Source organism: Carcharodon carcharias, chromosome 23, assembly GCF_017639515.1.
Source record: "Carcharodon carcharias isolate sCarCar2 chromosome 23, sCarCar2.pri, whole genome shotgun sequence".
NCBI lineage: Eukaryota > Metazoa > Chordata > Chondrichthyes > Lamniformes > Lamnidae > Carcharodon > Carcharodon carcharias.
Window position 1 is genome coordinate 38,316,830 of NC_054489.1, and position 72,089 is coordinate 38,388,918.

A 72,089-nucleotide genomic window follows, 5' to 3' on the forward strand; every position below is an offset into this window, starting at 1 on the left:
AGGGCAGTGATGGTTTGGAATGCGCTGCCTGGGAGGGTGGTGGAGGCGGGGTTGCCTCACATTCTTTAAAAAGTACCTGGATGAGCACTTGGCACATCATAACATTCAAGGCTATGGGCTAAGTGCTAGTAAATGGGATTAGGTAGGTAGGTCAGGTGTTTCTCACATGTCAGTGCAAACTCAATGGGCCGAAGGGTCTCTTCTGCACTGTGATTCTGTGAGCTTATGTGGAACAGTGGAAGGGGCTGAGGACAAGGAGGGAAGGGGAAGGGAATTAAAATGACAGGCAACTGGAACCTTGGGGTCACGCTTGGAGACTGAACTGGGATGTTCCGCAAAGTGATCATTCAGCCTGTATTTGGTCTCCCCGGTGTGAAAGAGTCTGCCTTGTGAGCAGTGAATACAATGTAGTAACTTGAAGGAAGTACAAGCAAATCACATTTACGTGGAAGGTGTATTTGGTCCTTTTGATGGTTGGAGGGAGGAGTTAAAAGGGCAAGTGTTGCATCTCCTGTGCTTGCCTGGGAATGTGCCATGCAAAGGGAAGCATGTGTTGAGGGTGATTGAGGAAAGGATCCAGAAGTGATAGAGAAAATGGACCCTATGGATTGCTGAAAGGGAAGGAGAGGGGATCTGTTTGGTACTGGCAACATGCTGGAGGCAGTGGAAATGGTGGAGGATGGCCTATTGAATGGGGCTGGAGTGGTGCTGGTGGGGTGGAGGAAGAGGACAACAGAACCCTATCGTGGTTCTGAGAGGGAGAGAAAGGGGTGAAGCAGAAGTGTGGGGAAGAGGACTGACAGAGTGGAAGGTCCTGATAATCAGAGTTGGGGAGGGGTTGAAAACTGGGGAATGAAAATTGGGGTTTCTGAAATTGAGAGGAGGTGTTATAATTGTTACATATTCATAATTATTGAGAAAATACATCCAGAGCACCACTGTTCTAAGGGTTGTTAGTAGGTCTCGTAAAGAGACTTAGAGGCTTGTAAGGTTGAACGGACATTTTTATCAATAACACACAATGATACACATATGTACAAAGCATAGCCCAAACTAGGAGCTAACTTCATGCTGACTTCTACTAGGTTCTCTCCATAGTCCACTATAATGCAATTCTCTACATCACAATCTGTGGGGAACTGTTTCCCCAGTCCCGCATTAACCCTTGCTATGCCAAGCACCCTTAAACTACACCTCCCCCAAGTCTTTACCCAACATATTTACAATACAATCTTTCTTCATGTGCTATCCTTCTCCCTCTGGCCCCTACCAAACCTCTGACTTTATAAATTCAGACAGTCATGTTTGGACGAGTGGTAGGCTCAGTTGCTTTGGGCAGATATTGTTGGTTTGGAGTTGAATTTGCAGTATTTGGTGTTTCAGGTACTAGGTTGTCTCCACCTGATTCACTTAAATGTATAGTAGGAGCTTTGCCTTGAGGGATGAGCAGAAGACTCCTCCCTGTTCAGTTTGATCGTACCTTCTGGGTATGTGACAGGTAAGATCGAGGTTGATCTTTATTCCTTCAGACAATAATGCCTGCTCTGTCAAGGTATCTGTTGCAAACCTTGTCACCTTTGTTTATCCTGGGCTGGTAGCCTGACCACAGATTATAGCCCTGAATTACCAATGGACATACTGAACTTTTAAGTAAGATGTGTTTTTTTTAAAAAAGGACATATAAGCAAAAGCTAGCTGAGACTGTAAAGTAACCGCTTGCTGGAAAATTCTTATGTAGATTACACTTGACCAACTAGTCCAGAGAGAACGAAATGCTAGACCTAAAAGGTGTCAAGGCCTACTTCAGTCAGAGATACTTCAAATGAAGAAAAACTGAACTGTAATATCCAGCGTTGCAAAGATAATGGAGGCTGATTACCATCTCCAGTTGAGTTATATCCCAGACTGTTGACACGAACTGAGTTGAAAGAAAGCAGTTTCTGGGTGAAAGACCCATTTGTTTTCCATTCCAGCAATACATAGGAAAAGGGATTAAAATCCAACTGCAACCCTGGTCTCTGTGTGCTGTGTCAGTGTGTGCTGTGAAGATCACAGCTGAAGAACATCAACTAGATATCCTTGCACTTGCAAGTAAAAAAAGTCTCTCTCTCTGATTGCTGGAAGCAAGTCACAAGTCAGCAAAGCCACAGTCGAAAAGGAAACAGGACAACTCCTTTCAGCTAACCTCCAGAACCAAGAACATCCAAAGCAACTGCTTGTTATGGCATAGGTGATGATAAATGCTGAGTTGTTCAAATTCCCAAGGGGAAACTTGAAACAACTGCCACAACTTGTATAAATTTTGAGATGCGTGCCTTGAATTTAGTTGTAATAAGACCTCCAAGGCTTATAGGTTTTTACAAAATTAGATTAAACATTTATTAATAAGAGAAATGATTTTAAACACATACATAGATCTACAAATTACTACCATGATAACTTCTAAATCCCCTACTTAATCTGACTCCCAGTTAAACTTTCGTTAACATAACAGCAAGACACATAGGCCAGGATTTTGCCCTTGTCAGGCGGGCTTGATGGGACCGGCTGTGAAAACGACCGCTGCCTGTTTTCAGGCCCTGACCGCGCTTTCACGTTGGTGGGCCAATTAAGGCCCGCCCAGCGTGAACCACGTGATGCAACGTTCAGCGCTGCCTGGGTCAGGGCAGGAGGAGGGCGAGCGCGCAAGTTCACACATGCACATGAGCGCATGCAATGAAAGCTCCCCGAGGCAGAGAGCTGCCTACGAGCTGAAGATTTAAAAAAAATGATAGATAAAGAATTTTAATATGTTAAAAAGATGTCTCCTTATGTGACTGTCACTTGAGCAGGGACATGTTCTGAAGGAAATGTTAACATTTTTATTTAATTGTTAATTGCAGTTGGAAACCTTATCCCGCCTGTGGATGAGGTTTCTGGAAAAACCCAAAGGATGCTTGGCCTTTCCAGCTGCCTGCCAACTGTAAGATTGGACAGGCAGCGAGAAACCTAATTCAACTGGTGCTTTAAGGGCCTGCTAATTGTCGGCGGGCGTGCTGCCGACTCCTGTGCGCGCCCACTGACCCAAATATCGCACGAAGGGCGAGTGTCCCGACATCATCACACAAACGCCCTCACACGTCATTTTACACTCATTTGGGTTGGGCGCACGCCTGCCTGACAACTGGAAAATTCTGCCCACAGATTTTAAAAAACTTAGGCAAAGAACGTGATACCCTGAACCAGTCGAATTCAAAGTGAGTTTTCTTAACTTCAATTCTTTGAAGACAGCAGCTTGATGCATAGATGCTGAAGGCTTTTCACACTTGTAAGATCTTAACATGCCTACTCTTATGCACAGCCTTTGCTCCTTTATAAATATTTTCCCCTTTGAATGCAAATTCCCATTGTTTGACTATGTCTTTGGACTTTATCTTTCTGATAATAAAAATCTCTCATAGCACTAAGTTTTACCTGCAATCTTTGGGAAAAATAAACACTCTGTTTCTAAATTTCACCTGGTTAGGTGACACATTTCACCACTTCCTTTGAAAACAATCAAAGTCTGGTTTATTTAAAAATGCAAATATCCTTTTACACCTTATATTCTAAGCATCCCCCATGTTTACATCAAAGCTTTCAGACAGCTGCCTTTAATTCAATTAAGACACACACACACACACACACACACACACACCACACACCCTATTTTACAATAAATTCCAATAATATTATTATATCTTCCTAACAGGATGATCGGAAGATTATTGTAATCCCAATTTGGTATCTAGATGACCATCCCTATCAGAAGTAGAGGTAAAAGAAGATACATTTTCCTTTTCAAATGTAATGGGTTGCCAGTCACAGCAGATGACATTGATAGAACAACCCACAGGGACCCTGTATTGGCAAGGTCATCAACTATATCGCAAATAGGTGGCCAACACAGATACTGGATTTAGAAATTGGGCCCTTTTTAAGCATAGAATGAGTTGTTAATTGATAAAGATTGTGTTAAGTGGGGAGCCAGGGTTGTAATTCCTGTAAGGTACAAATTGCAGTTGCTATGTGACCTTCATGATCAACACTGAGGGATGAGCTTGACAAAGAGTCCGGCCAGAAGCTATTTTTGAAGGCCAGGGTTAAATAAAACATAGAAGACACAGTGAAACAGTGTAGAGTATGTCAAGCAGTAGAAGAAGCCATCATTGGTACCTCTGCAACCATGAAAATGGCCAGCTAGAGTGTGACAGAGGCTGCACATAGATTTTACAGAATTTGAAGAGCAGCAGCTATTCATTGTGATAGATAAATATTCAATGTGGGTTGAGAGGTTTCCAATGAATTGAATAACAACTAGCAAAACTCTACATACTTTGCATAGATTCTTTATTGCCTATGGAATCCCAAAGGAAATTGTGTCCGACGATGGACCTCAATTTTTTTCAGAAGAGTTTGCAAAACTCATGATAATGAATGGAGTAAAACACATTAGAGTTTCACCGTATCATCCTACTTCAAATGGAGCAGCAGAGCATACAGCACAAATCGTTAAATGTGCTCTTGTTAAGAAATGCTAGATACAAATTGGAAAAAAATGTTGGATGTCATTGAATCACAAACTGGCAACATTTTTGTTTATTTATCATAACATATCTCACGCTACGATTGGCAGACTGGCAGCTGACTTGTCTCTTAAAAGACAGCCTAGAACAAGGTTTTCATTTCTGAAGCCACATTTAGCACAGTCAGTAGAAGAGAAACAACTTAGGCAGAAAGAGAGTCACAATAGGGGTAGAGTCAGAGAAAGAAGTCTGAAGTTGAACCAGAAGAAAGGTCATCATCACAAGTGGTTGAAGTAGCCACCAGGAAGAGTCATGAAAATATGTGGTTCTTGCACATATTTAGCCAAGATGTTTGGAAGTGGAAAGGTTAGGTTTATACATACAACTCATGTTTTACCTTCAGAGGTTCATGAAGGAAAAGGGAGTTGGGAAGAATCAAATGCATCTGGTGAATTGGATAGTTGGGATACGAGTAGGATACCAATAGTTATTCCAACACAGTTTGTGCCTGAAACCAGTTCAGACCTGAGTCAGAGCCAGTCAGACATGTCTGATAAAGTGGAAGTTTCCATTGAAGGTCAGGAGCAAAATCAGTCCTCCTTAGATAAACCCTCCCCTCAGACTCAGGCCCAGAAGGGTCAAGGTCCTTTCTCAAATTTTGAAAGGTTGGGTCAAGAAAGGTGGTATCCTCTTAGGAATAGGAAACCTGTGGTAAAACCAGTGATTTGTAATTTGTAATTGAAAAACAATAAATCTGTACAAATTGCATGGATTTTGAACATTGTTTAACTTTTTCATTAAGGAGGGAGGAATGTAAGAGCACCTTCATGTGGCCATCTGTGTATATATATATATATATAAATAAATCAAACTTGAACAAACCAGTTCAGTTGGGTACTTGAACTCCATGTGCATGCACCAGTCGCTCTTTGTCCTGGAACAATATCACAGGAGGAAGTAAGACAACATTGTCATGATACACAGTCCTCACGATAATGTTTACCAGCCCCCACCTGGGGGTTGAGGAAAGGGGGTGAACACTTTTTGAGGGTGAGAGAGGGGGGTGATTACTATCTGGGGGTGAGAGTGGGGGTGAACACTGTTGGGGGTGAGAGTGGGTGTAGACATTGTTGGGGCAGTGAGAGAGGCTGGTGAACACTGTTGAGGAGGGTGACACTTTTGGGGGGGTGAGAGTAGGGGGTGATTACTATCCAGGGGTGAGAGTGGAGGGTGAGAGAGGGGAGTGAACACTGTTGTAGGAGGGTTGAGAGATGACGGTGAACACTGCTGGGGGTGAGAGAAGGGGGTGAAAGCTGTTGGGGGTGAGAGAGGGGGGTGATTATCTGTGGGTGAGAGTGGGGAGTGAAGACTGCTGGGGGGGTGAGAGAGGGGATGGACACTGATGGGGGTGAGAGAGGGGGTGAGCACTGTTGGGGATAAGAGAGGGGAGATTAGTATCCGGGGGTGACTGAACACTGTTGGGGGTAAGAGAGGAAGGGGGTGAACATTGCTGGGGGTGAGATTGGTGGATGAACACCATATGGGGGTGAGAGTGGGAGGTGGACACTGTTGGCAGTAAGAGTGGGGTGATTACTATCCGGGCTGAATGTGGGGGGCTGAACACTATCTGGAGGTGAGGGTAGGAGAGTGAACACTGTCAGGGGAGAGAGATATAGTATGGTCAGTGGGTTGAAGCTAAGCAGTTTCGGAGATTGACATCTGCATTTGAAACGATGTAAGTCAATGAACTGAAGGCAGGTCTTAAGGGGCATGTCTTCAGTTCATGATGAGTAAAGGGGGAGTGGCTGCTCTGGGATTACGCTCGAAAACTTGCCTCCTACCTCTGTTCATCCCTGCGCCCCTGCTGGAGCTGGCATTGGAAAGTGCAAAGACTCCATCGTAAAATGTTAAATGGGCCGTTTAAATAGCAGTCTGCGTCGGACACATCCCCTCTTAAGCTGACTGAAAGGTCTGGACCATTAGTGACATCAAACACAACTCATACAACGTCAGGAGCAACACATGCAACATTACCACTCCAAAGTGCCTGCTCACCACTGAGATGAATGATTGCCAAATCTACTGGAGAGATAACATCCCACCATTGAAGCAATACTGTGAATAATGTTTTGAGAGAAGAAAACAAGATATAACAGGTGAAGGTGTTCAGTTTAATTATAAAATTTGCTTCTTTAGTTAAATATAATATACATGTATATAGAGCTAATGATTGGAACTGCTACACTGATATTGAGGCATTTTTTAAATGAAAGAAGGTTGTTATATTGTTATGTTAGAGTTAGGAACCAACTGTTATGAGAATGTACATCCAGAGTGCCTTTGCAGTCGGGTGCAGAGCAGCAATGTATTTATCCACCAGTCACATGGGAAGCAGCAAGAAATACATTCGATGAATCTCCAGCACTTTGGGTCTAAAAGTGTGATTATTTTGAACTCTGGGAGCAATATGACATAACAGGAAGGGTTGGAGAGGCAGAGGTTGGGGGTAGGTTTGGAAATGGGGCAAAGGGGCAGGGTTGCCAACTCTGGCTGGAAATATTCCTAGATGTGTCATCACATGACCTCCTGCTGCCAACTGACCCGTCGTGCCACATTCCTGCCCCTGGTCCATCCTTGCTATGCCTACCTTCCCACAGCCAACCAGAAAGCCAATCATTGCTCAATTTATTACCTAGTTAGAGAGGGTGACCAGATGTCCGGTTTTGCCAGCACAATCCTGGTCTTTCATTAAATGTCCATCTCATTGCATTGCATGTAGCGGTCCTGTGTCTCTCCCCACTGGCTGGACCTATTCCAGGAGATGTCATCACCTGACCCCCCCTACCTTCAACTGCAGAAAAGACCATGAGTATGGTTCCAGAGACGAGGAATGAGGGGGTGCAGGTTTAAAGTAATTAGTAAAAGAAACAATGGTGGTGTGGGATGGGTGGGGACTTTTTCAGGCAGTGAGCGGCTGGGGTATGAAACGCTCTACCTGAGAGTGTGGTGGAGACAGGTTTAATTGAGGCATTCAAAAGGGAATTAGACTTGTTTGAAAAAGATGGATGTGCAGAGTTATGGGGAGGAGGCAGGAGAATGGAACTAAATGAGTTGTTCATTCAGAGAGCTAGTGCAGGCACGATGGGCCTAAAGTCCTTCTTCTGCTATAATAATCCTGTGAACTGCCCTTCTCCAGACTCCTGTCATTGGTCAACCAACATGTCAATCATCATGGACTCCCACCTTCCCATGGCTTTTCAATGTGTCCCAGTTCAGACTTTTGAAACAAAAACAAAAATACCTGGAAAAACTCAGCAGGTCTAGCAGCATCGTTACAGTTAACGTTTCGAGTCCGTATGACTCTTCAACAGAACTAATTAAAAATAGAAAAAAGGTGAAATATAAGCTGGTTTAAGGGTGGTGGGACAGGTAGAGCTGGATAGAGGGCCAGTGATAGGTGGCGATAGCCAAAATATGTCATAGACAAAAGGACAAAGAGGTGTTGAAGGTGGTGATATTATCTAAGGAATGTGCTAATTAAGGGTAGAAAGCAGGACAAGCAAGGTACAGATAGCCCTGGTGGGGGTGGGGGGAAGGAATTGAAAAAGGCTAAAAGGTAGGTGGAAATACATTTAAAAATCATGGAAATAGGTGGGAAAAGAAAAAATCTATATAAATTATTGGGGAGAAAAGAGGTGGGGACATCCTTTGGCTATCTCCACCTATCACTGGCCCTCTATCCAGCTCTACCGGTCCCTCCCCCCCCACCCACCCCTTAAACCAGCTTATATTTCGCCTCTTTTCTATTTTTCCTTAGTTCTGTTGAAGAGTCATTCGGACTCGAAACGTTAACTGTGTTCCTCTCCGCAGATGCTGCCAGACCTGCTGAGTTTTTCCAGGTATTGTTATTTTTATTTTGGATTTCCAGCATCCGCGGTTTTTTTGCTTTTATCTCAGACTTTTGAAAATTTGGTCACCCTATGATTGGATGACACTGGAGTGACGGCGAAACAACCTCTTTTCCCCATCTTCGATTTTTTTTTTCTTTAAGGCTGTCAAACAAAAGCGTTCAACGAATTTTTGTCAAATGCTCCTATGATTTTTTCTCCTTGAGGGTCCGTCTTTACTTCTTGTAGGAACTCCAGTCCAATCCTGGAGGATTGGTAACCGTGAAGCGGGAGGGGAGGACGGGGCACATCGGGCCATGTTACATTGACAGCAGTCTGTCACCAGGTGGAGCCCGCTCCCCGGGACAGCATCTGAATGGAGAGCGGTTTCCGCGATGCGCGCTGGGATACTGGCGGACTCCCTGGGAAGAGGGTGAGGGAGAGGGGCGGGTGTTTCCGCGGTGAGTGCTGGGATACTGGCGGACTCCCTGGGAAGAGGGTGAGGGAGGGAAAGACGGAGAGAGAGGGGGCGGGCGTTGTTTCCGCGGTGAACGCTGGGATACTGGTGGTGTCGCTTGGAGGAGATTGTAGATGTGGTTCGATTGTCGGTTCGGGGAAGGCCGCTGAGAGCCGAGCCCCAGCCCCGGGGAGATGCTGTGAGGGTCTGAAAACTGGTGCCTGTGAAGGTCGGTGAGGGTAAGAGGCAACCGGCCGAGGGAAAGGGGGTGGGGGAGCAGCAGGGCTACTCAGCCGAGTTAAGCGGAGGAAGAAGCGGCCAGTGGGGCAGGGGCAGAGGCTGAGGGAGGAGGGGGCTGGGACAGGTGAGTTAGGGAATCCATCCCCTCCCCTCCCCACCTCCCTACCCCTGGGCTGGGAGAAACTTGAGATCATAAACTTGGACATTTCACGGCCACCCTTGTGTTCGCCTTCTGAGATCGAGCTGCCCTTGGAAGAAATGTAACAGGAATTGGGGCGAGATGGCGGTTTGTCAATGAAACCTTGTTCTGGAGGCTCTGTTTGAAATTTTCTGTTACACTCACTAATCTGCCGCTCTTGGACAAGTTTCTCAACCGAAGCTTATTGTTTAGTCAAAAAAACGGGTTTGGGGATTTTTTAAAAAGTTTTTTTTATCTTTTGGTTTACAGTGTTATCAGCCTGACAATGAATGGTCCCGTCCCCCCCCCCCCCCCCCATAAGCTTTTCAACACTTAATTTGCTTTTATGACATTTTGCTGTAATCACTCGTTTCATTGTGGAGCGTTGACAGCGTCAGTTACAATTCTGTTCGCTGAGCTCTTGATAACTCAAGTTTCCATTTTTTTTTTGTTCAACTTCATTAAAACTCTGAAAAGTTGGGAGGAAAGAATCGTCTGTGATTGTTTTGTTAAGTATTCCCTATTTTTTTTACCATCACAAATGATGAGGAATCAGGTAGGGGTAATTGTCATAATTGGCCTTAATGTCCCTATGTTAGGGCAAAGAAGCTTGGATGTGGTTCTCATCACTGATCTATCCAACAACCTTGTTGGAAATACACTTGTGTAGATGTCAGGGCAAGTATGACTACCTACAGTCAAATAGTTCACAGGTGGTTGTTAGGGGGCTAACTTTTGTAAGACTGCCTAAAGGATCTGTACCTCAGCAAGTTGGAAACACTTCAGCAGAGCAGGAGGCTAACTGGTCAAAATTAGAAAGAAGGAAAAGCAAATGTTTTAAAATAGAACTGTTTAGTCAGTCCTTTGAGGAGTTGACTGTTTTATTTTTGTTGAGTTATGATCATTTGACAACTTGAGACTTAGGCTCAATGTCAGTTACAATTCTGTTTGCCAAACTCTTGATAACTCAAGTTTCCTTTTTTTGGTTTAACTTCATTAAAACCCTGAAAAGAATCATGCGATGAATGCTGTTTTATTAAGCTTTTCCTATTTCTTACCATCACCACTGATGAGGAATCTTCCAGATTCAATCACTTTTACTGGAAACACGCATTGCCGAGTTAGCTGATTTCAGGTAGGAGTAATCGGCTGATGTTTCACGAACAGTGGACAAAAACATCATGTTAAACATTGCCTGCTCTTTTCGTTCAGAAAATTTTAAAAATCGAGTTACATAGTGTCCTTTTAACTATTAGCTTGCCAATTGATCGGTGCAATTTCTGACTCCTTGGGCTAACTCTTGTGTTTTCAGCTCTTGTGATGCAACACTAAGGGAAAAAAATAATATTCAAACCATAGGAAGGGTTTGGCTCATGTGATGTTAACCACAAAGTACTGAAAAAACAACATAGTGCAAGTTCAGATTTTTTTTTAAAACTTGGGCTATTTTTTCCTCTATGCTTTCTTCCTAAATAGTGTTTTTAATTTTAAATTCTATATTTTTTAACTAACACAATTTATTCCACCTGCTAAGTATAATTTTGTTTTTATTTGTCCTTTTCCCTTCTGCAGCCCTGCTCATAAGATCATAAGAAATTGAAGTAGTCATAGGCCAGTCAGCCCACCCAGCCTGCTACACCATTCAGTAAAATCATGGCTGAGATGATTGTAGTCTAAACTCCACTTTCTTGCCTGTCCCCTATAACCCTTGATTCCCTTGACAATTGAAAATCTTGTTAATTCAGCCTTGAATATATTCAATGACCCAGCCTCCATTGCTCGTTGGGGAAGAGAACTCCAAAGACTTAACGACTCTCTTAAAGAAGGAATTCCTCCCCATCTCCAACTTAAATGGGAGACTCCTTATTTTTAAACTATGCCCCCTAGTTCTAGATTCCCCTATGAGAGGAAACATCCTCTCAGCATCCACCATGTTAAGTCCCCTCAGAATCTTATGTTTCCAAAAGATCATCCCCTTGCTCTTCTAAACTCCACTTGAGTATAATCCCAACCTGCTCAACCTTTCTTCATAAGACAAAGCCTTCATCCCAGGAATCGGCCTACTGAACCTTCTCTGCACTATTTCCAATGCAAGTATATCCACCATACTCCAGGTGCAGTCTCACCAATGTCCTGTACAATTGCAGCAAGACTTCCTTATTTTTATACTCTATCCTCCATGTCAGTTACCTGCATGTTGACCTTCTTTTATAACTCAAGTACACCCAGATCCCTCTGTATTTCTTTCTCCATTTAAATAACATTCTGTTTTTCTATTTCTGCCAAAGTGGGTAACTCCAAATTTTCCCACATTATACTCCATCTGTCAATTTTTTGCCCACTCACTTAACCTATCTATATCTCTTTGCACTATTTGTATCCTCCTCACAACATACTTTCCTACAACTTTGTATCATCATCATCAAATTTGGCTACAATGTAGTCGGTCCCTTCATTCAAGACGTTAATATAGACCGTAATTAGTTGAGGCCCCAGCATTGATTCCTCTAGCACTCCACTAGTTACAGTTTGCTAACCTAAAAATGACTCATTTTTCCCAATTCTCTGTTTCCTGTTAGTTAGCCAATCCGCTATCCGTGTTAATATATCGCCCTCAACACCTTATCTTGTGCAGTAAACCTTTATGTGGCACCTTATTGAATGCCTTTGGAAATCCACTGCAAGGCTTCCACTACCTGTTCTGATCATGGTGCAATTCTTGCTGAGAAATTCCCAATCAAGCTAAAATCGGTGTCACCAAAGCTGAGTTTACAGCTAATTAACTGGGTAAGATTGAAAGGTCTTGATCTGGTCAATTCTTGCATGTTTTGTTTACAGAAACAGGAAGGACAACAACTGTCAAGGATATCCAGATGAGTAAGCACTTGCGAGATGCTCAAATTAATTGTGCAGGAAGTGAACTTTTGCAATTTAGTCGTGGCGAGAAACAAGAACCCACTTTTATATTTCCTATAAGGGTCTAGGAAGGGTTGGCATAGAGTCTTTCCCTTTGTTCTCAGGGTGTCACAATAGGAAATGACTCTCATCAAAGTCACAAATTACATAGAATGTGATGGTGATAAATTATCCTTCTTTGTCTTTCTCGAACTGTCTGAAGCCTTTGACATGGTTGACCACGCCATCCTCCTCCAACACCACTCTACTGTTGTGATACCTAGCTCTACCTCACCAACACCTCTCTCAACCCCTCCACTGCCTCTTAATTGGCAGACTCCCTAAACAGCGTCCATACTAGATGAGCAGAAGTTCCCACGAATGAGAAATGGGAAGACCAAAGGCATTGTCCTTGGTTCCAGCTACAAACACTGTTTCCTAGCTGCCGACTCCATCTGCCTCTCTGGGACTGTCTGATTCCAAACCAGGCTGGTCATAACCTATACAGTGTTTCACCAAGATAAGCTTCCAACTACATATTTTCACCATCACAAAGACCACTTGTTTCTACCTCTAACATGGCCTGACTCTCTCTGCACCCATGCCCCTCACCTGTCTCAGTTCATCTGCTGCAGAAACCCTCATTCATGCCTTTTGATTCTTCTAAGCTTGACCATTCCTGGGCCACCCACTTATCTTTCACAGTCCGTAAACTTGAAGTCATCTAAAACTCAACCTTTCGTTCATCACTCCTGTGCTTGCTGATCTACTTTATCTCTGGGCTACTCAGCTATTGGATTGTAAAGTTCCCATCCTTATCTAAAGTTTACCAGTAGACTGGAAATTTCTGGCATTACATTCCGTTTGAGGAGTATGTATTGGGCTCCATTTTGTGTAGAATTCCACAGATGCCAAACAGATGGTATTCATGTTACTAAGACAAACTCATTCATGCCTATAGAATCAGAGACCTACATTTTGCTGGAATCATGATGCCATTGCTACTCAAAGTTGGGTTTGTTTATGCTGTTGGGTGCAGCCAACTGAAGGAGTTTCGTGTGTCAGCTTATCAGCTGCGCTGCTATGCTATGCTATGAAAGTGCCTGAGTGCACAGAACGGCATTCCTACTGCACTGATGTGGAAAGGCAGGATATTGCAGTTACTACACAGCAGTGATAGGCATTTTTACATTTTCCACTTATGTTCCCTGTGTTAAAATGTTGAAATTCAGCCCCCTTATCCTGACAGCAAAATCAAATTTCAAACAAAAATCCAGAATATGAAGCTACAGAAGTGCTAAATATAAAAGCATCTGAATTGCCGCTCAGTTGTTTGTTTTACAAACTAGTTCAGAACTTCTTAGCTATTTTGACAAGAGCTTTCTCAAGAACAGCTAGCATCGATTTTATTTCAATTGCCTTAGGCAAGTAATGGTCTTAGTAAAGTGTCATTAATTAATGAGTGACTATATCTGCTTTTATATATTATGTGAAAATTTCTTTTAGTGGCACTGGCTCCTGACATACAGATCTTGCAGAACAAGTTACATCCCAAAAGTAAACTTGCCAGATCCTCTAAGTTGTTAGTACGAAAAATTAGCCTGGGTGGAGCCCTGTGCATTGGAAGCTGGTGCCACTTGCTGCTTGATGTGTGAGGTTCATGTGTTGGAATGAAATGACACAAGCATCTCTCTCTCAGTATTAAAAACAGTTTAATGCCCTGGAGAACAGAGCAGTATTGGAGTTTCAAACACTCTGAAGCTTATTTGTTGCCTGTTTGCTTGAATTTTGTACCAACCAAAGATATTTAACTGAACCAGAACCCCCTAAAATCTCTTGACTTTATTGAGGAAATGTTCTCTGCTTTTTATGTGGACAGATATGCTGTTGTTGATGAAGGAACACTCGCCAATGTATGATCGACCATAGACAGCATTTCCATGTATCCGGGTTTTGTGCTTTGTGCATGCAAGCAGATCGGATAGTCTGGCCTTCCTTTGTGCCTGACAAGTCTGAGTAGAAGCATTTCTCTATTGCTGCCAACTGAATCAAGCAATAGTAAATAACAGCACGGGATCATGACTCATACTGGAGAATATTACAGGAGTTCTTTTGTGCTAGTACATAAGAATCATTTTTATAATTTAAGGAGACAAATGTGAGCTGTGGTTCAGAAGTTAGTCTTGCAATAAGCAAATGTATTTTTCAGCTAGCATTTTTTCACTCTATAACCAGTTAGTATTAGTGAAAACATCATTAATAGCTGCATTGGACGGTGGGTGTAAGCGTTGAAGGTAAAAAAAAAAATGCCATTATGGCCATTAAAGTTCACCTACCAACTGCCCTAACTTTTAAGCACATTGCTACAATTTGAACATTCCTCATGTTTTTATCTGTTCTGGCCAATGGTGTCTTAATTCTAGACTGAGTCAGTGAGGCAGCAGTAGAGTAAAGGGTGTCTTTACCTGAACATTTAAACATATTTGTTCCCAATCTGAAACATTCGCTAAGCGAGTGAGCTTTGAACACACCGATAATTTTTAGAAAAACAACAAATTGACCTTTTTTTGTTTCTAAGGACCTTTTCGTTAGTGCTATCGTTTTGCTTTAATTTGTTTAATTGTTTTCATTGTTTAATCTCTTTGTAATCCAACTCGTTGATGGTCCTGGTTTTAATAAAACACAATGGGTTACTGAAAAAGCTGCTTTTTCAAAGAACAATGACCACACATCACTTATATGGTTCTTTTTGAGTAAACGTACATTACCTGCACAACTTGTATAAATGTTATTGAGTCTTAATTTGCTGCCAAAATAATGGCACTTGCAATTATTTATGTGTAAATGGTATATCAACTTCAGGCGAGGCGCAGGTCAGCATTTAAACAAAAAAAAATCCAAACGTTGTGCCATTTCACCATTAACTTTGTAAAACGCATTCCACTGTTTGGCTCACCAGTGGTGTGCATCGAATGTCATGAAATTACTGTATTTGTACAGTAGGATACGAGCTAATCCTACCTCAAATATTTGAGGTTAGTAATTCCTAGCATAAATGCCCTTTTATCGATATAATAATTGTTAGTTATTGCCAGTCAGCCTCCCTGGTACTGAAAATTAACTTTTACATTTATTTATTTTGAATTTTGGGAGGAGATCTTAAAAATGTCATTTTAAATCAAGCTCTTTCTCATGTGCCTTTTTTCTCTTGATCCAATGTTATCCCCCTTCTCAACCTTTCCGGTGTTTATTCCCCAATCCTACGGAGAAACCCAACTGGTTGTGCTGTTCAATCAAGTCCAGATGCCCTGCTTTCCTCGCTGTGTCATTATCAGCTCGCACTTGTGCAACCTCTTGGGCAAAATGTTTTTGACCTGAAAGATGCAGGGTTAAGTTTAACTAATGGTATGTGCCATTAGATACCCTGTTACAGGACAATCTGCCCCATTGTTTTTGGCTTAGTGTTTCTCCAGTCATAGAAGTGGTTGATTTTGTGAAATTGCTTGTGGCTGGGTTATCCAGTCATTGAAGCAGATGGCTTGCCACAGTCAGTGCAGGTATTTGTTTCAGTCATTCACTTGTTCCTCTTGAGGCTGTCTCTGCAGCAGTGACCGCTTCCTTGCCACTTGATTCAGTGCTGCAATCTAAGTTGTTCACTCTGTATCAAAATGTTGAAAAACATCCTGATCAGTCAGTTTCTCAATGCTGCATTTTGCATCAGTATATTCTTCAAAAACACCCCCATAACAACTCATGGGTCTTTGTGTTTGCTATATGGAGCACAGCTGTCATCATAAATCTGAACAGCATGTTTTTTAAAAAAAGGAACTTGCATTTATATAGCACCTTTCACCAATCAGGGCAGCCCAAGGTGAATAACAGCTGACTAAGTTTTTTAAAGCATTGTCCCTGTTGCATTGTAGAAAACATGGGAGGCAATTTGCACACAACATGCTCCCACAAACATCAATGTGATAATGCCCAGATAATCTGTTTGGTTGTTTGAGAGCTAAATATTGGCTAAGATACCAGGGATAACTCCCCTGCTTTTTGAAAAGTCTTTTAAGCCTACCCCAGAAGGCAGTTTAGCATCTTACCTGAAAGATGACACTTCTGTCCAACATTCTCTCGGCACTGGGCTGTAGTGTCAGCCTAGATTTTGTGCTCAAATTTCTGGAGTGGGACTGTGACCCCAACATCTGATTCTGTGCTGAGTGCACTACATCTTTAAGCTATGGCTGTGTTCCATCCTGTGGAGCTAAGCTTCAGATAACAATGTCTCCACATCATTTGACTTTCCACATTTTGGTTATGGATTTTAGGGGCCAGTTATCTCAATTGGATAGATGGCTAGAGTCTGGTGCAGAATAATGCCAACAGTGTGGGTTCAATCTCTTAAGGGCTGAAGTATTTTTTAGGGCCTGCCTCCTTGCTTTGCTCCTTAGCGATATCATGGCATAAGCCTTGATAGCAACCTTGAATTTATGATGAACCTACAAGGAGAGAGGGAGAGATTTGATAGGTACCTTGGGCCTGAGGCAGCGCAAGTGAAATATATGGATTTCTTTGACAGCTTGGCTATTGCTACAGTGTGGGAGAATGCAAGCTTCTTGATAGATTCAATAACATGCTATTCTTCATTCACTCTTTCAAACTGCCAAAGGGTTAACTGGTCGCTTTGATGTGAGCATACACCTGTCGATCAATAAGGGCAAAGTTCAACTACTTATTTTGGCTGGCCAAGTCACGACAGCATTCAATTCAGATTCGTCCATTGGGCCTCTTTTCTTTAGATTGATAAGCATGTAATTTTGGCAAATTTACTCTATGGACTCACTGGGTAAAACCTGCAGCTTGGTGCTGTAAAAAGTTCTGTCAAAATGCTGTCAGTGCCACTGCATACCGTGGGATTGGTTGTCTCTCATCACCACCAAGAGCCTCTTCCCTCTCAGTTAGAAGTACAAAACTTTATGGAAATGGGTAGGAAACTCAAATTTATGTAACATATGTTTTGCTAACTTCATTCTGGCCAAGCTGTTTAGACCATATGACATTTTCTGTGCACTAATGACAACAATGTCGACTACTTTGCCTATCCCTAAACCTGGTAGGTATCATACCTCAATGTTTCAAAGTGCTTCAAGCATGAATTACTTTTTGTGATGCAATGACAGTTGTTAGTAGGCAATTATCACTGCCATTCTGTACCAGCAATGTCACCTAGTAGCGAGATGAATGACTGGTTTTGATTTGGTGGTGGTTAATTTAGAGTAACTTTGCTCTATTTTGCATGGTGCCATTTGATTAGGAAGGCGAGACTTTGGTTCAGTTTCTCAAGCACAGGATGTTATCCTTAATGTTTGCGACAGCCTTAGTACAGCATCTGAGCATCAGCTTGAATTATAAGTGTACTGTTCAAGTCCAGAGGTGAAAGTGCAATCAGCTGAGCCAAGCTTAACTCAGCAGGTCTGGTAGCATCTGTGGCGAGATAAGCAGTTAACATTTCAGGCTGATAAACTTTCATCAGTTCTGGATTGTGATACATGAAGAGAGATCTTCCTATCCTGCCATGCAACTGAATAGGAAGTATTTTTGCATCTTTGCTCACTGGTGCCATTTTGGCTTGTGAAGTCCTGAACTGTTCACAGAGAGAGAGAGGGGCACGCATGCACACACACAAACGTGCACACAAGACCTGGATTGTTGGTTTTTCTAGTATATCTCGACATCAAATCTTTGGCACATAAACTGAACCTTGCACTTTTTTTTTTATGCCGTTATCATCCCCCCCACACACACACACACACACGCACACACACACACACGCCATAGCTGTGTTGTTGGCTGCCTGAGTCAAGAATAACAGGCCAACCTCCAAGGGAAATTGGTGGGTTGAAGTGAAATTCAAAGTGAAAGCTTAATTTACATTGTGCTTGTCACTGTCAAGGTTAGCTTAGTTGTTATTTTAATTTTGTATTCATTCTGTGCTCCTAAGCATTTCTTCGTTTCTCTATCTAAGGGTGTTCTGTGAGTGAATCTGTGCACAATGATTTCTGTGCACACGTCCGAAAACTCAGTTGCACCCAGAGAAGTTAAACAGGTAAGGGGAAGTAAAATATTAATACAGCTGACAACTGTATAAAATAGATGTTGTACTTCTGCTTTTGCCTTGTCAATGGTGAAGCTCAGGTTTATGAAGTAAAAAATAAGTCTAATTCGGCAAATAATCGCAAAGTTATGATTTGTAGAATATTTGAGGCAGAAACTGACCTGAATGAGACAGGTAAGATCTGCTTTTTGCACAGTTGAAATATAACATATTTTGAAGTGATGTATTCAAATGACATTTGGTGGTTATATTTGCATATTTTGGAGTTAAGGACTGCATAGATGGATCACTGATTTCAGAGAGATCAATATCAAATTGCACTTATTGAGCGCATTTAAGACAGAAATATGCCATTGGGTTGTTTACAAAGATGTAATCAGACAAAAGCATCATTGAGCCAAACAAGGAACTATTAGGCGTGTCCATTAGTACGGTTAATGAAGTGGGTTTTACAAAGGGTTTAGAGGTGGAGAGACGGAAAAAAATTAGAGAGAGAGAGTTTCAGAATGTGGGGCCAAGACAACTGAAGGCATGGCAACCAATGATTGGGGACAGGGAGATTGGCCAGAGTCCTAGAAACTGAGTTTGGGATAGATTGTAAAGCAAGCTGAGTTTTGAAAGAGGGGTGCCATGAAGAAATTTAAACATGAGGATAAGTTTTAAATTGGCCCCTCTCCCAGTGCCTTCAGTGTAGGTCAGCAAGGCTAGTAGTGATAGGCAAATGTGACCTCATGTGCTCTTGAATATAGGCAGAAGAGTTTTGGATGAGCTAAGATTTAGAGAGAGTAGAAAGTGAGAGACCACCCAGACAAGTGTTGGCATATTCAAGTCTGGAGTCAGCCAAGGAGTTCAGCAGCTGATGGTGGAGGTGGGTGATGTTACAGAAGTGAAAGTTGATGCTCTTTCTGATGGAAAGTTTTTTATAGGATTAGAAGCTCAGCTCAAGGTTGAGTGGGATTCCAAAATTACAAACATTCTGGTTCAGCCTGTGACAATGGTTGAGGCGGATGGAATAAGGATTTTTCTGGGTACAAGGTCATTATAGATTGATGTGAGGGGTAATTAGCAGATTGATGGCTGCAGAAATATTGTGGAGAATGGGGGTTCGAAGGATAAGAAAATTCCCATGAATATGCAAGTTTTCCATGTCTGAATTCTACTTTAGTACGTAGGCTTCTCGTTTTAGGTGTAGGTTTGATTTTGTGGAAGTCATTGCTGTTGCACAGTGCCATTTCAGGCCACATTTTTAGTACCAGTTAAGTTGATGAACTTCCTGGATCAATACAGTAATGTCAATTCCTGAACTCAAAGAGAGAAGGCCATGAATCCTGTGATTTTGTGAAATCAGCATTTAATTAATTAAAAACGAAACATACTTATCTGCTTTTGTTCTCAGCGGATAAAGAGGAAACTGGCAAATTCCCTGAAATGCTTACAAAAGCGTTACGTAAACTCAGACAATGTGGTAACCAGTGATGACAGTGATGCCAATGTGCTGTGCTGTGTATTGGAGTCGGTATTTGTGCACGGCTTGAAATCAAAGCATGTCAAAACCGATGGAGGAAAACGGGGACGAAATAGAGCACCTCTCCCACAGCCTGTCTTTTGGACCCTGCTCAAAACTGTCACTCACCGGTAAGATTATGCAATCTTGTAGAACTGATTCATTTTCTAATGTATTATCATGTTCTCCAAACTTGAAAGTTAATTTCAAGTGGTGAAATTTCGCATTTCTAGGCTTTTTCAATCTGTTCATTCTGTCGGATCACAAACTAAATAATGTTATTTCATTTATGATTAGCTTTGCTATATATACTTGTGTAAAAGTCGATTCCCTGGCCCAGATCTTCTGTGGAGCAACAATCATATGACCATATGAACATATGACTTAGGAGTAGGCCATTCGGCCCCTTGAGCCTGCTCTCCCATTCAATATGATCATGACTGATCTGACTTATGGCATCAACACCACATTCTGCCTACCTTCAATAATCTTTTGACTCCCTTGTTTGCCAAGAATCTATCTACCTCTGCTTCCATCGCTGGGGAACAGTCTTCCAAAGATTCTCAACCAGCTGAGGAAAAAAAAAATTCTTCTCATCTCCATGTTAAATGAGAGACCCCTTTATTTTTAAACAGTGTCTCCTAGTTCTAGTCTCTCCCACAAGGGGAAACATCGTTTCTGCATCCACCTTGTCAAGTCTCTTCTGGATCTTATGTTTCATCAAGATCACCCCTCAATTTTCTAAACTCCAACCCATCCAATCTTTCCTCGTAAGGTAACGGTGCCCCTACCCCAGGCATCAGTTGAGTGAACCTTGTCTGAACTGCTTCTGATGCATTTATACCCTTTCTTAAATAAGGAGACCAAAACTGTACACACTACTTCAGATGTGGTCTCACCATTGCCCTGTACAACTGTAGAAAAGCTTTTATATTCTGCTCCCCTTGCAATAAATGACATTCCTCTTGTATTTCTAGTCAGTTGCTGTATCTGTATGTGAACTCTTCCTGAGTCGTATACCAGGACACCCAGATCCCTCTGTACCTCAAGAATTCTGCAGTGTGTCTCCATTTAAATAATATGCTGCCTTTCTACACTTCCTATCAAAGTGGACTGGTTCACATTTTCCCACATTATACTCCATCTACCCGGCACTGATCCCTGTGGCACTCCACTGGTCACATCTTGCCAATTTGAAAAATACACATTTATCCCTACTCTCTGCTTCCTGATAGCTAACCAATCCTCTGTCCATGCTAATATGTTATCTCCTTCACCATGAGCTCTTATTTTGTGTAGTCACCTTTGATGTGGCACCTTGTCAAATGTTTTCTGAAAATTTAAGTACAGCACATCCATAGGTTCCCCTTTTTCCACATTGCTTGTTACTTCCTGCAAGAACTTCAATAAATTAGCCAAACAATCATCAGATTAGATTGCCCCTCTACTCGAACATTCCCCCGACTCGATGCTGCTCCGCATTTCTTCCGGAACCTTCCAAGTCTGGCTTTCCCAGAAATGCGGAGCGCGGCATCCCTCAGCAAGCTCTGTTGCAGCGGAGTGGAACCAGGAGGAAGGCAGGACATACCTCCTTTTTATGGCACTAGCTCCTGCCCTGGTAAGTTTTTAAATGTCCAGTTTGAATGTTATTAAATGGTTGAATGGATGGGTGAGTGGATAAATGAGTGAATGGCTAGGTGGTTAGGTTCACAGGTGGGCGTGATAAATGGGTAGGGTATGTGAGGTAAGTTGGTAGGTGGGTGGAGGGGACGAGGTGGGTGAGGTGGTGGTTGGGTTGGGGGGGATGGTTGCGCGGTCAAGGGGGTGGTTGGTCAGGGAGTGGGGCGGGTGTGGGGCAGGCAGTGATAAGTGATTTAGGGGTCAGTTCTGTAGTTAACCGGGGTTAGATTAGGTTTTAATCTGCCTAATATTTCCTGGGTAACTATCCAAGTCAGTGCATAGGAACTGTTTGAAGTTTCTGACTTTAACTCAGAATCGGAGACATTCACAGATGGCCCGGGGAGCAGAAGTTGAAACTTCACAGGCAGTTTCCATCTTGGTCAGCGTATCAGGGCTTCCACAACGTCCCACGTGCATCTTAGTCGTGATCCGGATGCTAGGAGATTTAGGCCCATGATTTTTGGCCTATAAACCCCTAGTTTTTCAAACACCCGTGTAAAAGGCCACCCTAGTTTTTCAGGAATTAAAACACAAACTTTTCAGAACCAAAGTATCATCACTCCAATCACTTCAAAATCTTCAATTTATTCTTCAATAAAGAAGTTACTCTTACTGTTCTGGTTCCTTCTCGTCAATTAAGACAGGAAGAATGTAGATCGATTTTGATTTTTGGGAGGGAGAAATTGGCATCAGAGAAGAGAAATAAGCAGCGCTCCTGAAAACAAAACGCAGGAACCAACTACCAGAGAGAACATTAAATGAATGCCCGGGTCTTGTGTTCTCAGTCATCGCCCTCGGTTTACATGGGAGGGGGTGATGAGGCTCAGGCCTTGCCAAACAGACCCTTTCAAGTGCTCAGTGCGATACATGTGCACCAAGGCCTAGGTGGATGTGACATTTTATAATGGTGCAACCTTTTCCTTGCCTTTCTCAACCCCCAGCCAGCATTGAAACCACAGGCCCAGCTGTGCCACCGCTTCTTGTCCTAGGGTGTGGTGGGGTGATGAAAGGCAGGTTTATTAATAAAAATGAGAGAGATAGAGAGATCAGCTGATATTAATTGATTCTGGCTAATCTGGATTAGTAGTTGCTTGGCTGAGGTGGCTTGACCTAAATAGCCAAGTGGTTATGGTACTGGGCTTGTAACCCCAAGATCGAGAGTTCAAATCTCACAATGGCAAACTATGAAACAATGTAACTTCATGTGAATAGGAACAGATGGAAACATGTTTGTACTCGAAAGAGTTACAAGGAGGTTGGCATCAGTGGAACCAGATTGCAGCATGCAGGAGTGCACATTTATTGATCTGGGAATCATCAGCAATGTATGACATTAATGTTGGAATGCAATTCAGTTTACTTTTATTTTACTAAAAATTTGATGAATAAATATCTTTAGTGTGCTGATTTCATTTTTTTAAAAAAATCTTGCAGAAATGTTGTAACCGAGCTGGAGCATTTGAACTTTATTAACACTGATGTTGGACGGTGTCGTGCATGGGTCAGGCTTGCACTGAATGATGGCCTGATGGAGTGTTATCTAGTATCTTTGTTCCGTGAAAAGGACAACCTGTGTGACTTCTATCACCCTGTGGCCTTACTGCTCGATTCAGAGGACAGTGGAGTTTTACTGAGCTATCTGCAAGGTCTAGCATCTCTTTCATTTGCACTCTCTTATAAATCAGCTGTACTAAATGAATGGACCACGACTCCCCTGGCCTTGGCAGGCTTATGTCCAACATCAGAGCTGCCAGAACATTCATTGTCTCATTTTTCTGAAGGCAGAAGGAAAGGATCCTGGGACTCAGCCTCTCAGTCCTCTGGGTCTGATATCATTGAAGTAATTCACTCCAGTTCCACGACTGCACAGAGCAGTCAGCCCTCAGGAAAATTAAAACTTACATCCTCTACTCTAAGTTTGGAAACCACTGGATCATCCCAACTCTCATCCAGTTTGAGCTCTGACAGTCTACTTCAGTTAAGTGGGATGAAAAGCCCTGATCAAGCTACTGAAGAGTTGTGGTCATGTGATACAGACAAGGGTATTGCAAGTACGGAGAGTTCCAGCAAATCTCTACAAGAGTAAGTGTTATTTATTTCCTTCACCTGTACCTCTGCTGCAATATGCACCAATTTATTTTCATTTATAAAGCCAATTACATTGACATATTTGTCTTTAGGAACTCCTTGCCATTTTAAGGAACGGTTTTTGACTGCGGTCTGTAGTCTTCACATTTTGTTTTGATAGGTACTCCCACAATCTTTCAAATAATACAACTGGCAATCCATCTTTAGGAAATTAGGTTTATTTTGCCCCGCATGGATTTCTGTTTAGGAATTTTGACTCAGATTCAGTTGATCCTATTGGTGGCAGTATCATTGTTTGGCAATACAGAAGGCATCAGATTTCTAGCTTTGGTGCTTAAAATATATCAAGTCATTGCATCAGTATGTTTTTATAACTATCTCCTGTCTTATTGCTGTCAACGTGAGCACTGTGGCTTTTTAAGATTTAAAAAAAAAAGTTCTGTATACCTTCACAAAGTAATGGGTGGCATAAACATTAGCACTGATTGGCTTTTCCCCTGTGAGATATCTGAGATTCTGAATGAGTATAAACACCTTTACTTGACTGAAGTCCTTCAGTTTAGGAGTCCAGTATACTTCAGTTAAACTTTGAGAGATCGACATCCAAACTTTCCATTGCACAAGTTTGTAGCTAGTTATTTTTATTTGAAAATCCCTCCATTTTGGTTTGATCATTGCTGTGCTCTTGTGATTGATCTTTTGGCCAAAGTGGTTTAAGAAATTTTGGGTTAGATAGCTGATTCCCCTGTTCTGTGTTGCTGTAAGCACCTGGAAAGTTGGTGAGAGCTATATCCATTCAAAGCTTAACTTTACAATGCAGACTTTGCAATAAGCAATGAGGTCCTATTTGGAAACAGTTTCTACATTCCACTAAAATAACTCCGACTATTGTATCTTAATTCCATGTAAATAAAACCGACTCTGTGGATCTGTAGCAGTGACTCCTCAATACAGTGAGTTATTTTTCTAAGCTGTGCTGTTGAGAGCTGAGGATTGAGCTATGAGGAGGGATTGATTACAGTGGGCCAATATTCCCTCTAGTTTGGAAGAATGAGAGGTGATCTCATTGAAACATATAAAATTCTTAGAGGGCTGACAGATACTGAGGTTGTTTCCCCTGGCTGGCAAGTGGGTCATAACTTCAGGACAATGGGGAAATTAGACTCGGAGGAATGTGAATCTTTGGGATTCTTTTCTGTCAAGGGCTGTGGAAGTTCAGTCACGGGTATAATCAAGACCGAGATTGATAGATTTTTGAACACCTCCATAGAGCCAGGTCTAATGTCCTTGTGGTTGTAGGGGAGGGGGAGGTTGCTAGTATTATTAGAAGGGTTTAAACGAAGTTGGTGGGAGCCAGGACATAACATTAGAGAAAAAACAAGGTACACAAAGAATTGGGAGAGACAGGTAGCACAAGACTAAGAAAGAATAAAGTACTAGGTGGGGTCAGGGTAAGAGCGAATGCATTAAGATCTAGATTTGATTTGCAGTGCGTGTATGCAAATGCACGGTGTGGTCAACAAGGTTGGTAAGCTGCAGGCGCAGATAACAAAATAGGACAATCTTATTGTCATGATAAGAAATCGCGATCAAAAAGAGACAGGACCAGGTACTAAATAAGCCTGGGTACAAGGTATACAGGAAAGATAGGGAAGGAAAAGAGAGGATATGGGGTGGCAGTATTGATTAAGGAGAATATTACAGTGCTGGAGAAAGATTCTTCCCTTGATCCCTCCAAGACATTCTATTTGGTTAGAGCCCAGAAACAATAGAGATACGATTACACTACTAGGTGTATACTTATAGGCCAACAACTAGTGGGAAAGATATAGAGAAACACATTTACAAGTAAATTACAGAGGGGTGCAAAAATTATAGAATCGTTATAATGGAAGATTTGAATTACACTATTACTATTCCAATCTATATTAGGATAAAGGACAAAGACAAGGAAGACTTTCTGAAGTGTGTTCAGGAGAATTTTTGAGAACAATGTTTCCATCCCAACAAGGAAGGAGCCATTGTGGGTTCTAGGGAATGAGGTGTGTCAAATGGTTCAAAAATCTAGGGCTTGTTTCAGTGGGGTGTGAATGGATCTAGTCCAGCTAAATTGGAATCAAGGCTGTAATGAAACAATGGGCTATCTTTAAAGAGGAGGTACAATCGAAGTACCTTCTCATAACGGGGTAAAGTAGGCAAACAAAGTCAGAGCTCCCTGGATGACAAAAGAGAGAAAGTAAGATGAAGCAGATAAAGTGTGTATATGACAGATGTCAGGTTGATAATATAAGTGAGAACTTAGCTGAATATAGAAAGTTTGAAAAGGAAGTGAGAAATGAGAAGCAAAGAGAAAGCTGCCAGTATCTTCTCATGCTAACATAAAGAGGAATCCAAAAGCCTTATATAGGTATATAAATAGGGGGAGGATAGTAAAAGGAGGAGTGAAGCTGGTTATGGACCAAAAAAGGGGTTTTATGCGTGGAGGCAGAGGACGTGGTTGAGGTACTAAATGAGCACTTTGGCAGGTGCAAAGTCATAGTGAAGGAGGAGGTACTTTTTTTTATTCATTCGTGGGATGTGGGCTTTGCTGGCTGGGCCAGCATTTATTGTCCATCCCTAGTTGCCCTTGAGAAGGTGGTGGTGAGCTGCCTTCTTGAACTGCTGCAGTCCATGTGGTGTAAGTACCCCAACAGTGCTGTTAGAAAGGGAGGTCCAGGATTTTGACCCAACGACAGTGAAGGAACGACAATATATTTCCAAGTCAGGATGGTGAGTGACTTGGAGGGGAACTTCCAGGTGGTGGTGTTCCCATCTACCTGCTACCCTTGTCCTTCTAGGTGGTAGTGGTCGTGAGTTTGGAAGATGCTAAGGAGCTTTGGTGAATTCCTGCAGTGCATCTTATAGATTATACACATTGCTACTGTGTGTTGGTGGTGGAGGGAGTGAATGTTTGTGGATGTGGTGCCAGTCAAGTGGGCTGCTTTGTCCTGGATGGTGCCTGATATCGTCAGTGTTTTAGGAGCTGCACTCATCCAGGCAAGTGGGGAGTATTCCATCACGTTCCTGACTTGTGCCTAGTAGATGGTGGACAGGTTTTGGCAAGTCAGGAGGCGAGTTACTCGTCACAGGATTCCTAGCCTCTGACCTGCTCTTGTAGCCACAGTATTTATGTGGCTAGTCCAGTTCAGTTTCTGGTCAATGGTAACCCCCAGGATGTTGCTAGTGGGGGATTCAGTGATGGATATGCCATTGACCATCAAGGGGCGATGGTTGGATTCTCTCTTGTGGAGATGGTCATTGCCTGACACTTGTGTGGCATGAATGTTACTTGCCATTTGTCAGCTTAAGCCTGGATAATGTCCAGGTCTTGCTGCATTTGGACATGGACTGCTTCAGTATCTGCGGAGTCACGAATGGTGCTGAACATTGTGCAATCATCAGCGAACACCCCCCCACTTCTGACCTTTATAATGGAAGGAAGGTCATTGATGAAACATCTGAAGATGGTTGGGCCTAGGACACTACCCTGAGGGATTCCTGCAGTGATGTCCTGGAGCTGAGATAACTGACCTCCAACAACCACAACCATCTTCCTTTGTGCTAGGTATGACTCCAACCAGTGGAGAATTTTCCCCTGATTCCCATTTAATCCAGTTTTGCTAGGGCTCCTTGATGCCACACTCTGTCAAATGCAGGCTTGATATCAAGGGCAGTCAATCTTACCTCGCCTCAGGAGTTCAGCTCTTTTGTCCATGTTTGAACCAAGGCTGTAACGAGGTCAGGAGCTGAGTGGCCTCCGCGGAACCCAAACTGGGCATCAGTGAGCAGGTTATTGCTAAGCAATTGCCGCTTGATAGCACTTTTGATAACCCCTTCTATTACTTTACTGATTAAGCGTAGACTGATGGGGCCGTAATTGGCCAGATTGGATTTGTCCTGCTTTTTGTGTACAGGACATACCTGGGCAATTTTCCACATAGCCGGGTAGATGCCAGTGATGTAGCTGTACTGGAACAGCATGGCTCAGGGCACGGCAAGTTCTGGAGCACAAGTCTTCAGTACTATTGCCAGAATGTTGTCAGGGCCCGTATCCAATGTCTTCAACCATTTCTTGATATCATGTAGAGTGAACCGAATTGGCTGAAGACTAGCATCTGTGATGCTGGGGACCTCAGGAGGAGGCCGAGATGGATCGTCCACTCGGCACTTCTGGCTGAAGATTGTTGCAACTGCTTCAGCCTTATCTTTTGTACTGCTGTGCTGGGCTCCTCCATCATTGAGGATGGGGATATTTGTGGATCCACCTCCTCCAGTGAGTTGTTTAGTTGTCCTCCACCATTCACAACTTGATGTGGCAGGACTGCAGAGCATAGCTTCACCAGGCTGACATCTCATTTTTAGGTATGCCTGGCATTACTCCTCTTCATTGAACCAAGTTTGATCCCCTGGCTTGATGGTAATGGTAGAGTGGGGGATGAGGTTACAGATGTTGTTTGAGTACAATTCTGTTGCTGCTATTGGCCCACAGCGCCTCATGGATGCCCAGTCTTGAGTTGCCAGATCTGTTTGAAATCTATCCCATTTAGCACGGTGGTAGTGCCACACAACATGATGGAGGTTATCCTCAAAGTGAAGGCGACACTTCGTCTCCACAATGACTGTGTGGTGGTCACTCCTACTGATACTATCATGGACAGATGCATCCACAGCAGGTTGGGAGGATGAGGCCAAGTATGTTTTTCCATCTTGTTGGTTCCCTCACCACCTACCGCAGACCCAATCTAGCAGCTATGTCGTTTAGGACTCAGCCAGCTCGATCAGTAGCGGTGCTACTAAGCTATTCTTGGTGATGGACATTGATGTCCCCCACCCAGAGTACATTCTGTGCCCTTGCTGTGATGTTCAACATGGAGAGCACTGATTCGTCAGCTGAGGGAGGGTGGTACGTGGTAATCAGCAGGAGGTTTTCTTTTCCATGTTTGAACTGATGTCTTGAGGCTTCATGGGGTCCAGAGTAGATGTTGAGGACACCCAGGGCAATCCTCTCCTGACTATACCACTGTGCCGCCACCTCTGCTGGGTCTGTCCTGCTGGTGGAGCAGGACGTACTCGGGGATGGTGGTGATGGCGTCTGGGACATCATCTGTAAGGTACAATTCCATGAGGATGACTGTCAGGCCATTGCTTGACTAGTCTGTGAGACAGCTCTCCCAATTTGGGCACTAGCCCCCAGATGTTAGTAAGGAGGACTTGGCAGGGTCGACGGGAATGCGATTGCTGTTGTCGTTTCTGGTGCCTAGGTCGATGCTGGGTGATCCAACCGGTTTCATTCCTTTTTTTGTTTTTCTAGCAGTTTGTTACAACTGAGTAGCTTGCTTGGCCATTTCAGAGGGCATTTAAGAACCAACCACATTGCTGTGGATCTGGAGTCACATATAGGCCAGATAAGGACAACAGATTTCCTTCCCTAAAGGACATTAGTGAACCAGATGGGTTTTTACAACAGTCGACATGGTCGATTTCATGGTCATCGTTGGACTTTTAATTCCAAATTTTTATTGAATTCAAATTCCACCATCTGTCGTGGTGGGTTTCGAACCTGGAACCCCAGAGCATTACCCTTGGTCTCTGGAGACAATACCATGGATTACTAGTCCAGCGACAATACCACTATGCCATCGCCTCCCCCATAAAGACACTGAGACACTGGATGAGCTGAAATTGATAGAGGAGATATCAGCAAGGCTGCCTGAACTTATAATTGATAAGTCACCAGGACCAGATTTGATGCTTCAGAGAATACGGAGAGAAGTAAGAGTAGAAATTACAGAGGCACTAACTATAACCTTCCAATCCGGTTTAGATACAGGAGTGATGCCTGATGACTGGCAAATTGCAAGTTGAGAGGAGGTTTAACAGAGGTGTTCAAAATCATGATATGCCTGTACAGAATAGATGGGGAGAAACTGTTTCCATTTATAGAAGGGCCAAGAACCAGAGGACACCAATTTAAGGTGAATGGCAAAAGAACCAAAGGCAATATGAGGAACAGCTTTTTTTAATGGAGTGAGTGGCTAGGAGCTGGAATACACTAACAGAGTGTGGTGGAGGCAAGTTGAAACATAGCTTTCAAGAGAATTGGATAATTATCTGAATAGAAAAAGCTGAGAGTTATGGGGGAAAGGCAGGAGAATGGGTCTAGCTGATTTGCTCTTGCAGAATGCAGTGGATTCCTTATGTGCTGTAACCATTCTATAATTATATGGGAATTACTGGGTATGAGATAATGTGGGAAAAGTGGAGTAGATGTAGAGGATCAGCCGTGACCTAATCGAATGACAGAGCAGGCCCGAGGAGTTACATGCTTCTATTTCTTATGTTGCCATGTTTATCGTTCCAAAAGGACTCTGTTTACATCCTGAAATCTTCCTCCTCCTTGCAGGCTATGACTAACTTGAACGTCATAATCAAAATTGGTTTCCAAGTTAACCTGTTTTGCCATCTGTGCCTCTTCTGTCTCTTTTGTAGGCTTTATTTTTGTCAATTTGAACTCAACTTATTTACATATCAGAAAATGTGTTCTTGTCCTAAGCATTTTTTTTCTGTAGGCCTCCTTCCTGCTTCTGCTTTTTCTGAAGCCAGATTCTGAATCTTATCGCTTAACCCAGTTTTTCTTTAACCTCAGTAGCATGTGAATAGGTCACTATCAGATCATTTTATAGCCTTTCACTCCAAATATTAACACTTAAAATGACACATTATTTCACGTGAATTCCAGCAACCTTTGCATAATCATCCAATTTCAGTAATTTTGACGGATAATAGTTATTACACAACATTATCACACCAGTGAAGTAAAAATTCCTGAGCTGGTATGTGTGGCAATATTGCAAATTTGTTTGTAAAGCTATCTCTGAAGAACCTATAGCTCTTATGTGCAGCAAGCAATTCAGAAGACCAAAGGTATATTGCATGGGGGTTGGAATATAAGAGTAAGGAAGTCTATGCTACAATTACATAGGGCTTTAGTGAGACCACATCTGGAGTGCTCTGTACAGTTTTGGCCATGCATCAAGATTCACTAAATGAATTCCTGGGGAGAAGGTTGTCCTGTCAGAAGAAATTGAATAGAAGAGGACTATGTTGTCTGGAATTTAGAAGAACAAGTGATGATTTAATTGAAATGTATGAAATTCTTAGTCTTGACAGGTTAGACACAGAGGTTGTTTCCCCTGGTTAGAGAGACTAGAAGTAGAGATTGTAAATACAGCATAAAGGGTCGGTCATTTAGGACTGAATATTTTGACACAGCCGATGGTTAATGCTGAGCTGTTCAAATCCCAGAGGGAAACTTGAAACAACTGTCATAATCAATTTTGCAAATTGTATGTTTCGAGATGCAGGCTTTAAACTCGGTAGTAATAAGACTACCGAGTCTTGAGGTTTTTATAAAACTAAATTAAACATTTATTGATACAAGAAAGATTGTAAGCACATACATATGTCTACAAAATTGCTACTATAATAACTTCAAAAATCCCCTAATTCATCTGACTCCGAGTTACACCACCTTTAAGACAACAGTAAAACACAGATTTAAACAGAACCCTGGCAAAGTACACCCTGGACAGCCACATTCAAAATGAGTTTCTTTTAGCTCTGGGTTCTTGTGGACAGCGGCTTAAGGTTTACAGGCTGGAGGCTTTGGATCTTAAAATCCCTCTCCTTTTTATCAGCAGCCTTCTCTTCCTTTACACACATTTTCCTCTTTGCAAATTTTTATTGTATCATTATGTCTTTTGAACTTTACCGCTTCTAATAATAAGACCCTTTTATAATCCCCATTTATTAGTAATCCTTGGGAAAAATAAACACAAACGCTGTTTGAGTTTTACCTGGTTAGGTGTAATACTTCACTCCCTCTCTTTGAATCCAAGCTACACTAGTTTGTTTAAAGAAAAATGCAAATTTCCCCCATGTTTACCTAATTAATATTTCTGGACCAGCTGGCTTTAATCCAATTAAGACACACATTCACACACAGACACCACCAAACTCTACTTTGAAATAACTTCCAATAATATTATAGGCATTATTATATCTTCTTGACATTGAGGTAAAAAGAGATTTCTTTCCTCAGGGTTATGAATCTTTGGAAATCTCTATTTCAGAGGGTTGAGTGGATGCTCAGTCATTTTGCTTTATTCTTTCATGGGATGTGGGCATCACTGGCAAGGCCAGTATTTGTTGCCCTTCCCTAATTGCTCTTGAACTGAGTGGCTTGTGAGGCTATTTCAAGAGGGCATTTAAAAGTCAAACACATTTCTGTGGATCTGGAGTCACATGTAGACCAGACCAGGTAAGGGGTGGCAGCTTTTCTTCCCTTCTGCTTTTAGATCATAAGACATAGGAGCAGAAATTAGGCCATTCGGCCTATCGAGTCTGTACCGCCATTCAAACATGACTGATAAGTTTGTCAACCCCATTCTCTCACCTTCTCCCCGTAACCTTTGATCCTCTTACCAATCAAGAACCTATCTATCTTGGTCTTAAATACACACAATGATCTGTCCTCCACAGCCTTCTGTAGCAATGAATTCCATAGATTTGCCATTCTCTGGCTAAAGAACTTTAGCCAGAGGATGATTTTCCAGTTCTCTGGGGCCTTCCCTAACTCCAGTGATTCCTGAAAGTTCACCACTAACGCCTCCACTATCTCTTCAGCTATCTCCTTCAGAACTCTGCGGTGTAATCCATCTGGTCCAGGTGATTTATCCACCTTCAGACCTTTCAGTTTTCCTAGCACCTTCTCCTTGGTAATGGCCACCATACTCACCTCTGCCCCCCACCCAACTCTCTTGAACTTTTGGGGATGTTACTCTTGTCTTCCACAGTGAAGACTGACGCAAAGTACCTATTCAGTTCCTCTGCTATTTCTTTGTTCCCCACTACTACTTTTCCTGCGTCATTTTCCAGCGGCCCAGTGTCCACTTTTGCCTCTCTTACCCTTTATATATCTAAAAAAAACTCTTACAATCTTCTTCCTCATCTCTGTTCTAAAAAGTCTAAGTCTTCCCTTTACTCTGAGGCTGTGCCCTTGGGTCCTAGTCTCTCTCACTAATGGAAACATCTTCCCCACGTCCACTCTATCCAGGCCTTTCAGTATTCTGTAAGTTTCAATCAGATCTCCCCCTCATTCTTCTAAACGCCATCGAGTATAGACCCAGAGTCCTCAAACGTTCCTCATATGTTAAGCCTTTCATTCCTGGGATCGTTCTCGTGAACCTCCTCTGGACCCTCTCCAGGGCCAGAACATCCTTCCTGAGATACGGGGCCCAAAATTGCTCACAATATTCTAAATGTGGTCTGACCAGAGCCTTATAAAGCCTCAGCAGCACATTCCTGCTTTTATATTCTAGCCCTCTCAAAATAAATACCAACATTGCATTTGCCTTCCTAACTACCGACTCAACCTGCAAGTTAACCTTGAGAATCCTGGACTAGGACTCCCAAGTTCCTTTGCATTCCAGATTTCTGAATTCTCTCCCCATTTAGAAAATAGTCTATGCCTCTGTTCTTCCTACCAGAGTGCATGACCTCACACTTCCCCAAGTTGTATTCCATCTGCCACTTCTTTGCCCATTCTCCTAACCTGTCCAAATCCTTCTGCATGCTCCCCGCCTCCTCAATACTACCTGTCCCTCCACCTATCTTTGTATCATCTGCAAACTTAGCCAGGATGCCCTCAGTTCCTTCATCTCGATCATTAATGTATAAAGTGAAAAGTTGTGGTCCCAACACTGACCCCTGTGGAACTCCACTAGTCACCGGCCGCCATCCAGAGAAGGACCCCCTTATCCCCACTCTCTGTCTCCTGCCAAACAGCCAATCTTCTATCCATGCTTATACCTTGCCTCTAACACCATGGGCTCTTATCTTACTGAGCAGCCTCCTGTGTGGCACCTTGTCAGAGGCCTTCTGGAAGTCCAAGTAGATAACATCCATTGGCTCTCCTTTGTCTAACCTACTCGTTACCTCCTCAAAGAATTCTAACAGATTTGTCAGGCATGATTTCCCCTTGATGAAACCATGCTGACTTTGCCCTATTTTACCATGCACTTCCAAGTATTCTGAAATCTCACCTTTAATAATGGACTCTCAAATCTTACCAATGACCAAGGTCAGGCTAATCGGCCTGTAATTTCCCGTCTTTTGCCTCACTCCCTTCTTAAACAGGGGGGTTACATTAGCGATTTTCCAGTCCTCTGAGGCCCTCCCTGACTCCAGTGATTCCTGAAAGATTGCCACTAATGCCTCCACTATCTCTTCAGCTATCTCCTTCAGAACTCTGGGGTGTAATCCATCTGGTCCAGGTGATTTATCCACCTTCAGGCCTTTCAGTTTTCCTAGCATCTTCTCCTTGGTAATGGCCACCATTCTCACCTCTGGCCCCCACCAACTCTCTTGAACTTTGGGGATGTTACTCGTGTCTTACACCATGAAGACTGACGCAAAGTACCTATTCAGTTCCTTTTCTTTGTTCCCCACTACTACTTCTCTTGCGTCATTTTCCAGCAGCCCAGTGTCCACTTTTGCCTCTCTCTTACCCTTTATATATCTTATAAAAGAAGATGTGTAAGAGTTTTTTTTATTACTGACTAGTTTACCCTCACATTTTCTATTTTTCCTGCCATTTTCCCACATTATACTTCAGCTGCTAAATTTTTGCCCACTCACTCAACCTGTCTATGCCTTTGCAGACTCTTCCAATCCTATCGCAACTTGCTTTCCTAGCTATCTTTGTATCTATCATCAGCAAATTTGGTTGCAATACAGCAGGTCCCTTCATCCAAGTCATTAATATAGATTGTAAATAGTTGAGGCCCCAGCATTGATCCATGTGGCACTCCTCCAGTTATAGTTTGTCATCCTGAAAATGACTAATTTTTCCAGACTCCCTTTCCTATTAGTTAGCCAATCCTCTATCCATGCTAATATATAACCACCAACACCATTAACGCTTGTCTTGTGCCATCACATCAAATGCTTTTGGAAATCCAAATACAGTACAACTCCTGGTTCCACCTACTTGCTAGATCCTCCAAGAATTCTAATAGGTTTGTCAAACACAATTTCCCCTTCAGAAAACAGTGTTGACTCTGCCAGATAGTATCATGACTTTCCAAATGTCCTCCTACTACCTCTTTAATAATGAATTCTAGTATTTTCCCAATGACAGACTTAGGCTATAACTGGCTTATAGCTTTCTTCTTTCTGCCTCCCTCCTTTCTCTACAGGCACTTCTTTTAAGACCCTAGGATGCAGGCCATCAGGTCCAGGAGACTTAAATTACATTAGTTTTCCTATAATTTTTCTTTATTGATAGTGATTGTTTTATGTTCCTCCCTCCCTTTTGACTCTTGATTTCTCCAATTCTTGGGATGCTTTTTGTATCTTCTACAGTGAAGACATACTTGTTCAAAGTCTCTGCCATTTCTTTGTTTCCCATTCTTAATTCCTCAGTCTTGCCCTCTAAGGGGCCAGTTTAGCTACTCTTTTCTTTTTTATATACTTGGAGTTTTTATTGTCTTTTATATTTCTTGCTAGTTTTCTCTAGTACCTCCTTTATTATTCTTTTTCGTCACATTTACTGGCTTCTAAAACATTTCCACTCATCACAAAATTGTATATCTTTTCAGTTTGATACCAACCTTAATCTCCTTCATTAGCCACTAAATGTGCATCCTTCTGATAGCGTTTTTCTTCCTCAATGGAATATATCTTTCTTGAGAGTTATGAAATATCTCCTTAAATGTCAGTCACTGCTTCTCTACCGTCTTATCTTTTAACCTATTTACCCAGTCCATTTTAGCCAACTCTGTTTTCATACCCTTGTAATTGTCTTTATGTAAATTTAAGACATTAGTTACAGACCCACATTTGTCATAACTTAAACTTTGAATTGACACTTTTTAGAGGAGGTAACCTGTCATCTTTGGCATGATCTGGTTAATATGTGACTCCAGTTCTGCACCAGTGTGGTTGATTTTTTTTAACTGCCCCTGAAGTAGCTGAGCAAAACCCTGTTTCAAACTGTTACAAGGATTAGGTACAGTTTTATTTGAAATTTATTCATGGGATGTGAGTGTTATCAATTCCTAATTGCCTTCAAGAATGTGGTGGTGAGCTGCCACCTTGAACTACTGCCCTCCATATGGTGTAGGTACTCCACTCTGTCCAGATTGTGGACAGTGCTCTTTGGTCAGGAGTTACAGGTTTTTGATCCAGCGACGTTAAAGAACTGGCAACCTATTTTCAAGTGCGGGTGGTATGTGACTTGCAGGGGAAGTTTTAGGTGGTAGGGTCCCCATATGCCTATTGCCTTCATCCTTTTCAGTGATATAAAATGCAGATTTGGAAATTTTATCAAAAAAAATGTCTCAGCAAGTTGCTGCGGTGTAGCTTGTACAACCTAAATATTTAACATGGTGTGGGGGATGGTGTGCCAGTAAAAGGCCAGCTTTCTCCTGGAGGGTGTTGAGTACCTTAAGTGTTGTTGGAGCTGCATTCATACAGGGAATCACACTCCTAACTTGTGGATTGGCTTTAAGGGGTCAGGAGGTGAGTAACATGTGGCAGAATTCCGAGTCCCTGACTTGTTCTTGTAGCTACATTTATTTATGTGGCTGGTCCAGTGGCGATTCCAACAAAACTTATGTTTATATAGCACCTTTAGCTGCAGGAGTTCATCAGGGTAGTGTGCTGTGGACCTTCAGTGGCTTCATCAATGAGCTTCCTTCCATCATAAGGTCAGAATGGGAATTTTGCTGATGACTGCACAGTTGGCAATTCTATTTACAACTGCTCAGATGCTGGAGTAGTCCTGGTTTATATGTAGCAATATCTGGACAACTTTGGGGCTTGGACTGAAAATGGCAAGTAACATTCACACCACAAGTGCCAGACATTGACCATCTGCAACAAGAGGGAATCTAATCACCACTTTCTAACATTCAGCTTATCAAATTAATAGAAGACATCCTACAAAAAACTTGCATTCTTATAGTGCTTTTCACCATCACAGGATGCACCAGAGGGATTTGCATTGGTGAAGTATTTTGAAGTGTCGTCACTGTTGTAATATAGTAAACGTGACAGCCTATTTTCACACAGCAAGCTCCAAACAGCAGTGTGATGGTGACCAGGTAATCTATTTTTGTGGTATTGATTTGAGGGGTGAGTATCCGCAAGGACACAGAGGATAACTCCTCTACTGTTCTTCAAAATAGTGCCATGGCATTATTTATGCCCACCTGAAAGGGCATACAGGTCTCAGTTTAATGTCTCATTCGAAAGAAGGCACCTTTGTACTGCACTTGTGTTGCTTTCATTTCTGTCCTCGAGTCAGAGTGGGACTTGAATCCATAACCTTCTGCCTCAGATCGGAGAGTGCTGCTACTGAGCCATATTGGACACTTAGACTTTTTTTTTAAAAAACTTAAAGCTCCTGTTTCTTGATGGTTTTGGTTGACAAACATTGACCAGGACACTGATGAAGTTCCCTGCTATAATTCAGATACTGCTATGGCATCTTTGGCACGTATCTGAACTGCTGGAACAGGAAGGAGTGAACTTAATTTCTCAACCAAAGACCAGTATCTTCAGCAGTGCCTCACTTGATCAATGCTGTACTAGGATTTCAGGCTAAATTAGGAGCTTGAACTGTGATATGGGGCTCAAAACCCATCGCCTTCCAATGCAGAGGCAATTCTGCTATAAATTCACCACTGGCCAAGGTGCCAAAAGGCTATTGAAATCCGTGGAACTACCCCAGCCAGAGTTGGTACAATTGGGGTAGAAAATTAGAAAGTTATTTAACGAAATGCCACATTTTAAATGGAGAATTGGATTTCTTTATGACACCTGGTTGATATTAATTGTAAGAATTTTTTAACTGCAGTTTGCAGAAAAGAGCATCAAAAATGATTGTGGCGGATGAGCTGTGGGCAAAGATTATAAAAATTCTGTCTCTACTGCTGAGAGATGCTAGCGAGGGTCCATGTTGAACATTACAAAAGTGCCAGGCAGGAAAAGAGCAGCCAGCCAGCTGCACAATCCTGGGAGAGGCCAAAAAAAAAACCCTAGGCCAATTTAGGGTTGACTGGGGGAACAAAATTTGGGAAATTCCTCTTTGAATCCTGAAGGCAATTAAACAAATTCTTGGTGACCACATTACCAGGAAACACATTATATATCACTCCACCAATGTTTTGCTGTAATGTCAGACACAGAAATCTGTTTAGTTCTCTTTTGGAAGTATGTAGCAGCTCAGCACTTACTATTTCCACTCACAGCTTGTTCTAAAGATCAGTGACCCTCTGAAAAGAAACTTACTCTCTCTTTCCACCACCCCCCCACCCCCCCCCCAAACATCAAACTTCATTTCATGCTGATGTAATGTCCATAAAAGTTTCCTAGTCTCTTGATTTATCTAACTCAAAGAGCCTATACACATGGACTAATTTTAATCATTTCAGTACTTCAAAGATCTTTGTCAAATCTACAATTTTCTAGTGTCTAAAATACCCAATTGTTAAGCCATTGAGGTGACTAGGACCTTTAAATTAGGTATCAATCTAGCGGCTCCTCTCTGCACCTTTTCTAGAACCTAGGTCACTCACAGTAGGGGCTCATCAGTGGACACAGATGAGCCTTGTATTTCAAAGCCTTGTATAAGGACAATATAGTGGTTTTTGTTTTGTATTTGACCACCCTTTGTATATTGTACATCCTTCTCCTGCATGTCCTCTTGCTATAGCCTTGCAACTCATGTACTGTTATACTTATCTCTGTCCTACTCAACAACCTTAAGTTCAGAACCCTGCATGGTGTGTGCCTACATAGCCTTTCATCTGTACCTCTTTCATCATGCCTCCTATCTGTAAACTTATGGACCGTTCTTTGAACACCTTCTTTGAAATCACTGATAAAGATCGTGCAAAAAAACAGTTCTAATACTGGTATAAAAACAAAATACTGCAGTTGTGCAAATTTGAAATAAAAATAGAAAATGCTGAAAGTACTCAGCAGGTCTGGCAGCATCTATGGTGAAAGAAGCAGAGTTAGTATTTTGTGGCTTAACACTAGCCCTTATTGCACTCCAGTAGTAACCAGATGGAACCACTGCAATTAATTACAAAACTCTGCCTATGCAATTGCAATCAATCCATATTCAACTCCAGATCTGTTTGCCAATCCACCAAGTAGTTAAGTAGTCCAGTGCATGACACCTTGTCTAAAGCTTTTTGATAATCCAGGCATTCAATGTTAACTGGAGTGCCTACATCCTAGCACCTATTACCCAATGACTTCCTCAAAAAAAATTCCAGATCTTTTCCAGAAACCACATTGAGAACCTCTACTCACTTCTTCTTCATCCAGTGCATCTCTAACGAATCCTTCTAGGAACTTGACTGTAACTGAAATCAAGCTCATGGGTTTGTAATTTTCCAATTCTGACTTGTTGCCTTTTTTTTGAACATTGGTACCACATGGTCTTCTCTTCAGTCCATGGAAACAATTCCAGGACAGAGTTACTATTATATATATATGCAAGGAGCTTGAAATGCGGGTTTTAGGGTTGTATTAAAATGCAGTTGTCCACTGAAGTGGGAGAGTAAGGGTACTTACAGGATGAGCTCCGATATGCAAGTTGACCCTTTCCCTTTTGACTTTTTTTCTCAAAACAAAAAACTTCTGTTAACTATAATGAACCAGATGTTATGGTACCTGTGCAGTTTGAGGGAGAACAATTTTAAGAGACCAAAGCTGTCTCACCTTTCTCTTTATCTTCTCTTGTTTTGTCCTTTCCCTTGTTTTTCTCTTTATTGTGATTCCTACTGTATAATTTAGCTGAGACCATTGATTACTGATCTGGATGATAAGTCCAGCATCTCTCAAGCCTTTAGCTGATACCTGAAGATTTCACAGGTTTGCACTGAGACACTTTGATCTGCTGCTAAGCAACTTATTGATAATTATTCTGTCTATTTAAAGGACACCGGATGAGCTCAATGGAGGAGACCAAACACCAGTTTCCATGAAGCACAATTTTTATATTTCTGTGCCACAGCTGGAGTTGTCCTCAAAGCCTCCAGAAGAGGATTCTCTAATTAATGCTCAGCCAGTTGATCAGGTGATAGACTTGCATGCATGCAATGGGGAAACAAATGCAAGGACTACAGAAAGCCATCCACAAGTTGAATCCTCACCACCACTCTGTACTCTTGCTTCAACCTTGTATCGTCCAGTACCATCCGATGAAGATGACACCAAGACCACTCCTCCTCTTGCTGATGAGTTGCTAAACCCTGTTCATGATGAAAGATTGTCCAATGACAGCTCTGTAAGAACTTTGCAATCTGTAGCCTGCCAAGAACAGGAAGCAAAGACTAGCCAAAATTACACTGAAGCAGCAGAACAGGTTTCTCTTGTGGGAGGAAGTACTCATGGAACAGATAAAGTGGATAAATTGAGTGTGCCCAGCAATCACTTGACTGAACCAGGAGATAATCATGTGAGTTGATTTATTTGTTGCCTGCTGTAGTTCGGGTTCAAGAAGTACTTCCTGTAATGAGTGAAAATAATTTGACGACTCCCCTCGGAAACTTCTCTATTGATTGGTTAGCCAAAATGCTACAGTGTAACAATTGGGATTACTGTGGGGGTGCTACTGTACAGCTTGTGTGTCTTAAACAGAGCTATATCCCTAAAGGGCAAAGAAACAACCACATGTAAAGAGACTGTGCAGAGTGGGGGTTAGTTTTGGGCAATTCTGTGATTTGGAGTGCAGAAACAAGTGATACAAAGATAAATTGGAGAGGGCATTTTGTGTCTCCCTTTATATATGCCTGCTTTGCACCAGTGGTGGCATTTATTCTGAAGGGCCCTGCTTCAACTTGAGCTGCTTCAGCATTTCTGACAGTAGTGCATATGTCTATGGGTTAAGATGGAGAGAACAAGGAAAGGAGCAAGTGTCATCAAATGAATTTGCTCTATTAAATCTGAATCTGCTAGCCTTTTTGATCTCTTGCACCACATTTTACAGTTACTGCTTGTAACAGACTATTTTATATCCTGTCTTAAAACTTTAGCATTTAGTTAATTTACATTCTGGAACACTTTCATTGAGCAGGATTTTCAGCTCAGCATGCGAATGCACGCCCAACACGCACAAGCTTGAAATAGCACGCAATGACGTCAGGTGAGTGTCTGACATCATTGCACACTCGCACAACACTTCAGTTGGCGGGGGCACATGAGAGTCGGCAGTGCCCCCACCAACAATTAAGAGGGCTATTAAGTCCATTAATCGAGGTCTTTGGATTTTTTGCAAAACCTCATCCATGGGTAGGTTAAGGATTCCAACAGTGATTTTTAAAAAGCAGTAAAAATTTTTCACATGTCCCTGTTCATGTGACAGAGTCACATGTGGGGATCATGTTTTCCTTATTTTTAAAATCTTTATTTTTCACGTTAAAAATTTTCAGCTCTCTGAGGCAGCTCTGTGCCTTCAGAGAGCTTTCACTGAGCGCACCCCTACACATGTGGACACTTCAGTGCTCACATTCCCCACCGCCCCAGGCAGCGCTGAGGTTATCAGCGCACGTTTCATGCTGTCTGGCTGTTAATTGTCCTCTGTTTTAAATGCATTCTGAAACCATTGATATGGTGCCACTTTGTTCATTTTGTATTGAAATAACTACTGGAAATGCTCCATATTTCTCACTTGACAAATTCATTATAAACATTAACTTTGTGGTTTCAGAAAAGAAGAAGCTGGATATCAGATGATGACATCTGCAAGCCATCTCCTAGGGAAGAGCTTCCGAAAAGCACAAGGGAAAGTTCAGCTGAATGTTCAGTGAGCACAAGAACAATGAATGAAAATAGCACTCGGCTGACCAAGCATGCACAGTCGGCATCCAATTTGTCTCGGTGTAAACGTGGCCAGGGGAACTCATCTTTTAGAGTGACTCATCGCCGAAAGGCAGGTAGGATGGTTTGAAGGAAGAACTGCCTCCAAATAGTATGGAATCTGACATTTTTTCTCAACTAATCCAACCACTGCTATAGTGTTTGCATACGCAAAATTTTAACCCAATAGCTCTGTAATATTTTGGAACTTTCACTGGCTTGTAGAGTATTTTGTATTGAAGCACTATTCAAACATGAGCTCCAGAAGAAATGCAACATTTTTACTTTAGCCAATAGATATTAAACTATGGGTTGAGACCTTGGTAATTTGAACTGTTAATTCGCCATGAAATTTGATAAAACAGCCATAAAAGTATTTCTTATTTTGCATGATGTTTAGTTTTAAACTCCTGGGGGGTCATTGGAAATAATGCCTTTGTGGAATTCATTATAAACACTAACCCATGGAATGAGTTTCCTATGACATCTAAACAGCTAGGCATAATTTCCACTGTATCTTTAGGTGGCTTAGCTACACAGTGTGTCAGATTTGAAGATTCTTGTATCAAAGGCAAACATTTTAGCCACAGTGATAATTTTGATTAAAACCTTGGAAGCCTAATCGACCAAGTGTGTCACGTACAATTCCTCATTGTAAAATTCTGCTCCAGATTATAGGGACACAGGTTCACTTATAAAATTGACTGCTAACACTGAACCTGTGAGAATATCTAGCACATTACCTGCAAAATTGTAAAAAGTTGCAGTGGTTGAACATGGGGCGCTGGGGAGATCTGCCCTGCTGTTTCTTGACTAGTGTTATGAAATCTTTAACATTTCCCTTAAGAGGCCAGACAGGCCCTTGATTTAACAACTCATCTGAAAACCAGCCACTCTGACAGTATAGCACTCCCTCAATACTGCACTGATGTGTTAGACTGGATTATGTGCTCAAGACTCGAGTTATACTTGAACCTAAACTTTCTGACTTAGGCAAGAGTGCTAGCACTCAACCACAGCTGATTCATGCTGTCTTATGATTCTACAAGTGTCAGCAGCCCTACAAAACTCCAGCTGTGTGCAAGCCTCGAATGTGAATCTCAGCAAGACAATTAATGTATCAGCAAAGCCCAATTCTACCCTCTCCTTATGTAGCATCAATACATGCACCCTGACTGAAGACATCACTGATTATCTATGAAGCCTGAGCCCATCCTTGTCCATGCTTAGCACAGCATCAAGAAGTAAATATATCTACCAGGCCATTAGGAAAGTTCATTTGGAGCTAGAATAGTCCATTTTAAGTCTCATAGTATGATAGTTCCAGGTTACCTTTACTTTGTCATGTTGCCAAATCCATATTAAAAAATGTTTGATTTTACGCTATTCATAGTTGGAATTACTGTATTTGAACAGGTATTTCAAACCCATTCCGGGGACTTCTGAAATTGGGCAATTTAGAGAGGCGAGGCCACGTTGGCATTTGGAAGGAATATTACTGCGAGTTGTCACCGTTTGAGTTCCGACTATACCAGAATGATGATGACCGCAATTGTTATGACAACTGCTCTTTATTAAGATGTGAGTCAGTGGGATCAGCCCACAGCGATGGAAGGTTTGAGCTAGTTCTTTCTGGCAAGAGGTTGTATCTGCGTGCACCCTCCCGAGATGAAGCGGAGGACTGGATTGACCGGATTCGAGAAGCTTTAGTGAAGTGCCGGCCTCATCAAACTCCAAAGCAGGAAGCAATGCATGCAGAGAGTTCAGTAAGTGATAAACCACATCACGTGTCTGAGCCCTGTGCCCCGCAATCTGAACAGGCAAACCACGAGAAAGAAAATGGCTTCCAGCAAGATTTTAATTGGGTTTCTCGGGCAGAACCTCAATTAGATGCTGTTAAGGAAACTGTATTATACCTATTAACTGATAAAACCTGGACTCCCTATATCTTTTCTTTGTCATTGAAAACACTGAAAAATTTCCAGTTCCAGGGGCAGCAAAAAATACTATGCAACAGCTACAGAATTGAGACATTTAAAGATGTTATACCTGATACTGCACTTGGTAGTCCAGCTTACTTTAAATTAATTACATCCAACGTCACTCTGAGGCTTCGGGCAGAAAGTGCAACAGAGGCAAAATCATGGCGCGAGCTTATTCGAGCAGTTTTATCATCTTTCTTGGAAGCAGAAGAAGATGCTTTGGCAGCAAATACGGGCATTGAGAAAAATGAGAGAAGACTTAGGGAGCTTGGCTTGGGGGAGCACAGCAATCTGCTGCAATGCCTAACTGTTGTACCTGTGGAGAAAGGGCTGGATGCACAAGAGTTTCGATGTGCAGGTATGATATTGCTACACTCCTTGATCTAAATGTAAAGTCTTAAAGGGTCTGGATAGTCCAAAAGGTTAGACATTAACGTTTCACCTCCAGGACCAAGGTTCAAACCCAGTCTAGGCTGATTGAATGAAAAATCTTCCCTGTTTAACAGTAAGAGTTCCATGTGAGATGGATTTGGTCGGTCTCTGTGTGATTCTTAATGAGAGTTGAACACAAAATTGTCCCTAATTACCAATCTGAGTGCATGATCATTTGTATGGGACATGAAAGAAATGTACTATAGGAGGTGCTTGGCAAACCCTCTTAAAATAGACCTATGACTGATGTGATTAGTGTCCAAAGTGACGTGTTCCATTCCTCAGTATTAATATCCCTTTTGATGAGAACAAAATATTAAAAAAATATGATTGGTGCTATTTTCTATCACATGATGTAGGTTAGTATAGGTTAAAGTGAAGATACTTAAAATGGTATGGGAAAGGGGAGAGAAATCCTAACATTACTATTCAAGGTGTAGCCCTACAGAAGAAATACTCTGATCAACTGTGGATAATATATGAAGGTGGAGGGCATTGATTGTGCTGTTGCTTGAACACAAATAGTGTTACTGACACTAGGGTGAGGGTTGAGTTAGGTGGTATATATTTATAATATTTCACTGTGAATAAATTTAACCTGAATAAAGATTGGCACTATTTTATCCTTTGCCAGTTAGCTGTCAGGAATTTAACACAACTTCCGAGTTCCTTTGATGAGCCAGTCTAACAGATTACTGAGGCTGTCATAGCAGGTTAAATTAATACCATACTTATATGTGCATCTTCATAAACCCACCTTGACCACACTTACAACCCTTCTCCTTCTGACAAATCCCCATCCTTTCCCCCAGGGAGAATGGGGGTAGTGTGAGAGGGTCAATCGAGGTAGTTGGTTATTCGACTCTGCCAAGTGTCAGTTTGAACCTTTTGTTGGGTGTACTTTTCAATGATTATTAGTCTGGAGTTACTACACCCTTTCAATAGCTACTATGTGACAATACGTAAAGACTTCTTCAGGGCATCTATTGGGGGAATCATCCAAATGACTGCTTCTTAATGTAGGTCTCAAATTGAAGAGTTGGGGGTAGATTTTCTGCTTTCAGCACATTTAGTGGTCTAGGTGCAAATTCTGTCCCAAGTTGTGCTCGTCTTGACAAGCATTTCTTTTTCTTGAATTTCCACTGAAAAATATTTGCGTATCCTGCAAATGTAAAATCTGCCATGAACCAGTGCAATCAGACAGCGTTTTAGAATATAATTTTTTGGACATTTTTACTTTTAAAATAATCCTTGATATATTTGAGTATTTACTTGATTTAATTGATACAGCTGAAAAGGGTTCATCACGAAAGATGTGTGTTTCAATTGGCGTCGCGCCCAGCATCTCTGAATTACCTGATTTTAAATAACTGAAAATGGCGTTTAACAAAAAAAACTACACAGAACTATTTGCCAAGTTATATTTGTGTACAGTAGTCAGTTTCTTAGTAAATTTAAGTTTAAAAAAAACTTTCAAAAGCTATTGAAACATAGTTATTAGCATCTTTGCACCTAAGGAAAATAGCTAACTTTTAGACCTTTCTTGAAGGCCTGTGAACTTGTGCAGTTAATTTGACCTTTCAATAATGAGTTAATTTGACATGGTTGATACTGGGTTTCAGTGCAATATGTCTAAACTAGTGCAAAATATTGAACTATTGGAGTTGCATAGAACATGATTTACACTTAAAACTGGCACAAAAGGTCATGCAATTTCGAACAAATTGTGCCAAAAAAGCCAACACAGCCACAAGGAAACTCCATGTCACAATATTTAACCACCTTGGGAAAGGGAATGTGAAACTGGTTTTCTCACTGCCTTTCATGGCTTTGCACAAGTGGTCAGAAATAGGTTCACAGAATAAAAAAAAATAAATAAAAATGGTAAATTTAAATAACAAAAATCAGATTGGGAGGGGATGCATGACTGTAAGGCAGTAACTCATATGTCATCCAGTTAATTTACAGTCTGTTCGGAGCACACACTCCTCTTCACTTGATTTTCGTGAATTCCCTGTGCTCAGATCATCAAACAGACCAAAACACAGCAACAGGGAAATCTTTTCCTATGTTTCTGTTCTGTTCTATTATAGAATTGGAATCAGTTGTACTCTCTTGATGCTAAATTATTTTTAAATGGCTAAAAATCTTGGGTTTTGTTTTCATTTTGAAGGATGCCATCAGCAAATTGGATTTTCTTTTGGAAAACCCAAGCTTTGTGCCTATTCCAGCCTCTACTTCTGTGAGATGTGTCATCAGGACACGTTAATAATTATCCCTTCCAGAATGATCCATAACTGGGACCTAACACAAAAGGGGGTGAGTATCTGTTGTGTGTTCAATGTGTGTTTTGGTTTAGTTTCTTTTATAATGCTCTGCTTCCACCCCACATACAGCTGGGATGATTTTCTTTTCTATATGCAGAAAAAAAAAATAAGTGGGGTAGGATATGCATGGTGACCACCCAGAGGCGTTGGTATGGGACCCATTTGTATTTTGGGGGTTAATCCACATTATCTAATTGTTGATCTGCCAGTGTGAAATGTGTTTTCTTTAGGTAATCCACCAGTTTGGGATTGAGTAATCTGGCAATGAGAACACTTGTCTCAAGGTCTTCCAGCAGCTTAGACTTTTTTTTGTCAGCAGAAGAAAGTTGGGCTGCCAAGTCCATGATTATTTTCCACCTGCTGTTGTCCATTATGACATGGCAGATGATGTGTGCCAGGCAGATCAAATCCATGAGAGAAACTTGATCACGTGCTCACAACTGTTTTGCAATTTCTATTTTATTTCCAGATGCATACTCGAATTCAGATGTAGTAAGACTACCGTGACTTCAGAGGTTTTTAGAAAACTAAATTAAACATTTATTAACAAAAAAGATTTCAAGCACATAGGTCTACAAATTACTACTATAATAACCCCTAGAACCCCTAATTAATCTGGCTTCCAGTTACACTTCTATTAAGGCAACAGTAAAAACAAATAGATTTAAACAGACCTAGGCAAAGCAACATGATACCCTGGATAGTGATATTCAAGGTGAGTTTTCTTAGATTTTGTTTCTGAAGACAGCAACTTGATGCAGAGAGGCTGGAAGCTTTTCACACTTGTGTTAGATCTTAGAATACTTTCTCCTCTTACATGTAGCCCCATCTCCTTTATACGTGTTTCTCATTTTTTAATGCAAATTCCATTGTTCCATTATGTCTTTGGAACTTTACCTTTCTCATAATATAAATCTTTTCATAGTGCTAATTTTATCAGTAACCTTTGGGAAAAATAAACACACTGCTTGGCATAGTTACACCTAGCTATGTGTAACATCTTACCATCTCTTTAAAATCCAAACTAACCTAATTTATCTAAAAATGCTCATGTTCCTTAGATCTTACATTTCTAAAACTTCAGTCATGTTTACATATTTAGCATTTCAAACCTAGCTTCTTGTTAATGACTCAACCTCGAAACCAGTTGTCTCTAATTCAAGTAAATCTCACGCCTGCACTCTAATCCAAACCTCACTTTTACCATAAATCACAATAGTATTATGAAAATGATAACATTTTCATGTCTTTGCTCTGGTGATAGAGTGGTGGGCTGCCTTATATAAGGGATGTTGAAAGTAAGGTTGGATGGTACCATATCTTTCTGTTCACAGTTCTGATATTTGGAAACTAATTGTTTCAGTTTCTCACTCATTCCTAGAAAATTAGGAAACCTCTATAATAGCCAGTAATATGATCCATTCAACAAACAAGAAGTCTTGGTAATATATAATGTAATTTAAATTATTTGCAATTTCACTATAATTATGATGTGGCACAAAATCTCTTTTTAAAAAAAACCACTGACATTGTTGAAGAAAATGTACTTTTAGAATACTGAAATCATTTAATAGTGTCTGTCTCTACTTAAGTTAAAATTTTCTGTTTTTAAATAAAGGTTTCCAATGTGGCTGCAAAATTCCTACAGCAGATCCAAAATGAACCATTCATTGATGTTAATATGGTAAATGGAAGTCTGTACCAGTATATTGAGCAGATGTCCCAGGCCCGCAGGAGCAGAGATCGGCTGAAGCTGTTGGAAGACTATCTTCTTACATGTCGGAGCGGTGCAGTCCAGGAATTCTATAAAAAGTGAGCAAGCGCTGCTTTTCATTTTCACTGCACTAATTGAACAGTGTTGTGTTCAGTAAAGTCAAATTTTTTTTGCCCACTAATACAAAGCCACCCTGAATGGTCCTTCCTCACATGCTAAGAGTGTCTCTTTAAATGTAAAATAGCTCTAGTTTTATGTATTTGGCATTTTTGCTCAATATATTAGAAAACATTGCATTTCTAGACTAATGTTGAAGAAATAAAATTGTTTGCCACTGACCACTTTCTGGTGCAATAAGTGCTATTTATCTGAAGTGGAATATGTGTTCACGTAAATTCAGCTCGGCTCAAGAAAGTTACATTTCTGTTAGCTTGCAATAAACTCTTTGTGCCTCTGTTGCATGCTAAACAATGCATTGTCAGAGATACAACCTTTCAGATGAAATGTTAGATCAAAGGCCCATCGGCTTGCTTTGGTTGATGCAAAGGATCCCTTTTCACTATTCGAGGGAGAGCAGTGAAGTTCTTCTAGAATCCTAGTCAACATTTATCCTACAACCATCATCAGTAAAAAAAAAAAAAAGTTTAGTTGGTCTTTGTCTAATTGCTGTTTATGGAACCTAGCTGCATGCAAATTGCTGCTACATTTCTTCACAAAACAAAGTAATTAAATGTCAAAATTATAAGTAATTCATCAGCTTGTCAAGCGCTGTGGAACATTCTGCAGACATCCAAGACACTATATAGAGTATTTTTTATTTCCGTCTTGTGCTGCTGGATTCAGATTTACTCCTGAGTAAATATGAACTGTACAGAGTGTGATGACTCTTCAGAACGAGTCATTCGGACTCGAAACGTTAACTTTGTCTTTCTCTCCACAGATGCTGTCAGACTTGCTGGGCTTTTCCAGCAACTTTTGTTTTTGTTTCAGATTTCCAGCATCCGCAGTATTTTGCTAATATCTTAGTGGTTTGAATATAATACTGGATGAAACAGAATTAAGCAGATTATACATTTGTGAATGAAATTATATTTTTCGTTCATAAAGTTGGTCATTTCATTTACTGGGCAAGTTTGAACTGGATGGTCAAACTGCCATGTTCATGAAATGTGCAATAACACCGCATTCAGCATGACATAACATTTTCAGGGGATTTTACAGCAATATTAGTGTAGAATAGGATGTTCACATCAACTCAAGTGATTTAAAGATTTTGCCCTGTGGGAACATCAATTGAGCACCAGTGGAGCAGGAAGTCACTGACACTGACTTCAGGATTCTGCATTTAATGGCACATATTCGAATGACAGAAGTTTCTCAGTTTCATAGCTGTAATGATAGTGAGCACTGACAATTTCACCATTACAATCTCAAAATTCAAGCCATTGTCTATAAGCACTATTTTGCCTTGGATGTTGATGCAACTACAGACTAAAGGTTTTCTCCACTGTAAAAGACTCTGTCATTAGTTGTGTAAAACAACCAACAGTATTATCTCTGTTTCAGGTTAGAGCAGAAGAAATATCTCCTGGAGTCACCCGATCTGTACAGTGTTTCTGATCTTCGAGAGGTGAGTGTCTAACATTGTCCAACTCCTTTATTTATGCCGTGCGAGGTGAAATATGCAATGTTTTATAAAGTCAAATCATTCAGCCTGTCGACCTGAGTAGATAAAGCATGAGTCAAACTGGGTTTCATAACAGTATCCATTCTTGTGCTTCGTGTACAGTTGATAAATAATGAAGGTAGAGCTAGCTGGCATTTGAATCTCTCTTCATTACTTACTCATAACATGGTCTGCCTATGCCCTAAGTTTTATTTCATATCTATGACACTGTATAAAATGTGTAAAATTAAAACTAGTTTATTTTTTAATTTTATACTAAAGAGAAATAGTCTTTTAGTTCATTCATGTCTAGGTATCCTGTTTTACAGTTCAAGGAACTGAATTTTTGATCAACTCTGAAAAGCATAATTTATAGTGAGCCTCCATTTCCATGATAGTTGTGCAGAAATGTGAATTGCAATAACGTGTAAATGTTGCCAGCTGTTATGTTTCTGCGTTTTAATGTCCCATAACTGTAATACAACTGAAACTCCCACTTTTGTTAAATGCTATTTTATTGGCAGTCTTAAATTTGACACTGAACCTGATGCTGATATGATGAAATAGGTATCAGTTTTTAAACTGTGTTCATGTAACACACAATAAAGCTGTGTGTGGAATTTTTCAAAGATCACAACTTGCAAAAAGATCGGCAAGTTAATGTTGACATCAGTTTGGCTCAGCAGTAACACTTCTGCTTCTGAATCGGAAGTTTGTGGATACACATCCCACTTCAGGACCTAAAGACATAATCTAGTTTGAAATTTCCCTGCATTACTGAGAAAGTACTGCATAATTGGATGTGCTGTCTTTGGATGAGATGTTAGCCCGTGGTGTCGGTGAGCATTTACTCCTATTGCTATTAGCCAGTGAGGCTAGTAGGAATACACTGAAGGCGTTGTCAGTAGGATGCAGGATGGGACCTTTTTTTCACAGACGCAGTCACCATATTGAAAATAATCATGAGGACATGAGCTGACATTTAGCCAACATGGTGACTTTTTGCAGACACCCAGCCCCTGGTTGATTTTTCCATCATTCATTTCTGATTTATCACTGCATTGGTCAGCAGCGAGTGCTTGTGAAATAAAAAGACCTACCTTCAGCTGGGTTGCATGGCATTGCTAACAGTGTGAGGCAGCAAGATTTTTAAATACTGAATGGAAAGTCATCTGGTACCGGAACAGGCCCTGATGGGTTGAAATCCGAATCGTCTGGTACAAAACCATACATCCAGCCACCCTAATGCAAATGGCAGAAGCATCTCCGCTCAATGCCTTCTGTTGTGACAAACGTTTTTACGAACCTTTTTATATCCTCAATTCTAAAGGGGTTACAGGAGCAGAGGCACCTGGGTGTATATGTGCATAAGTCATTGAAGGTCGCAGGACAGGTTGAGAGAGCAGTTAATAAACATACAGCATCCTAGGCTTTATTAATAGGGCCATAGAATACAAAAGCAAGAAGATTATCTAAAACTTGTATAGAACACTGGTTCAGTCTCAACTGGAGTACTGTGTGCAGTTCTAGGTGGCATATTTTAGGAAAGATGTTAAGAAATACAGAAAGGATTCATGAGAATGGCTCCAGGAATGAGGAACTTTAGTTACATAGATTTGAGAAGTTGTGACGGTTTTCCTTGGAGAAGAGAAGGTTGAGAGAAGATTTGATAGTGGTATTCAAAATGATGAGCAATCTGGGCAGAATGGATAGGCCAAAACTGTTCCCATTGGTGGAAGGATTAATAAAAAAAAATGTAATTGGCAAAAGAAGCAATGGAGACATGAAAAGCTTTTTCACGCAGTGAGGCATTGGGATCCAGAATGCACTGCCTGAAAGTGTAGTGGAGGCAAGTTCAGTTGAGGCACTTAAGAAGGAATTGGATAATTACCTGAAAAGGAAGCATGGACAGGACCATGAGGAGAAGGCCAGGGAGTGGTACTCCTTCAAAGAGCCAGTGCTTACAAGACAGGCCAAATGGCCGCCTCCTGTGCTGTAACCATTTTGTGTTTCTGTGAAGATATTAATTGTGATTCATTGGAAGGTATTTGAAGTATACAATTGGAAAAATGTGAAATTTTTAAAAGGAAATTACAACAGAAGTATGCATTCAGGTCCCATGCAACCTTTGATTTTATTCATGCTGTGAAATGCACATATGGAGATTCATTTGCATGTGTTGTGCTACTTGACTTGAATGAAAGTTATTTAGACAAAGTTCCTTCAAGGCCTTAACAAATTTGAGCTTATACAGACCAGGAATGTCATAAGTTCGATCCACAGGACTATAAGAATTCAGGCTGCTACTGCCTCCATTCTAACTCCTCCACTGCAGCGTTATTTCAAGAAGAGAAAGATAGCTGAAGAAATTGGTAAAAGGCAAATGATCTAAGACTAAAAGCTGAAGAGAAGTTGAGAAACCTGACACAGCACCAAATTATAGTGAAAATAAGGGCAATAAAATGCAGGTATAGAAAGTTTAAAGAGTGGTCACATCTGATCTAGTCAAGGCATTAAATGAAGGAGAATAGGTTGTGCCAGGTGTCATCTTATTATTTACTTTTAAAGCAAATTAAAAAGGTAGAAACCTTAAAGAAGCAATTCTTGCTGTGGCTGATTCATTAACATTTCACAATCACCAATGTGATCGCTACATTTTAGGATCAGACTGTTCCGCAATGTGAGCCTGCTACAAACTGTGTCCGTATTAAAAATAGATGTTAATACCTCTGTTTTGATCATCCAATGTTTCCTTTATCTTGCAGACAGCACAAGGAGTGTTTGAAGCATTCCTGCAGCATGCCATCCACTTTGCCACCAATCATGTCTATATGTGTGACCTTTGCACTCAGCGTGGCTTCATCTGCCAGCTCTGTAATAGTAATGACATAATCTTTCCTTTTGAGTTTGAATCGACTTCAAGGTAAGCAGAAATATTCCTGTATATAAACCATTGTCAGAATTGCTTTGTGTATGAGAGCCAATACAACATGGGGAAAAAAGTCGTGAGGCAAAGGAGCATTTGGAAGTCTGCACAGAATGCATTTAATTAAAGGAAGTTTATGAACTTATAAATTTAAAGTTTATTTTCACTCTGAAACTGAGTATCCCTGGCAGAACCTAACCTGAGTATCAGTGAACAGATTATTGGTGAGTAAATGCTGCTTGATAGAACTGTCAACAACACCTTTCATCACTTTGCTGATGATTAAGAGTGGACTGACAAGGTGGTTATTGGCCGGATCAGATTTGCCCTGCGTTTTGTGGACAGGAGATACTTGGGAAATTTTCCCCTTCAAGTAGATGTTAGTATTGAAGCTGTACTAGAACTGATTGGGTAGGATCATGGCTGTTCTGGAGCACAAGTCTTCAGCATTACAGCTGGCTTGTTGTCAGGGGCCCATAGCCTTTGTTGTATCCATTGCAGTTTCCTGAATCATGTGGAATGAATCAAATTGACTGAAAACTGGTATATGAAGTAGTGGGGACCTCTGGGTGGGGTGGGGGGAGGCTGAGATGGATCATCCACTCAGCGCTTCTGGCTGAAGATGGCTGCAAATGCTTCAGCCTTGTCTTTTGTACTCAGGTGGGATATTCATGGAGACGCCACCTCCTGTTGGTTTAATTGTCCACAATTGTTCATGACTGGACATGAAAGGACTGCAAAGCTTTGATCTGATCCATTGGTTATGGGATTGCTTAGCTTTGCTATAGCATTTTGTTTCTGCTGTATAGCTTACATGTAGTGTAAGTGCTTCAACTGAACTTGCCTCCACTACACTTTCAGGCAGTGCATTCTGGATCCCAATACCTCACTGCGTGAAAAAGCTTTTCATGTCTCCATTGCTTCTTTTGCCAATTACATTTTTTTATTAATCCTTCCACCAATGGGAACAGTTTTGGCCTATCCATTCTGCCCAGATTGCTCATCATTTTGAATACCACTATCAAATCTTCTCTCAACCTTCTCTTCTCCAAGGAAAACCGTCACAACCTCTCAAATCTGTCTACGTAACTAAAGTTCCTCATCCCTGGAGCCATTCTCCAACAGCTTCTCCACTCATTCTTGTATGACTGTTGCTGCTCCTGGCATTCTGTCCAAACCCCTCTTTGAAGCAGGGTTGGTCCTTTGACTTAATGGTTATGGGGAATATGCTGTACCATGAGCTTACAGGCTGCAGGTAAATACATTTCTGCTGTTGCTGATGGTAGTACCACACAACACGATAAAGTGTGTTCTCGGCAGGTTCTTATGCCAATCTAGTAGTTTCATGGCCATCATTATTGATACTGACTTTTTATTCCAGATTTAAGTAATTAATTGAATTTAAATCTCTAATTTCCATGCTGGAATTTGAACTTGACTTTCCTGAACTTTCATCTAGGCTTCTGGATTTACTAGTCTAGTAACATAACCAGCATGCTACTGTTCCACTAATCGTCTTTGTTCTTCAAGGTGAAGATGACCAAATTATTCATCTGAGGTGTTTGGTAGGGTTCCAGTGGGTATGTAGGTGACTGCTAAAGCCTATCTGCACCTAAAAGATTCTGCTGCACATAGGACAGGTTATCACAGGTGATTGGGTTTTGGAGGAGATACTGGTTCACAATTTCCACTCCTTGCATTTTTTCTCTCTGTCTCTGTCCTTGCTTTCAAAGGAGGCCATGCTATTTTATATGTGTTTACGTCAGGTGCAGCAATCCTGGATGAGCTTCTCCCAGGACTTGAAGCCAATATGAAAACTCCTAAGTTCAGAATGTTCTTATAACATTTCCTTTGACTGCCATGAGAGTGCACCCTATACTCAAGTTCTTCATAGAAAATTTGCTTTGTTAAGAATGTCAGGCATTTTAGCTACATGACCAGCCCAACTCAATGGCTGTTTTGATAAGATGTGGCTGCTTGGCATGCCAACTTGGGTAAATGCCTTGGTGTCTGATATTTTATCCTGCTATCTGATCTTCAGAAGTTTTTGAAGGCATCTTAAATGGTTGAGCTTCTCAGGATGATGCTGGTGCACAGTCCAAGCCTCGCATGTAGAGTATTGATCTTTAGACTTTCAGTTTGATAGACACACTTCCTCACCTTCATTTCCAGTCAGATGTTCGAAGTCTGCCAAAGGCTGCACTTGTTTTGGTAATGCTTGCACATGCTTCATTGTTAATATAGCCAGCTCAAGAGAGAGTGCTGCTGAGATAAGTGAACTTATCCATTGCTAACAGGTCCTGGTCATGGACTGAAACCCTGGGCTCAAGATGGGGCTCTTCTGGAGCAGGCTGGTACATTACTTCAGTTTCTTTGTGATGATCATAAGACCAAAGTTGTTGCATACATTGGAGAGTAAGTCAGTGCCACATTGCATGCCCAGTTCTGCACTGGCAGCTAGTGCATAAGTTATTGACAAACAAGAAATTGTGAAGTACACCCTTGGTGACCTTGGGTCTTTGTCTGGAGTTGTCTCAGATTGAGCAGGTTCCCATCCATGTGATATCTGATTTTGATGCCAGGATCACCATGGAAGGAATTGGAGAGCATGGCAGAGAAAAACATGCTGAAAAGGTTTGGTGCCAGCACACAGCCTTGGTTAAGTCCATTTGTGACTGAAATGGATCAGAAGACTCACCATCATCCAGGACACACACGAGCATGCTATATGGAACAGTTGAACCATTGTGATGAATCTCTCAGGGCGACTGAATTTTTCTATTACCTTCTAAAGGCCTGAATGGCTGACTGTGTCGAAGGCCTTGGTGAGGTCAGCAAATGTGGTGTAGAGTTCCATGTTCTGTTCTTGGCATTTCTCCTGACACTGTCTCACTGCAAACACCATAGCAGTGATTCCTTGACCTTTCCTGAAACCACACTGACTCTAGCAGCAGATCCTGGTTGAGATGTTGCAATAAGCCATTCAGAAGGATTCTGGCAGAGATTTGGCCAGCAATGGAGAGGAGTGAGATTCCTCTGATTGTAGCAAGATTGGCTAGTTCCTTTCCACTTGTACAGGTGAACAGTGGAGGTATTTTTGTATTCTTGCAGGATGGCTCCTTGTTTCTATGTAGACTGAAAGAGTTCAGTGAGCTTCTTGACTAGGCTGCACTTGTTTTGGTAATGCATGCACATGCTTCATTGTCAATATAGCCAGCTCAAGAGAGTGCTGCTGAGATAAGTGAACTTATCCATTGCTAACAGGTCCTGGTCATGGACTGAAACCCTGGGCTCAAGATGGGGCTCTTCTGGAGCAGGCTGGTACATTACTTCAGTTTCTTTGTGATGATCATAAGACCAAAGTTGTTGCATACATTGGAGAGTAAGTCAGTGCCACATTGCATGCCCAGTTCTGCACTGGCAGCTAGTGCATAAGTTATTGACCTCAGCTGGGATATCATCAGCCCCCTGGAGCTTTGGTATTAGACAGGATTTTGATTCTGTTCATCGTTTGTAACCGCAGAGAAGGGTCATCAAGAGCGCAGTTGATAGTAACCTGTGGCAGCCTGTTGATTGCTTCTTCACTGATGGATGAAAGCCATTTAGGATGTGGATAAAGCACTCTGCCTATCTTTTTAGAATTTGGGATCACTGAGCAGTGTTGATCTTTTGGCATTGAGGGTTGATGAGGAACCAGTACACTGGGGCCCATAGGTGGATTTCAGATGAAGAATGTTACAACACACAGTGGTTGCATCAAGCAGTGCCAGCTCATGTGCAGCGCAATTAGGTGCAGAATGAAACTGCACATCTGTTCTGTTCAAACAGTTTGCTTTAGCCCCGGTCTCTCAAAACTACCCTACAAAGCTCAAATGTCACATTTGCCCATTGCTTTGTTTTCCCTAAGTGCGACTCTCCACACAAGTGCTCAATTCGGGATAGTTTTGTACTCTAAACCTATACCCATATAAGATATGGATTTGAAGTATCATTTCACTCAGTACCTTAAAACAGACTTGCATCCCAACAATTTGGGCTGAATTTGAACCCAAGCCCCAGAGATGTATTTTTTTTAAATTGCTTACTTTAAGCTACTTGTATGTTCAGATAAATATTGAACCACATGGAATGCAATGCCATTCCTTCTCGTTTGTATAGAAAAACTCAGACACTATTGTGAAGCGTATTCTGTGACATTGGAATTCAATTCATCAGTGGATACAGGTTTTTCTGTTAAGTGAAACATCAGGCAATTTCTAAAATATTAAGTTGGCATTCACAAGTTCTTTCCTTTTAAAGCTTGACCCGGAATATTTTTACATTCAGTTGCATTCTGTTGAATATTAACTCCACTTTAATTTTTTTTTTCATTTTTGATCTACATCACGATCCTGTTTTCTACTCTTCACCTTCTTTAATGATGGCTTTCTGCCCCAACTAACTGAAGTTGGTATTGTTCTGCCTGATCAGCTGATCACAAATACACCTCTATGCCAAACCCTAGCCACACTACATCGAGTGGCAAGCACCATTACTCTCTGACCTACTGTGTCCTTTGTTTTTCTTTTTTCTGTCGCAACACTTCACAGCTAAAAGGTGCTGAATGGCTGGGTAGCACGTGACTGAGACCAATTAATTTTATATTTGAAGGCACAAGAGGAAGGTTTAGTGGTGTTTGGAAATAAAGGAACTTTGGAGATCCTTTTTCATTTTTTTTTAATTCCAATTTCATTTCTGTAGCTTTTGTGATTACTGTGTTTAAAAGCATCATTGTGGGGAAAAATAAATGAACACATTAATTACAGAAGTTAATTGCAATTAGTTGACAGCCCCACAAATAATTTAATTTTTCCTTTCACTCCTCAGGTGCAAAGAGTGCAGAACTGTCTTCCATAAGGTTTGCAAGGCTGGGCTCCTTTCATGTCCTCGCTGTGTACGCAAACAAAGGTACCTGGAGTGCAAGATGGTACGTTAACTATTGAGCTGCATTGAAGATGTGTGGGAGAAAGGAGATCATCTTTATACTATAGAGAGGTTTGCATTTCTGCAGCTTTCAAGGACAACACAACCCCTGATCAGAAATGGTGCGTTATGAACTTGTCCACAGCCACTCCTGAAGGCAGAAACTCCTCACCCACTTCCTTTCAAGAGAACTATCTGTCACCTACATACCTCATACTTAGGTGTGCAGCTTTTTTTCCTCTGTGATGAAGATCATGTAGATTCAGAATTTTAGATGCTGGCACACTGCTAAAATGGGATCTGTTACTAAGGAAGCTGCCTGCAGATGGAGTTCAACCTCACCTACTTAATACATTTTACTAGAAAATGTTTGACTTGTACAGTTCCATCTGTTTTTGTAATACTTCAGTCATTTTTCAATCCATATGTATAGATTTGTTAAAGCATGTAAACTATATCACCAGCTTGAGAATATTGAATGTACATTGCATGTAAAGTATGTGTACATATGGTATTCACAGATGAAAATAACTATAAAAATTTGTTAGACCTTGCTGCTTTGAATTGCACATTGCAAACTAATCCTTGTAAAGACACATGAAATATTTAAACATTCACCAATATGGCAGGATGTCAACTGTATATTAACACTCATGCCAAAACGGTGTGTGCACTTTTCTTGATATGCCTGACGCTAATCAGAGATTTCATATCTTTTTTTAATGTTTTTTTTTGTTTTAAGAGTAACAGTAATGCAGAAAATAGATCAGTTTCTAAATCAGTTGACTTGACAATATTCATTTGAGTTACTGATCATTATGACCCTAATGCACTTATATCATCAGGCAGTTCAATCATTTTAACACCATCTTCTAAAACATTCTGCGTGAATCAGTACGAATTTAATATTTTCTATCTAAACTTTCTAAGACATTGTTTATTTCCAACGGGAGTTTGTATTTTCCTATGTAACTTGGCCCAAAATAGTTGCAAAGGTGCTAAACTTGCAGGAAATTTTGTAAAATCCTCAATAATACCAAGAGAATTCAAAATGAAAGTAAATGCACCCTGTTGTGATGCACATTTGTGAACTATTTTGGTTTTCTGTGCAGCTTGGTGCGAATCATTCCTGCTCTGTATTCAAATCTGTCAACCCTACAGAAGTGTTTATAATTCTGGCAGACAAATCTGAACTCTGTGTAAATAAAAAAGAAAAAAAAATCCAGAAGCAGCAAAGATTTGCAGAACTGCAGTGTTTAATTGCATAGAGATTCAAAACTACACAATTTTGGATGCATCAGAGCCATCCTGTATTTTATTATGGCTCATGTTACAAGTTTTGTAAAGTATCACTTGCTCCTTGTGGTCTTCCAACTGTAGCAGGACAAAACAGCCATATAATCTTAAATTTTGTACTTTTGTTTTTGTATTATTAGGTTTTTGGCATTACAGGCTTTATGCTTTTATTGCAATCGAAGATCATGAATAGATTTACTAAACACTCACTCTATAGACAATTCTATTTTCTTAAGAACAGAATGTTGTCATTAAAGGTTTGATTTTTAAACGTGCAAAGAATATTTGGGACTCATTTAAATCCAAAAGTGTGAGAGAATTGTAACAGAAGGATTCAACTTATGTTTTACCTGTCAGTTTTTGGTGAAGATTATAATCTAAGTGTTTTCCCATTACATAGGATTACTTATATATGGCACAACAGGCAATTTGGCCCAATGAGTCCATGCCAGTGTTTATGCAATACTTGAGCCTCCTCCAATCTTTTCTCATCTAAATCTACCATTGTATCCATCTATTCCCTCCTCCCTTGTATGCTTGTCTAGTTTCCCCATAAATGTATCTATTCTGTTTGCTTCAGGCACTCCCTGTGGTAGCAAGTTCCACATTTTTACTATTCTGAATTCCCTATTGGATATCTTGGTGACTCATATATTGATGGTCCTTAGTTATGCTCTTCCGCAGAAGAGGAAACTTTCTCTCTCTATCCACTCTGTCAAAACCTTTTCATAATTTTAAAGACCTCTATCAGGCCATCCCTCAGCTACCTTTCTTCCAGAGAGGAGACCTAGCTTGTCAATCTTTTCCTGATATGTACACACACCCACACATACATCTGGTATCCTTGTAAATCATCTCTGCACCCTCTCCAGTGCCTCCATATCCTTGTTACTCAGTACTGTAGTATGATCTAACCAAAGTTCAATACAAGTTTAGCATAAGTTCCCTACTTTTCAATTTGGTCCCTCTAGAAATAAAACGTAGTGCTTGATTTCCTCTTTTTAATGACCTTGATAGGGGAGAAAGGCAAACATGAACTCCTTTATTTTCTTGCCGTCTGTCTACAAGCAGAAGTGTTTTAATTTTTGAAATAGCTGTGATGTGTTTTCCCAAACTCTGTGAGGTCAGTTTTTAAAGTGATTCACAGCAAATGCTCTTTAGGGTTAAATCAGAAGTATAGTTTATATGTACATTCAAACCCAGGGAATGGTCACAACTTTATACATACATAAGCGCACAATAAGAAGATGGGAAAGAGGAGTTTTTACAACTATGAATAACTTAAAAGAAAAAGCACCCCAGACATAAAAGAAAAAGCACCCCAGACATAGATATGAGTTCATGTGATTGCCAGAGTCCAGAAAGTCAAGAGTCCAGTGAGGGTTCCTTCACGGCAGAACAATAGTTCTGACAGGTTCAGATAGCTGAAGCAGGAGTTACAGAATTTCTTTAAAGTTGATGGAGGCGCAGCAAGATGAGGTTGGTATACAGAGACTTGGTCTGCTCCGCAGATGTTGGCAGGAATCTTCCCGAGAAACAGACTCTGAGGAGACTTAGACTTGATACAGACTGTTGGTGAACCTGGAGTCCTACTTTGATGTTTGTTCGCTGGAGTTTAAACAACAGACTGAGTTGCACGCCTAGAAATGTAATATTAAAATTTTCCAAAGCCCAGAAGCTTAGAACATGTAATGTCCATTAATGAGTCAGTTGCAGGCTAACTAGCAGTTTCTATGCCTCTGGTCAAAATCCATTAGGATGGTGGCTTTTAGTGCCTCTGCAAATATAACAAGTTGTGATGGCTCTCCCTTTGTTATAGGACCAGGTTGGGGAGACTGATTGTCTGCTGGTCCCTGCTTTCATTGATTGTAATGTGCTCTCATGAGAAGATTTTGCCCTGTAACTGTTGGAAATTTCCAGAAACTAGCCAACATTTGAATCGTGACCTGTAGAAACCATCGTTTGGTTCAACAAGGTCCACTTTAAATAAGCAAAAAGGTGAAGTTTGATTTAAACGGTATACAATCTCACGTTTTCAGGACAACTTTTAGTGATTGATGTATTTGTACTCCAAGATCACTTTGTTCCTCTACCCCACCTAGACTTACATCTTCCAAGTAATGTGACCTCCCTATTCCACCAAAATGTACCATCTCACATTTATTTGTGTTGAACTTAATTTGCCAATTATTTTCCCATTCTATAAGTTTATTAATGTCCTTGTGTAGTTTGCTACAATTCTCCTCTGTATAGATTAAATATGAATCTTCCCTCATTGGCATTTTTACACATTGGGTTAAAAAGCAGTCATGTACACACTGTGGGAACTCCATTCCCTTATCCCCTTTACCTACCTCTTCTGCCCAGGATGGTTGAAATCCCCCATGGTTTTTTAATTCAATTCCCTAAGTTGTCTGCATATTTTTTTCTTCCATCTGTTTCACTACGAGCTGGCCTGTAGATGACACCTATTAGTGTGGTGGATCCTTTATCTTATTCAAATGGATTCTGTTTTTTGACTTGCTGATAGCTACGTTCCTTATTCCTGCTGCCACTGCCTTTTCCACAAGAACACAGCTCCCATCCTGATTCAGATTGAAATGATCCTATCAGTACAGCTCCTTCCTGTTCCACCTGCTCTTCGACCTGCCTATTTCTCTCCCCACCCCACCATGTTTTCTAAATGTTACTCTCTGCAGCGTGTAATTTCAGTCCTGATTTTCCTGTTGACATATCAGTAATCCCTATGATGTCTGGTTTATCCCAACACCTGATTGTCTCCACCACTCCTCTGTTTTATTACAAAAACTGTCCATTGCTGTACAGATTTTTCAACACTTTTTTAATAGGATTTCCTCTCCCTTTATGCTTGACCATTTTTTTAGGCACCCGCTCTATTGCTCCACATTCCCTTGCCATCAATTTTCCCTTACTTTATACTGTACTATGTTCTCCCGCATTATTCTGTTTACTTTTAGACTACTTATATTTATTGTAGATCCCTTGGCTTATTTTAAAGCAATTGCCACCTCCAAATTTGCCTTTTCCACAAGAACACAGCTCCCATCCTGATTCAGATTGAAACGAACCTATCAGTACAGCTCCTTCCTGTTCCAGAGTCTGAATGTCAGTGTCCCATGAAATGGAACCCTTCTTTCCCAAACCAACCCTTCAGCCCATATGTTAGTTCTCCTGGTCCATCTGTTCTAATGTCCATTTAAACTTGGCCGAGGCAATAATCCAGAGATTATTACCCCCAAGGTTCTGCTTTTTGATTTATAGCGTAACTCCTGACCTTTCATAGGCATTGCCTCCCTGTTCCTACCTGTGTCATTTGTTCCAACATGGGCCATGTCAACTGGATTTACCCCCACCCCAGTCTTTCTCAATTTCTCTCCAAGAACAATGAGATGTTCTTTACTCTGGGGTTGGCAACACACCTTTTGGGGGTTCTAATTCTTGGCTGCAGAGGGTGCTATTTATCCCACTAATTATAGCATCCCCTATTACTACCAAATTTCTGTTTTGCTCTCTTCTGTGATCCCCACCCCTACAGCCTCCTAAGCCACTGTATGTTGGTGCATTGTGCCCGTCCACCTATCGCCTTGTGTCCACAGGTAGTGAGTACATCATACCTTTCTCGGGACCAGTGTCTGCAGGATGACCTCCTTGACCTCTTCTAAATCCCAGCTACCTTGCTCCCTATCAGTTCTTCCCTTTCCTGAAGGTTTGTTTTCCCCTGGGGTGTGACTACATGCTCGATAAAGCTGTCCAGAAATTCCTCTGCTTCCCTTTTTGTTACTGTTATGACCAGGATAGGAGGAATGCACAGTTTATTTAGCCCCACTACTACACAGGTTGCACCAATAGTGTAAATGTTTAATTCACTTACCAAATTATTTACCTTCATTACTATTAGACCCAGAATAAAAGAGATTTAAATTAAGCTTCTTTCAATAAACTCAGAATTATATTAAATGACGATAAAAGCAAAATACTGCAGATGCTGGAAATCTGGAACAAAAGCAAAAGTTGCTGGAAAAACTCAACAGGTCTGACAGCATCTGTGGAGAGAAAGACAGAGTTAATGTTTCAAGTCCGTATGATTAAAAAAGAACATTGGTTATACATCTTGTAGATGGTACAGGCTGCTACTGTGCCTCGGTGGTGGAGAGAGTGAACGTTTGTGTCTGTGGTGCCAATCAAGCAGGCTGCTTTGTCCTGGATGGTGTCAAGCTTCTTGAGTATTGTGGGAGCTGCACTCATCCAGGCAAGTGGGGAGTATTCCATCACACTCCTGAATTGTGCCTTGTGGATGGCAGACAGACTCTGGGGAGTCAGGATGTGAGTTACTTGTTGCAGGATTCCTAACTTCTGACCTGTTCTTATAGCCATAGTATTGATATGGTTAGTCTAGTTTCTGGTCAATGGTAACCCCCAGGATGTTGATGGTGGGGGATTGAATGTCAAGGAGTGATGGTTAGATTGTCTTGTTGGAGATGGTCATTGCCTGACACTTTTGTGATGCAAATGTTATTTGCCACTTGTCAGCCCAGGCTTGGAAGTCTTGCTGCATTTGGACATGGACTGCTTCAGTATTTGAGTTGTAAATGGTGCTGATTATTGTGCAATCATCAGCAAACATCCCCACGTCTGACCTTATGATGGATGGAAGGTCATTGATGAAGCAGTTGAAGCCAAGGATACTACCCTGAGGAACTCCTGCAGCAATGTTCTGGAGCTAAGATGACTGACCTCCACCAACCACAACCATCTTCCTTTGTGCTAGGTATGACTCCAAACAGTGGAGAATTTTCCCCTGATTCCCATTGACTCCAGTTTTGCTAGGACTCCTTGGTGTCACACTTGGCAAAATGCTGCCTTGATGTCAAAGGCAGTCACTCTCACCTCACTGTGGGAGTTCAGCTCTTTAGTCCATGTTTGAACCAAGACTGTAATGAGGTCAGAAGCTGAGTGGCTCTGGCAGAACCCAAACTGGGTGTCAGTGAGCAGGTCATTGCTAAGCAAGTGCCACTTGATAGCACTGTTGATGACCCTTTCTATTACTTTACTGATGATTGAGAGTAGACTGATGGGCAGGTTGGATTTGTTCTGCTTTTTGTGTACACACAATTGTAATCTGGAAGTGTAACTATCCATCCCTTATAAACTTCCCCAGCACATGCACACACGCATACACATTGACAAATAGGGCATCTGCAGTGATGGGCAGTTGAAGAAAAAGCTATATAAAAAGGATAACATTTGCAGAGTTTTGCTGCTGTCAGTCTGATGCTCCTTTGTGTGAGATGGAGCTTCAGCATGGAGGGGAATAGAGCCGGATCAATCCTTGTCTCAGCCTGTCAGGTTTCCAAACCACAGACAAGTTCCATTGAGACAAGAATTCTTTGCTGGATACAGATAACCACACTGTATTTCAAGCAAGGTAAGGAGAGTGTAAGTTTCGCAGTCCATTCCCAACTAAGTTCAAGACATATAGCCCATCTATGTCTGGAGATTTCCAGTAAATCACTAAGGCATTTGCCTTTAAACCAGTATTTTTCCCAGCAATTCATTCCGATGTCGCCCACCCTGGCTTCTGTTTTGAGCTGTTCCCACCGCCCCCTCCCCCACCCCCACCCCCACCCCCACCCACCAATTGAAAACCTTACCTGCGGGAGGACATTTTTAATTGTGAGGTTTGTCGAATTGGGAAATCTCCTGACTCAGCAATGCTGACCTGGGGCCAAAAACCTGGGCCTCTGTCTCTGTCTATCTCAGTCTCTCTCCTTCTGTCTTGCCCTCCCATCACCGCGCTCTCCCTGCTGCTCTTTCCCCCTGCTCTCCCTGCACCTCTTTCCCAAGCTCTCCCCACGTGCTCTTCCTGCAGCTCGCACCCCTTGCTCTCTCCACTGTGCGCTCTCCCCTACACACTCATCTCCCACATGCTATCCCCTATGCTCTTCCTCCCACACTCTCCCTGCTGTGAGCTCTTCCTTCCACATGTTCTCCCCTCCCCTGTGCTCTCCATCGTGTGCTCTCCTCGTGCATTCCTGCCATGTGCTCTCCTCCCGTTTGCTCTTTCCCCCCTCACTTTCTATCTCCCCTCCCTCTCTATCCCCTCTCACTCTCTCCCCCTCTCACTTTCTGCCCCTCTCACATTCTCTCCTCCTCCCTTTCTCCCTTCCTCCCTCTCTACCCTCCTCGCACTTTTCCCCTCTTGCTCTCCCCTTCGCACTCTCCTCCCTTGCCCTCTCCTTCTCTTGCATTCTCTCGTCTCTCACTCGATCTCTCCCTCTCCCCCCCTCTCTCTCTCTCTCTGTCAGCACATCTGTCTTGGTCTTCCCCTCTCACTATCACTCACTGTGCCTCTCTGTGGCTCCCTCTCTTACTCTCAGTCTTCTCTCTGTGTAACTGTGGTTCACCTGCGCTGTCTTTATTTCTCATGCTCTCCTGCTTCCTCTCACCCTCATTTCCCCTCTTTGTTAGATTTTAACATATTTCTCCCACCCTTCTCTTAGACAGTCATTGGGGTGGGGGTTGGGGGCCGGTGGGAGGGAGCTGTATGACATGTGGTGACTATGTTGGTTCCCCTTTCTTGATTCTTTTTGCCAAACAGAAAACCTCTTTCTGCCCACTCCTGCTCCCAGCAGCAATCAGCAGCTAATCACATGAGAAATAAGTCATATTTATCTCAATAGATGACCTGGACAAATCTGATTAAATCTGAATTGAATTTATTTGGATCTGAAAAAAACTTTGGAGTTTATTCTTGGGCTGTAAAGTAGTCATTAATAACTAGTGTTTCAGACACATCCTGCCTTCAAATAGTGCAAACCTGAAGTACTTATACATTTACAGATGAAAATATACATAGGTGAACTGAGCATGGTCAAGAACATAATTTAATGATTTAAAGCAGTTTATGCATAAATTTGAATGATCACGTATTGTGAGCATAAGTGCCTGTACAGCACAGACACTGGTACAATGATCATTTATATTCATTTGAACAAGGACAATTGATGCTACCCAGGAAGTGTCAGCTTTCACCAGATGGCATTCTTCATCAAAGGAAGCTAAACAGATCATTGTGCAACTTTTCTTTATTCATTCACGGGATGAGGGCTTCGCTGACTGGGCCAGCATTTATTACCCATCCCTAGTTGCCCTTGAGAAGGTGGTGGCGAGCTGCCTTCTTGAACCGCTGCAGTCCATGTGGTGTAGGTACACCCACAGTGCTGTTAGGGAGGGAGTTCCAGGATTTTGACCCAATGACAGTGAAGAAACGGTGATACATTTCTAAGTCAGGATGGTGAGTGACTTGGAGGGGAACTTCCAGGTAGTGATGTTCCCATCTATCTGCTCCCCTTGTCCTCCTAGATGGTAGAGGTCGTGGGTTCAAAAGTGCTTTTTAAGGAGCCTTGGTGAATTCCTGCAATGCACCTTGTAGATGGTACACACTGCTGCTACTATGTGTTGGTGGTGGAGGGAGTGAATGTTTGTGGACATGCTGCCAATCAAGCTGACTGCTTTGTCCTGGATGGTGTCAAGCTTCTTGAGTGTTGATTAGTTGGTAAGTAGACTCTGATTGGTAGAGGCATTGCCATGGAGGATGCAGCAGAGAAAAGTTAACTGCCAAGCTTTTGTTCAAATTCAAACCAGGCAGGTATAATCTGACTGGTCCAGGTATTGCCTCTTCCAATCTGCACTTCTCTCTTCCTATGCACTATAAGTTATTGTGCCCTTTTCTGTTGGATTATCTTGTGAGCTGTCCTGGGGAGTGCAAGACGAAAATCTTCAATGATATGTCTCTTTTTTCAGTAATACTTAAATAATTTTAATTAAATCCCTTCACTTTCCTAAATGCCTACCTGATTATCCGCAGCATTGATATTCTCCTTGAATTTCAGCCGAGTTTTAAACCACACATCAATTAATCACCATCAACGAAACTGCCTCCTTCTGCCCGCAAGTCGTCTCTATTTTACTATCAATGGCAAAGCCTTCAGCCATCTGAGTCCTCACTATGGATATCTAGACCTAAGCTACTCCAAGTTGAACATCTCTTTCAACCCTCAAAAATGTCCTTATAATCCTCACCCTCTGCTGCCCCGCCTTATCTGGCATCTTTCCATAATATCCCAGCTCATCTCACTGCAAAGCATTTCGGGACATTTTACTCTGTCAAAGACACTCTATAAATGTAATTTAAAATTCAAATGTGTCTAAAATGATAAAAATTGGAATCCTATAAAATAGATACACTGAAGAAAGACTTAATTGATTTCAATATATCAATTCCATTTTGAAAATCATTTTTATTCATAAGAGAAGAACCAGTTCCTCATAATTGACCTTGGTTTTACTGGTCATCAGAAATGGTTGCTACCAGAATCTAATGAATTCAGCTTCTAGTAAGTTGCAATCCATTGAGAACCCCATGTGAATTACAAATATTACAAGCACTGCCAAAGTTTCACATTTAAAAACAGATGTGGAAGCGTGCTAATAGTGACAAGAAGGCTTTTGGAATGCTATGTGCTTTTCTTTAAAAAAACAGGCATTGGAAAAGTTTATTCAAGAGAAATTGTTAAATTTGTAATTTGTCCATGGAATGTGAGTGTCGCTGGCAAGTCCAACATTTATTTTCTATTCCTAATTGCCCTTGAGAAGGTGGTGGTGAGCTGCCTTCTTGAACCACTGAAGTCCATGTGGTGTAGGTACACCCACAGTGCTGTTAGGAAGTTCCTGGTTTTAGACCCAGTGACAGTGAAGGAATAACGATATGGTTCCAAATCAGGATGGTGTGCGGCTTGGAGGGGAGCTTGTGAGTAGCAGGGGTTCCCATGCATTGGCTGCCCTTGTCCTGCTAAGTGGTAGAGCTCCCAGATTTTGAAGGTGTTCTTGCAGGTGAGTTGCTGCAGTGCATCTTGTACATGGTACACACTGCTGTTCCTGTGTGTCAGTGGTGGAGGGAGTGCATGTTCAAGGATGGTTGCTGATCAAAGGGCTGCACTGTCCCAGATGGTGTCAAGCTTCTTGAGTGTTGTTGGAGCTGGACTCATCCAGGCACTTGAGAGTATTCCATTACACTCTTAATTTGAGCTTTGGAAATAGTGGACAGGCTTTGAGAAGTCAGCAGCTGAGCTACTCACTACAAGATTCCCAGCTTCTCACCTCTTTTAGCCACGGTGTTTATATGGCTGGCCCAGTTCAGTTTCTGATCAATGATAATTGCCAGATGTTGAAAGGTAGGGGATTTATCAATGGTAATGTTATTGAATGTCAAGGGGAGATGGTTAGATTCGCTTTTGTTGGAGATGATTATTGTCTGTTATTGTATGGCCTGAATGTTACTTGCTACTTATCAGCCCAAGCTCAAATATCGTCCAGGTCTTGCTGCATGTGGGCATGGACCGATTCAGTATCTGAGGTGTCAAGAATGATACTGAACACTATGCAATCATCCCTGCTTCTGACCTTATCATGGAGGAAATGTCATTGATGAAGCAGGTGAAGATGGTTGGGCCTAGGGCACTGCCCTGAAGAACTCCTGAAGCGATGCCTAGAGGCTGACATCAATTGGCATCAAACAACCACAACCACCTTCATTTGTGCTAGGTATGATTTCAACCAATGGAGATTTTTTCCCCTTGATTCCCATTGACTGCAGTTTTGCTAGGGCTCCTTGATGGCACACTTGGTCAAATGCAGCCATGATGTTGAGGGCAGTCACTCTCCTCACCTCTGGAATTTGTCTATTTTTGTCCCTTTTGTCTATTTTTGGGCCAGGGTTGTAATGAGGTCTGGAGTCAAGTGCCCATGGTTTTAGCTGGTTAAACTCCAGCAATACCTTTGAATGCACTTGGCTATTGTTACAAAGAGCAAAAGGCTACCCAATATTGTTGCAAAAGTAATCAGTGAAGCTCCCATTTCAATTAAAAGTTTTATATTTCATGGAATGTAAAACGAGTTTGCAATTTGGTCAAAATCTTGCCAAAACATATGAAACTTAGACCTTAGAAACTTATGCTATTGATGCAGCAGTTATAGTTTTGTCTAGACAGTAACACATTCATCTGTGACTTAGGAGAGAGAACCTGCATTTATACAATGCTTTTCACAACCTCAGGATGTCCCAAAATCTTTTAAATCCGATGAAGTACAGTGTAGTTTGAAGTCCCACTGCAGGAATTGAGTGTATTTAAGATCTATAAACTAATCTATTATAAATCCACTGACTCCCAAAACTACTTTAATCACACTTCCGCCCAATTCACTTCCCATAAGGACTCTACCATTCTATCAGTTTTTACATCTCAAGTCTGACAATATCGTCTTCCGCACGAATGCTTCTGATACATCTTTTGTCATCAACCGAGGATTCCCCTGCACTAAGATTGACAGGGCTCTTGATCATGTACATAACATTTCTCAGTTTTCTGCCCTCAGCCTTTCCTCTCCCTCCTAGATCCACAATAGGGTCACTATTGTGCTCACCTTCCACACTGCCAGCCTCCAGCATGATGTCACAACGAACATACGTTCCCCCTAGGGACCATTCCCTCAGTGAAACCCTAATCGACTTTTCCACCAACCCTTCCCGTTGCCACGGCACCTTCCCATGCTAGCACAGGAGATGGAAAACCTGATCTAACCCGCGCCGACCCCCACCCCCACCCCGTCTGTCAAATATCCAAACACTCCCTTCCAGAAGAAACAGTGATTTACTGCAATGTTAATTTGGTGTACTGTATTTGCTGTTCACAAAGTGGTCTTCTCTATGTCAGGAGACTAAAGTCAAATTGGATGACCACTTTGCTGAACCTTTTTGTTCAGTCTGAAATGTGATCCTCAGCTTTTGGTCACTTGTCATTTTAATTCTGCATCCCATTGTCACTCTGACCACTTTGATCTCAGCCTTCAGCACTGTTCTAATGAAGCTCAATGGAAACTCCAGGAAGAGCACGTCATCTTTTAATAGCGTTATGATCAGTTCTGGATGAGGTCCCCAATTTGTTAAACTCCCAGACGAGATCCCCAATTTGTTAGAACCAAGATGGGACCCCAACTTTGTTATGATCCCAGGTGAGGAGGAATGATCTGGCTCCCCTTTTTATTCAAACCCCTTTGTTGGTCGCAACAGGGTTAATTTCAAAAATCCTTTCCCCGTGGATAGCTTTTCCCAGTCAAAATGTATTTACTTGATATAAGGAGCCAATTTAACCAGGCTTTCTTGATTCAAAGAAAGAGTAAGTTTAATAGTTACTAAAACCCAAGGAAAAATAACAAAATGATGTGACACACGTACACACACACACACGGATCAGAAATGAAAAGTTAAGAGTCCAAGTGAAAGTTAGAAAAAAATATAGAAATCAGTCCTTGGTTTGTCTGTGAGGTGTAGATGGTGGTATGTTGTGGCGGTTAAGTTGGCTGATTCTGGTGGAACTGACTTTCGCAAATCTGCAGCTTGTTGGAGACACTTGTTATCTTGTCCCGGGGGAGGAATCCTGGTTCTCTCTGCAGGGTAATTGAAGAGGCTGTCCTGTTTCTTTTTATTTGTGGTCTCTGCTAGAACAGACTTGGCCCCAGCAAAAGAGGAAGAGAGACAGAAAATCGCCTGCTTGTCTTTGTGGGGTTGACTGACTGATGTTTCTTCTTGTTTCTGTCACTCACTCGCAAAGGTCTGCAGCCAGATTTTTAACTCACTTTTCTCGTTTATTCCCCAAAGAGGAAATAGTCATATCTTACATTCATATCAGAACATTTTACACATTCTGAGATATAAATAAACTGGAGATGGATTTTTGGATGTCTAAAGAGGTAGGAAAAAGTCTCCATTGCCTTCACAACCACAGGAGATTAAAGTCCAGTCTCGTGCATTTTCCATATCCTTCTTTCAAATGCCTGTTTGAAGTAAGCATTGGCACCTCTTCAGGTGCAACAGTCCATGTTCTCTCAGGACAAGTCTGTCAGTATAATCCACATAGGAATTTTCTAGAATGTGGTGAATTTACAATATCAGCCATCTCTTGATCAGTCTTTGCTTGTATTTCTTTTAAAAACACAGGTCTTCATTAAAAAAAAGTTCAATATGCCCATAGGTACTTGGTAGCTTCAGCCCGCTTTTCATAACAATAGGCACTTCCAGAATCAATATCGAGCTCAAAAATTTCAGAGCACTGCCATTTTTTCAGAAAGCAGTTGCTGGTAAAGATTCTGCTGTTGCCATTTATAGATCCTCAGATCTATTTTTGCCTTCTCAAGGGCAATTAGGGATGGGCAATAAATGCTGGCCTACCCAGCAATGCCCACATCCAATGAATCAATTAAAAAAATGTCTTTACTTGTCCCATTATCACACACTTTGGCCTTGCACAATCATCATTTTGTCATTTTGCCCTTCCACCCTAATACAGATCTGCCTTTTTGTTCCCTCCTTCCCTTTCCCTGCCTTGACAATTGCTTAAAAACTGTTACATCTTCAACTTATTTTAATCTGAAACAGACAGAATTTAATTCCTCTCCTGACCCCCCAGGAACAGATTGTGAGGCAGTGGGCATAAGTGGCATAGAATTGGGAGGGGTGGTAGTGGGGTGGAGGGTCATGGGTGGGAATGTCCAGGAGTGCCTTCCTGCCTGGAGGCCAATTGAGGCCCTTAAGTGGCCAGTTAATGACCACGTAAGGGCCTCATCCTACTGCCGCTGGTATTCTACCAGTGGTGAGGAGTTGGAGACACATACCACATGTGGAGGCTGCTCAGTGAAAGCTCGGGGTCTCACTGCAGGCTTGGGGTGGGGGCTGGGCTCTTGATTGGGCACCTTTGGTAATGGAGGAGGCTCTCCCAACCCATGCCCCCAACCACCCTCCTAACCATCCTCCATCATGACCCACCCCCTTGTCAAGGCCTGTCTGACTGGCCACAACAAGCCCAATGTACTTATCTTCACTCTGGTACATCCTCCATGGTGGCTGGTCCTTGCCAGCTGCAGTTTGAGCAGGGTCCACCATTTCCGGTGGCACTGCTGGGACTGAAGGAGCGTCCTCCAAATGGCCGGCAGCTTTTTGGGGGAAGTGGGGCGGGGGGAAGGGGCAGGAGATCTCCATCCTGAAAGGGATGGAGGGTGCCCTGATGGCAGGCAGTTAACAGTCTGGCTGACATGGAATCCCGTCAGGGCTTCCAAAAATGGCTGTGGCAGTATTTCCACACCCCTCCCCC

General features: G+C 41.6%; 1 protein-coding gene across 4 annotated transcripts; it reads left to right on the forward strand.

Moving 5' to 3' along the window:
• The first annotated feature begins 8,962 nt into the window (after window positions 1–8,962).
• On the forward strand, window positions 8,963–59,138 carry plekhm1 (pleckstrin homology domain containing, family M (with RUN domain) member 1). Of its 4 annotated transcripts, none has more exons than XM_041173297.1 (12): window positions 8,963–9,127; window positions 18,221–18,301; window positions 19,707–19,945; window positions 22,929–23,576; window positions 39,639–40,158; window positions 41,410–41,635; window positions 42,975–43,898; window positions 46,146–46,291; window positions 47,918–48,111; window positions 49,580–49,643; window positions 52,445–52,602; window positions 57,472–59,138. In XM_041173297.1, exons 2-12 carry the CDS (start codon window positions 18,248–18,250, stop codon window positions 57,578–57,580), a joined length of 3,282 nt encoding a protein of 1,093 aa, XP_041029231.1. In that variant the 5' UTR covers window positions 8,963–9,127; window positions 18,221–18,247; the 3' UTR covers window positions 57,581–59,138. The 4 variants fall into 4 exon arrangements, with proteins under 4 accessions (XP_041029231.1, XP_041029230.1, XP_041029233.1 ...); XM_041173296.1 differs by having other exon boundaries at window positions 8,963–9,117; XM_041173298.1 differs by lacking the exon at window positions 8,963–9,127 and adding an exon at window positions 10,371–10,441.
• The last annotated feature ends 12,951 nt before the right edge of the window (window positions 59,139–72,089 follow it).

Excerpts from the sequence above, each read along its gene's own strand:
- plekhm1 (XM_041173297.1), top strand. The coding sequence starts at position 18,248 with ATGATTTCTGTGCACACGTCCGAAAACTCAGTTGCACCCAGAGAAGTT. Across the intron at positions 23,577-39,638 it reads TCCAGCAAATCTCTACAAGA|GACACCGGATGAGCTCAATG; the intron begins GTAAGTGTTATT and ends GTCTATTTAAAG. Across the intron at positions 41,636-42,974 it reads GACTCATCGCCGAAAGGCAG|GTATTTCAAACCCATTCCGG; the intron begins GTAGGATGGTTT and ends GTATTTGAACAG.